General features: G+C 41.9%; 1 long non-coding RNA gene across 1 annotated transcript; it reads left to right on the top strand.

The window, feature by feature from the left end:
* Positions 1-28,876: 28,876 nt before the first annotated feature.
* Positions 28,877-44,623, top strand: LOC133647791 (uncharacterized). The gene is made up of 3 exons (XR_009825777.1): positions 28,877-28,997; positions 44,131-44,306; positions 44,393-44,623. It is a non-coding gene; the product is annotated as an uncharacterized LOC133647791 (long non-coding RNA).
* Positions 44,624-72,089: the final 27,466 nt, after the last annotated feature.

The raw sequence follows: 72,089 nt of genomic DNA, 5'->3' as shown, positions 1-72,089 counted from the left end.
ATTCTTACTTTACTTATTGTCACCAAGTTTTGAGTAAATAAATGACTTGTTGTTACATTTCTGGATTACATTCTGACAACAAAATGTATTTTGTGTCCAAATATTGGGGTCTTTTCTCAAGCAAATTTTAACTATAATATATATATATATATATATATATATATATATATATATATATATATATATATATATATATATATATATATATATACTGTATATATATGTATATATAAATATATATATATATACATACACACACACACATACATTCATACAGTTGAGCATTTCCCCAAGTTGACAGCATGGAATAATCCAAGTGAACCCTGACTGCTATCAACCCAATTTCAACATCAAAATATAAATCTATTCTATTAAAATTGTGGGATCGGTCGAGGGAATACTGCCTTGTGACTTCTTTGTTAACTGGTGTCGTCTTTAGACCTGATCCATTATCAAGGGAGCTCAGTCAAGTCTGAGGTCATAATTGTGTTGCTCAGAAAGAACAGTAAATTTAATTTAAATCTCCGAGATGTTGTCTTTGCTTTGTTGAATCCACCCGGACCCGTTCAATCAAGACAAAGTGAGCATTAAACAATCAAATGCATTTGCTCCTGATTCTATCTGTGTTGGCCCCTGCATTGAGGTGGCGACTCGTCCTGGGTGTACCCTGCCTTCCAGGAAAAACTGATGAAGTAATCAAGCGTTGAATTAAGTCTTTCACGACATCCAGACGGCTAATAGGAAGTCAGCAATGACATTAGCTTTGAATTAAATAGCGAGGTGACAACAGCGACATTTCAGATAATTGTGTTGGAGACCAACCGAGTGACTCATCTCCATTGATACCGTCACCAAATTGTCTGTATTGGTTACGTTCTTCATGACAAAACATGTTGGGTCAGTGATATAGATAAATACACTACGTATAAACAGAAGTTGAACTACACTGAAGGTTTCAGTTGGTAGATCAATCAGTCAGTCTAACTTTATATATATAGCACATTTCATGCAGAGGCTAGTTGCAGTAAAAAAAAGACAGAAAGAAAAAAGAAAAGACACGTGCAAGCATGCACACTGCACTTTTGACGATAAAGTATTGCACTCAGGTTTGAGGATGGGAAGCGGTCTTGAGATCTGCATGACGGTATGAACTGTAACAGTTTGCTGTCACATTTGGTTTGTACTTTACTGTAAATGTTCCTTTTGTAGTATTCCGTCTTTTTCCTGCTTTTTTTTTTATTAGACTTAGACTTAGACTAAGAGAAACATTTTTGATCCACAAGGAAAATTGTTTCACACAATAGCTGAGTTACTAAGGATGTAAAGGGTAAGGATGGAAAGGATAATGCAGGTATAAAGTAGACTAAAAATGTACCATAGTAGCAATATAAAATATAACATATATGTAATATTTACATCTTATATATACAGTATATAATATATACTGATATATTATATTATTATATTATATTATATTTTCATTTAATATATACAATATATAACAATAGCGCTTTTCTACCTTCAAGGGGCAGCACGGTGGAAGAGGGGTTAGTGCGTCTGCCTCACAATACAAAGGTCCTGAGTAGTCTTGGGTTCAATCCCGGGCTCGGGATCTTTCCGTGTGGAGTTTGCATGTTCTCCCCGTGACTGCGTGGGTTCCCTCCGGGTACTCCGGCTTCCTCCCACCTCCAAAGACATGCACCTGGGGATAGGTTGATTGGCAACACTACATTGGCCCTAGTGTGTGAATGTGAGTGTGAATGTTGTCTGTCTATCTGTGTTGGCCCTGCGATGAGGTGGCGACTTGTCCAGGGTGTACCCCGCCTTCCGCCCGATTGTAGCTGAGATAGGCTCCAGCGCCCCCGCGACCCCAAAGGGAATAAGCGGTAGAAAATGGATGGATGGATGGATATACAATATATAACAATAGCGCTTTTTTACCTTCAAGGTACTCAAAGCGCTTTGACACTATTTCTTCACTCACCCATTCACACACACATTTACACACTGATGGTGGGAGCTGCCATGCAAGGACCTAACCACGAGCCATCAGGAGCAAGGGTGAAGTGTCTTGCCCAAGGACACAACGGACGTGACTCGGAGGGCGGAAGCTGGGATCGAACCTGGAACCCTCAAGTTGCTGGCACAGCCGCTTTACCATCCGAGCCCCGCCGCCCCCGAGTGCCGATTTTGCCTAGTCAGACGTGCCACAGCCGTGTCCAATTTGCCATCGCCTACACTGCACTTACCTGCTCCCTGGCAGCTGGATGGCATTCAACATTCTGGAATGACATGCCACGCCGCTTGTTTGCTTGTCCCTGTATACCTTTTTTTGAGTAGGTATACGGCAAACATAGTGATGCGTTTTTTAAATTAGTGTATGATTAAAACGACCAACATACGTAAATATTACACAAACCACAACCAGTGAAGTTTGCAAGTTGTGTAAATCGTAAATAAAAACAAATATAATGATTTGCAAATCTTTTTCAACCTATATTCAATTGAATAGACTACAAAGACAAAATACTTAACCTTCGAACTGAGAAATTGTGTTATTTTTTGCGTATATTAGCTCATTTGGAATTTGGTGCCTGCAACATGTTTCAAAAAAGCTGGCACAAGTGGCAAAAAAGACTGAGAAAGTTGAGGAATGCTCAACAAACTCTTATTTGGAACATCCCACAGATGAACAGGCTAATTGGGAACAGGTGGGTGCCATGATTGAGTGTAAAAGCAGCTTCCATGAAATGCTCAGTCATTCACAAACAAGGATGGGGCGAGGGTCACCACTTTGTGAACAAATGCGTGAGCAAATTGTCGAACAGTTTAAGAACAACATTTCTCAACGAGCTATTTGGAGGAATTTAGGGATTTCACCATCTGCGGTCTGTAATATCATCAAAAAGCTCAGAGAATCTGGAGAAATCACTGCACGTAAGCGGCAAGGCCGAAAACCAGCATTGAATGCCTGTGACCCTCGATCCTTCAGGCGGTACTGCATCAAAAAGTGACATCAGTGTGTAAAGGATATCACCACATGGGCTCAGGAACACTTCAGAAAACCACTGTCAGTAACTACAGTTTGTCGCTACGTCTGTAAGTGCAAGTTAAAACTCTAATATTCAACGTGAAAGCCATTTATCAACAACAAACAATTAAGTTTGAACATTACATATCTTGTCTTTGCAGTCTATTCAATTGAATATAAGTTGAAAAAGGATTTGCAAATCAATGTATTCTGTTTTTATTTACCAATTACCAGTGTTGGGACTAACGTGTTACAAAGTAACGCGTTACTGTAACGCCGTTAGTTTCGGCGGTAACTAGTAATCTAACGCGTTATTTTTTATATTCAGTAACTCAGTTACCGTTACTACATGATGCGTTACTGCGTTATTTTACGTTATTTTTTATGTAGTATCGGCTAGAAACAGAAGATCTGAGTGTGTTTTGTGGCAGCGCTGCAGTGGAAAATAAGAGGCGTACATGCTTTCTGTGGGTGGGGGGGGGGGGGGGGGGGACTCCCATACCGTAGTTGAGGAGCGCAGGGGAGACGTTCCTTCGGGTCTAACAACCTTCACTTCACCCGGAAGTGGTCTTTACAGCTGAGGGTGAATGACGAGGCCGGCGGTTTGTTGCAACTTTGTGACTTTATTGGACGCAGCCATCCAGCATGCTAGAGAGAGCACCTGCATGCACTCAATGTCGCCGGTCCCTCACTTCTCTCGCCCACTCACTCACTGACGTCCCTCACCACACATGTTGTCATATCTTAAAGGGCCACACACACACACACACACACATAAACGCTACTATCATAACAACTAACAAGACATCAAGGCGAAGCAAAGAGTCGATTTTTTTAACAAGGAGAAATTCTCAATACTTTTCTTTTGTCGAGCACAAAGAAAATAACATTTTAGTTAAATGTAAGTTGTGTCTTGGATCAAATATCCTATCTACTTCAAGTTCAAGTTAAAGTGCCATTATGTTGCAGCTATTTAAAATAGTTTTGTCATTTTGTTCTGGCCAGAAACAAATTGGCCTTTGAAACATATCTTTGTCTTTGTGTGTTGTATGTAGACCACATTGTTTGTGTGTTGTATGTAGACCACATTGTTTGTGTGTTGTATGTAGACCACATTGTTTGTGTGTTGTATGTAGACCACATTGTTTGTGTGTTGTATGTAGACCACATTGTTTGTGTGTTGTATGTAGACCACATTGTTTGTGTGTTGTATGTAGACCACATTGTTTGTGTGTTGTATGTAGACCACATTGTTTGTGTGTCGTATGTAGACCACATTGTTTGTGTGTTGTATGTAGACCACATTGTTTGTGTGTTGTATGTAGACCACATTGTTTGTGTGTTGTATGTAGACCACATTGTTTGTGTGTTGTATGTAGACCACATTGCTTAGCAGAGTTCAGTGATGCAAATGCATGTCAAGTTGATCAACACATTGTATTATTCTCCAGTGCAATAACAGTACTGAAATGAAGGCTAAAGGGCATTAATGGGAGCTTTTAAAAAAGAAAAGAAAAAAAGAAGTAACTAAATAGTTACTTTTCAAAGTAACGCATTACTTTTTGGTGTAAGTAACTGAGTTAGTAACTGAGTTACTTTTGAAATGAAGTAACTAGTAACTATAACTCATTACCGGTTTTCAGTAACTAACCCAACACTGCCAATTACACAACGTGCCAACTTCACTGGTTTTGGGTTTTGTACATTGATTTTCTGTTACCACCTATTCTTGGCCTTTTTTCCGCACATTTTGTTGTTACTTTTGGGCTATCTTTTCAAGCATTTTGCTTTGCTTTTTGTTCTCGTATACCCTTTGGACTAAACTAACCTTGTGCTATTTTTTTTTTGTTCTTTTACCACATCCACTGTGCTGGATTTATTAAAAACATTATATACTGGTTTTTTTTTTACACATACAGCATTTTGTTTTTAGCCACACACAACCTGAAAACATGTTATTTTATTGTATGATAAAAACATGTTATGTTGTTGTATAATACAAACGTATATCTTATTTTATTGTATAATAAAAAACAAAATTATGTTATATTATAGTGTAATAAAAATGTACTTTTTATGTTTTTGTAATGTGTAAATTGTCCATAGGTTTGAAAGTGAGTGTGTATTTGTGTCATGTGATTGACCGTTGACCAGTCCAGTGACCTTACCTCTCACCAAAGACAGCTGGGTTAGGTGACACTATACAAGACACACCAATCAGTTGCTGTTCAATTAAAATAATAGTTTGCCTCCTAAAGAAAGCAGATTATTCATGTCCCTGTGGAAGCTTCCTTCATGAAATGAAGGTTAATTATGGGTCGTGTGTGTGCGTCACTGTGACATGCTTGTGATATTCCTTTACACTCTGATGACAATATTTCTCTTATTAACAGTTTGTTTCCAGTGACACTTGTCATACAGAAAGATGACCGAGCAGCAGTAAACACATCCGTCCATATATTCCTTTGCCTGGGTATATCTTACTAACTAAAGCTGCACAAAAAAACGACACCACTTTTTCAAAAATGTGAAACATTATATTAAATTTACTTCAAGAGTTAGACTAAATGTTGTCAGGTTTTGTTTCTAGTTTCTGCTGAAGACATCCACCCAGTTTAGGACTTACTGGCCCCAAAGCCTCAACAACTACTGGCACTACAGTTGCTTTCTCACCCCACATTTTCTCTAGTTCTTTCTTCACTCCTTTGTATTTCTCAAGCTTTTAGTGTTCGTTTTTTCGGAAGTTTGCTATTGCTAGGGATCTGTCATATCCACTGTCTTCTGATGTTTATCCACCACAACCAGTGTCAGCCTGGTTGGCCATCACCATTGTGTCAGTCTAGATCGTGAAGTCTAACAGGACCTTGGCCTGGTTGTTCTCGACTACCTTTGGTGGTATTTGCCGTCTTGACTCTGGGATTTCCAGTCCACATTTGGTCCAGAGCACTATCTGCTAATGTTGTTTTATGTATGCCTTGCCTGCCAGCATCTTACACCTTGTTGTGATGTGCTGGACTGTCTCTGGTGCTTCTTTGCACAGCCTGCCTCTGGGGTCCTTGGCCTTTATTGATCTTGTGTTCTTGTGCTGCCATGTTTAGTGCGTCTGTGCTGACTTTTCGTCCAGCCTTTTCCTGCCACTGGTGTGTTTTCTCAATATCAGCTACTTCTTCAATTTGTAGGTGGTGCATGCCATGCAAGGGCTTGTCTCTCCCTGACAATGCATCTGGCTCCTGCTCTTTACTGGCCTTCTGTTGCATGAGGCATTCACTTATCAGGTCGTCCCTGGTGGCCATCATTTTGATGTATTCCTGAAGGCCTGTTGTTTCCTACTCACTAGTGCCCCCTTCTTTTCACTTTAGCCGTAGGATGATATACTTAAGATGGAACTCTCATTCATTGTAAGGAGCTTTTTTGCCTTGATATCAGTAGCTTGCATCTGTACTAGCGTCCAGGGTATTATGCTAGCAGGGTATCTGATTATAGGTATAGGCATAAGTGTTAATGGCCTGGATCTTATTCTCGCCATTTAGCTCAGTATATATATTAGGGCTGTCAAAGTTAAAGGCCTACTGAAATTAAATTTTCTTATTTAAACGGGGATAGCAGATGCATTCTATGTGTCATACTTGATCATTTCGCGATATTGCCATATTTTTGCTGAAAGGATTTAGTAGAGAACATCGACGTTAAAGTTTTGGTCGCTGATAAAAAAAGCCTTGCCTGTACCGGAAGTAGCGTGACGTCACAGGTTGAAGGGCTCCTCACATTTGCACATTGTTTACACCAGCAGCGAGAGCTATTCGGACCGAGAAAGCGACGATTACCCCATTAATTTGAACCAGGATGAAAGATTTGTGGATGAGGAAAGTGAGAGTGAAGGATTAGAGTGCAGTGCAGGAATTATCTTTTTTCGCACTGATCGTAACTTAGGTACAAGCTGGCTCATTGGATTCCACACTCAATCCTTTTTCTATTGTGGATCACGGATTTGTATTTTAAACCACCTCGGATACTATATCCTCTTGAAAATGAGAGTCGAGAACACGAAATGGACATTCACAGTGACTTTTATCTCCACGACAATACATCGGCGAAGCACTTTAGCTACGTAGCTAACGTGATAGCATCGTGCTTAAATGCAGATAGAAACAAAAGAAATAAGCCCCTGACTGGAAGGATAGACAGAAGATCAACAATACTACCAAACTCTGGACCTGTAACAACACGGTTAATGCTGTACTGCCTGGCGAAGCCTAGCAATGCTATTGCTAACGACGCCATTGAAGCTAACTTAGCTACAGGACCTCGACAGAGCTATGCTAAAAACATTAGCTCTCCACCTACGCCAGCTCTCATCTGCTCATCACCACCCGTGCTCACCTGCGTTCCAGCGATCGACGGCGCGACGAAGGACTTTACCACTATGATCGGTGCGGTCGGCGGCCCGGAGACGGAGGAAGTCAAGGTGAGGACAGCGGCGCGGCGGCGGCCGTTGTAGCTTTCGACGACACCCCGGCCGCCATCAGAGTCGGCAAGAAACATATATTTCCCCAAAGTTACGTACGTGACATGCACATAGCGCCACGCACGTACGGGCAAGCGATCAAATGTTTGGAAGCCAAAGCTGTACTCACGGTAGCGCGTCTGCTATCCAACTCAAAGTCCTCCTGGTTGTGTTGCTGTAGCCAGCCGCTAATACACCGATCCCACCTACAGCTTTCTTCTTTGCAGTCTCCATTGTTAATTGAACAAATTGCAAAAGATTCACCAACACAGATGTCCAGAATACTGTGGAATTTTGCGATGAAAACAGAGCTGTTTGTATTGGGATACAATGATGTCTCAATACTTCGCTTCAACCCTTGACGTCACGCGCAAACGTCATCATACATAGACGTTTTTAGCCAGAAGTTCCGCGGGAAATTTAAAATTGCACTTTTTAAGTTAACCTGGCCGTATTGGCATGTGTTGCAATGTTAAGATTTCATCATTGATATATAAACTATCATACTGCGTGGTCGGTAGTAGTGGGTTTTAGTAGGCCTTTAGCGACTTATTCACAAATAAATATTGCATTAATCATTATTCACACTTCGATTAATCAACCTTACAAGCTCTTTTACCTTAACCACAATATGGTCAGTGTTCAGTCAATGCATACGTCGTCTAAAAAATTAGTGAGGGGACTCAGACTCTGCAAATTTCACTCCAAAATATAGCCCGAAGCAACTTAAGATATATCATCAGACATGGTAGCTCGGGCATGTACTAGGAATCAAACTCATGGCAGCTTCCAAAGTGTACGAATGACCAGACATGTTTGTATGACTGTGGGTCAAGCATACCGCAGAATTTTGACACAAAGAGTTTGCCTGTCTATACTGTGCCATGTGCTGGCTTAGTGATGGTTTTGTATCCCCAAAATATTAATTTGTCGTGCACTGGACAGCATATAACAAAATTGTTTATATGGGTGTGTGGTGTCCGTTTTTGGGGCGTACAAGCTATTGTCACAGGGTGTTGCCTGGTTTGAACTGTGCTGGAATGTTGTATTGGTTACATTTTTTTCTGAGCTTCTCAGACCTGAAACAGATGAAATGACAACGTTATTGTGTCCACCTGCACCTCAAAGAGAAACAGCACCTTTATGAGGACGTAAATGTACATATTCTTTGTGAGAGTGTGATGGTGACAGGTGTGAGGAAAGCCATCTACATAAAGGTTGAAAAGCCATCCCTGAACAGAGGAAGTGGTCGGCAACACCACTTATCGCCGACACAACACTTACCTTTCTACCATTTCCAAGAGACGCAACATTTTACTCTCCAACAAACATCAGGAGATGGCAAATGTACGGCTGCAGGTCAACCTTTTGTGTCTTTAATACAACTGAATGTAAATATAACATGAGTGCTTCCAACCGACTGATCTGGTAGTGGTTGTTTTACGTTTTGCAACACAATAATACTAATGAGGGGTAATTCCTTATTAATGATTGCTGTTGGCATTGAGAGAGGGGGTCCTTTGCATCTCAACAGTTGTTTTTTTTACACCAAAATAAAGCAAAATCATCCTTGCCTGAGAACTGTTGCTGCACTACCCATTGTCATCTCACAAAATGCAGCTTGATACCAAGCCGGAAGAAGTTCCCTTTGCCATACGGAACGGTGTCAACGTACTACAACTGTACATTAAAGTCCTCACAAAGGCCAAGTTCTATCTCATCAAACACATCTCACAGACAAACAAACCTTTTATAATCCTCCTATAAGAGGCTAACATAAGCAAAAGCACCCACCTAAAGATCCCTGAATTTACTCTAGCTGCACATACTGCAAGTGGCATCTGAGGGATTGTCACCTTCATTAGAAACACAGCAAAAAGGAAAGCAATTGCTACTTCCCCACTAGACTCCAACAGGGTAATGGGCAGTCCTGCCTTTGACTCCCCGTGCATCTACTCCGGAGACTTCAACTGCTGCAGCCAACGTGAGGATACTGTAACCCATCAAACATTAAACATCATACATCAAACCCACTGTCCCCTCCTTCGCTTGGAAAGGAGCCAGCTTAGGTGGTTCGGGCATCTCGTGCGGATGCCTCACGAGCGTCTCCCTAGGGAGGTCCTCGTTGCACGTCCCACTGGGAGGAGGCCCCGCGGCAGGCCAAGGACCAGATGGGGGGATTACATCTCCTCTCTGGCCTGGGAACGCTTCGGGATTCCCCAGGGGGAAGTCGCAAATGTTGCTCTGGAGAGGGAAGTCTGGGGGTCTTTGCTGGAGCTGCTGTCCCCGCGACCCGATTCCGGATAAGCGGTTGAAGATGGATGGATGGATGGACATCAAACCCAGACGGCCTCGCCCGCAAGGACTGGTCCTCTGCAACTGGTATGCAACGCCTGCACGACTCCAAACAACCAGAAGGCTTCTGCTCTGGCAGGTGGAACACTACCACAAACCCAGACTTGGCTTTTGCAAACCTCAACGGCCCCTCATCCAACGGCATCGAGTTAGACCCTTTCTCCAAATTATCCAGCCCAACAGAGCTGATCCCCACCAAACCAGTGAAGAGGTGAAATTTGCGAAAGGCCAAGTGGGACCAGTTCGCAAATCTTGTGGACTCAGGCACTGAAGGCCTTCCCCCTCCATCCTCTTCTAATCTAGACTATACATATTCTGCCCTGATTCAGGCAGCCAAAAGCACCATCCCAAATGGTTGCCGTCACCAATGAATCCCAACTTGGGATGAAGAGTGCGACATACGCTGTAACCAATTTGTGAATGCTGAATCTGGAGAAGAGACCTTCACCCAAAACATCACATCTTATGCATTGCTTAGACCAAACTACAAACTACAAACGTTACCAATGTAAACAAAACATGATAGATTTAAGCATAAAATAAAATATAACAAACAACTAATGTACAAACACTCATTTTTACAACGTAGTTCAGGGTGCGCATTGTGCTGTAAGCACTGCGAGGAACTCTAACTACTACAATGATGATGGTCATGTTGACTTAAGTCTTTACATCTTACTGTTTGGTTATTTTATCCGTTGAGTGGTTGATTTACAATAAAAGAAGGTATTGTACGTCGATCTAGTCTGCCGCCATCTGCTGCCAGCCACAACAGGAGCAGTTGATTGCTTGCACCTGCTCGGATTAGTGTAGTGGCAGCCAATGCACTTCATCTTTAAACAGTGGCACGTGTGGTGTGAGTTACACTTAAATTGCTATTGCGACATCCAGTGGAATCATTTAAAACAGCAGTTTCTTTCATAAAAAAAAAAATTCAGCTCATTTTTATACTTACCAAACTCAGGATTAAACTTGTTTGCGGGCCTGATACGGCCCTGCTCTAGACCATACCAATGTCCGGTGACAGCTAATGCCAACTCTTTGGCTGCTTTAAGTGCGCAAACAAACACCATACGTGCTTCAATAAACAGGAAACAAACTATGTGTCATGATCCGTGGTCCGGATCATGTTTTGTTTAGTTATATTCTGTTAGTTTTGGACTTCCTTAGTTGTTTTTGTGCACTTCAGGGGTTTGTTTTGGTTACCATGGGGACAAATTGGTTTCACCTGCCTCTGATTAGTGTTCGGCACGTTCACCTGCTGTTAAACACTAATCAGAGAGCTATTTATTCACGTTGCCCGCCACACACTGTCTGGCCTCCTTGTTTGCGGTAAGCAAGTGTTATGTTGGTTTGTCTCATGTCCTAGTTCTGTGCTAAGTGTTAGCCTTAGCTTCCCGTGCGTTCGGCACGCTTTTCTTTTGCTTGTTTTCTGTTTGCCTATGATTTATGTAAATAAATCATCTCTTACCTTCGCGTTTTTGTTCGGAGTGTCCGTGTTGCACTGGAGGAACGATCCCGCACAAATATGCGACCCCCACGTGACACTATGGCCTTTGTCATAGTGCATCTGGAAAGTTTTAACACCGCTTCACTTTTTCCATATTTTGTTATGTTAAGCCTTATTCCTAAATTCATTTTTGTCTTAAAAATGTAAAACCCCAATACATTCAATACATTTTTTTTTTTTTTAAATGTATTAGACATCAACACCTAAGAAATCACATGTACATAATTATTCGCAGCCTTTGCCATGAAGGTCAAAAGTGATCTCAGGTGCATCCTGTTTAAAATAATGATCCTTAAGATGTTCTTACAGCTTAATTGGAATCCACCTGTGGTAAATTCAGTTGGTTGGACATGATTTGGAAAGACACACACCTGTCTATGAATCAAGTGCCACACACGCTGCATGGCAGAGTGCAAAACAAGAATGAAGTCAAATGAATTGTCTGTACTGGAGACCTCTGAGACAGGATTGTCTCGTGGCAAAAATCTGGGGAAGGATACAGAAAGTATCTGCTGCCTTGAAGGTCCCAATGAGCACAGCCAATGTCATTTGTAATGAGAAGATTAAAATTAGTGAAAAGGCTAAAAAAAGTTATACCTACAGTACAGGCCAAACGTTTGGACATACCCTCTCATTCAATGCGTTTTCTTTATTTTCATGACTATTTACATTGTAGATTGTCACTGAAGGCATCAAAACTATGAATGAACACATGTGGAGTTATGTACTTAACAAAAAAAGGTGAAAGAGCTGAAAACATGTTTTATATGCTAGTTTCTTCAAAATAGCCACCCTTTGCTCTGATTACTGCTTTGCACACTCTTGGCATTCTCTCGATGAGCTTCAAGAGGTAGTCGCCTGAAATGGTTTTCCCTTCACAGATGTGCTTGAAGCTCATCGAGAGAATGCCAAGAGTGTGCAAAGCAGTAATCAGAGCAAAGGGTGGCTATTTTGAATAAACTAAAATGTAAAACATGTTTTCAGTTATTTTACCTTTTTTTGTTTAGTACATAACTCCACATGTGTTCATTCATAGTTTTGATTCCTTCAGTATCAATCTACAATGTAGTCATGAAAATAAAGAAAACCTATTGAAGGATATGTAAAAAAAAAAAAAAAAGTCCAATGCTCATTTGTTTTCGTTTTTTATTCTCCATTGTTTTCATTTTGTAATAAGCGGTAGAAAATGGATGCCACTGAATTTTTTATTTATTTATTTAAACGGGGACAGCAGATCCATTCTATGTGTCATACTTGATCATTTCGCGATATTGCCATATTTTTGCTGAAAGGATTTAGTAGAGAACATCGACGATAAAGTTCGCAACTTTTGGTCGCTGATAAAAAAAGCCTTGCCTGTACCGGAAGTAGCGTGACATCGCAGGTTGAAGTGCTCGTCACATTTCCCCATTGTTTACACCAGCAGCGAGAGCGATTCGGACCGAGAAAGCGACGATTACCCCCTTAATTTGAGCCAGGATGAAAGATTCTTGGATGAGGACGTGAGAGTGAAGGACTAGATTGCAGTGCAGGACGCATCTTTTTTTGCTCTGACCGTAACTTAGGTACAAGCTGGCTCATTGGATTCCACACTCTCTCCTTTTTCTATTGTGGATCACGGATTTGTATTTTAAACCACCTCGGATACTATATCAATCAATCAATCAATCAATCAATGTTTATTTATATAGCCCTAAACCACAAGTGTCTCAAAGGGCTGCACAAGCCACAACGACATCCTCGGTACAGAGCCCACATACGGGCAAGGAAAAACTCACCCCAGTGGGACGTCGATGTGAATGACTATGAGAAACCTTGGAGAGGACCGCATATGTGGGTAACCCCCCCCCCCCCCCCTCTAGGGGAGACCGAAAGCAATGGATGCCGAGTGGGTCTGACATAATATTGTGAAAGTCCAGTCCACAGTGGATCCAACACATCAGCGAGAGTCCAGTCCATAGTGGGGTCAGCAGGAAACCGCCACGAGCGGAGACGGGTCAGCAGCGCAGAGATGTCTCCAACCGATGCACAGGCTAGCGGTCCACCCGCGGTCCCGACTCTGGACAGCAAGCACTTCATCCATGGCCACCGGACCTGTGCAACCCCCCCTCCAAGGAAGAGGGGGCAGAGGAGAGAAGAAAAGAAACGGCAGATCAACTGGTCTAAAAGGGAGTCTATTTAAAGGCTAGAGTACACAAATGAGTTTTAAGATGGGACTTAAATGCTTCTACTGAGGTAGCATCTCTAACTTTTACCGGGAGGGCATTCCATAGTATTGGAGCCCGAACAGAAAACGCTCTATAGCCCGCATACTTTTTTTTGGCTCTGGGAATCACTAATAAACCGGAGTTCTTTGAACGCAGATTTCTTGTCGGGACATATGGTACAATACAATCGGCGAGATAGGCTGGAGCTAGACCGTGTAGTATTTTATACGTACGTAGTAAAACCTTAAAGTCGCATCTTAAGTGCACAGGAAGCCAGTGCAGGTGAGCCAGTATAGGCGTAATATGATCAAACTTATCCTCTTGAAAATGAGAGTCGAGAACGCGAAATGGACATTCACAGTGACTTTTATCTCCACGACAATACATCGGCGAAACACTTTAGCTACGGAGCTAGCGTGATAGCATCGGGCTTAACTGCATATAGAAACAAAATAAATAAGCCCCTGACTGGAAGGATAGACAGAAAATCAATAATACTATTAAACCATGGACATGTAAATACACGGTTAATGCTTTCCAGCCTGGCGAACCTTAACAATGCTGTTGCTAACAACGCCATTGAAGCTAACTTAGCAACGGGACCTCACAGAGCTATGCTAAAAACATTAGCTATACACCTACGCCAGCCAGCCCTCATCTGCTCATCAACACCCGTGCTCACCTGCGTTCCAGCGATCGACGGTGCGACGAAGGACTTCACCCGATCATCCGTTCGGTCGGCGGCTAGCGTCGGATAGCGCGTCTGCTATCCAAGTCAAAGTCCTCCTGCTTGTGTTGCTACAGCCAGCCGCTAATACACCGATCCCACCTAAAACTTTCTTCTTTGCAGTCTTCATTGTTCAATAAACAAATTGCAAAAGATTCACCAACACAGATGTCCAGAATACTGTGGAATTTTGAGATGAAAACAGAGCTTTTTGTATTGAAATCAACGGAGTCCGAATACTTCCGTTTCAACGATTGACGTTATTCCGGCTGTATTGGCATGTGTTGCAATGTTAAGATTTCATCATTGATATATAAACTATCAGACTGCGTGGTCGGTAGTAGTGGGTTTCAGTAGGCCTTTAAGACTATAGCTCTGTATTGGATCAGGCTTGCTCTTGTTTTTATGAATATTTGAAATAAAAATATATCAATCAATCAAAAAAAAAGGAGAAGGTATGTCCAAACTTTTGGCCTGTACTGTATATTTAAAGACAAATATTTGTGTTTCTATTTGTTATTAGTATTAACTGTTCATTTATCCACATTACGTTATGCCATATTGCTCTCTTTTTCCATTTTTGTTTATTTTTGAATAGTTTTCGCTCCATCTTATTAGCACCTATAAAAGTAATAAAGGTTGAGTTACACACTCCTGGAGTTTTTCACTTTTTTCACGTTTTCATTTTTTATTATTATTATTATTTACTTATTTCAGGCAATGACATAAAAAAGTACAAAGTTGACAACACATAATAATATAAATTAATATAGTGCAAAAGGTAATGTATAGTATGTAATGCATGATTGTCCAGTTTTGCCTGAAAGGGAGTGGGAAGAAGATAATTTATTTAATCCCACCCCCAGTTTTCCATTCAGTGATTATTTACATGAGTTTCACTCTTACTTTGTTCAATGATTATAATACAGATGTTGTATCATAGTGGCATTACCACAGGTAACAATAATTATTACACTGTAACAATAATTTGTATCAACAATGTAGGAATAATGAATATACCAACAATGGTAATAGACAAAATGCCAACAATGGTAATAGACAACATAGTAATAATGGTAAGGAAACATTGAGCACATGTTAACACTTTGAGACAGAGTATAGCAGCAGGTCAAATTAAAGACTCTCATCTCTATATTTGAACCAGACCCCATGTTTGTATAATAGTTCAAATCGATTAATAGTTTGGCATTGCTTGTGTTGTAAGTCCAGTTTGTTCCATAGTTTTACTCCGCATACAGACGCACAAAAACGTTTACGAGTGGTTTGAGCTCTCGGCAATAAGAAATATCCAAAGCCTCTCAAGTTCACACTTTGCTGCTCTGGGATTGTGGAGGCGGTGAATACTTTGTCTTATGTGACCGCTTATATTTGATTACAAAATAAATGCACGAGGCAGGAGTCTGTTTTCCTCTCTTTCAATTTTGATGCAAACCTCTACTGGCCAAATGTGGAGACAAAGTTGCGAAATTTGCAACAAGGATCACATCTGCTTTGTCTTATTCTCTGGCAAAGCAAGTGTGTGTGAGGTGTGTTGTGAAGCAAAATTATGATGCAAATGATGTGTATATAAAAAAATCCACATTTGTGATGGGGCAAATGTTATTTGTGGTCGTAAATATAAAAATCTACGTTAAGTGAAGTGTGTGTGGGGAAGCGCCAGTTATTTAAACTGACAATGTTTTTTGTAACCTCCACTGCGACATTAACTGTAAAACATAGAGCGCTCTTGTAGGAGGATTGTAGTCTGGAGGCGCGAGACATGTTGGAGAGAAAGATCCATTCAACTTCTCTTTTTCAATATACAAAACCCAAAACCAGTGAAGTTGGCACATTGTGTAAATTGTTAGTAAAAACAGAATACAATGATTTGCAAATCCTTTTCAACTTATATTCAATTGAATAGACTGCAAAGACAAGATACTTAACGTTCAAACTGGAAGACTTTGTTATTTTTTTGCAAATATTAGCTCATTTGGAATTTGATGCCTGCAACATGTTTCAAAAAGCTGGCACAAGTGGCAAAAAAGACTGAGAAAGTTGAGGAATGCTCATCAAACACTTATTTGGAACATCCCACAGGTGAACAAGCTACTTGGGAACAGGCGGGTGCCATGATTGGGTATAAAAGCAGATTAAATGAAATGCTCAGTCATTCACAAACAAGGATGGGGCGAGGGTCACCACTTTGTGAACAAATGCGTGAGCAAAATGTTTAAGAACAACATTTCCCAACCAGCTATTGCAAATAATGTATCATCAAAAGTTTCAGATAATCTGGAGAAATCACTACACATAAGCAGCAAGGCTGAAAACCAACATTGAATGCCTGTGACCTTCGATCCCTCATGCGGCACTGCATCAAAAACCGACCTCAGTGTGTAAAGGATATCACCACATGGGCTCAGGAACACTTCAGAAAACCACTGTCAGTATCTACAGTTCGTCGCTACATCTGTGAGTGCATGTTAAAACTCAAAGCGAAAGCCATTTATCAACAACATCCAGAAACGCCGCCGGCTTCGCTGGGCCCAAGCTCATCTAAGATGGACTGATGCAAAGTGGAAAAATGTTCTGTGGTCTGAGGAGTCTACATTTCAAATTGTTTTTGGAAATTGTGTTACAACAGCATGGCTTCATAGTAAAAGAGTGCGGGTACTAGACTGGCCTGCCTGTAGTCAAAACCTATCTCTCATTGAAAATGTGTGGCGCATTATGAAGCCTAAAATATAACAACAGAGACCCCGGACTGTTGAACAACTTAAGCTGTACATCACGCAAGAATGGGAAATAATTCCACCTGAAAAGCTTCGAAAATTGGTCTCTTCAGTTCCCAAATGTTTACTGAGTGTTGTTAAAAGGAAAGGCCATGTAACACAGTGGTAAAAAAGCCTTGTAGCAATTTTTTTGCAATGTGTTGCTGCCATTAAATTCTTAGTTAATGATTATTTGCAAAAAAAAATGAAGTTTCTCAGTTCGAACATTAAGTATCTTGTCTTTGCAGTCTATTCAATTGAATATAAGTTGACAATTATTTGCAAATCTATCTACTCAGTGGCCTTGTGGTTAGTGTCCGCCCTGAGATCGGTAGGTGGTGAGTTAAAACCCCGGCCAAGTCATACCAAAGACTATAAAAATGGGACCCATTACCTCCCTGCTTGGCACTCAGCATCAAAGGTTGGAATTGGTGGTTAAATCACCAAAAATGATTCCCGGGCGCGGCCACCGCTGCTGCCCACTGCTCCCCTCACTTCCTAGGGGGTGAACAAGAGGATGGGTCAAATGCAGAGGACAAATTTCACCACATCTAGTGTATGTGTGACAATCATTGGTACTTTAACTTTAAAATCATTGTATTCTGTTTTAACATACGAATTACACAACGTGCCAACGTTTTTTGGGTTTTGTAATTCAATAAGATTTCAAATCGATTAACGTAACCTCAACTCTGTGAGCAACCACAACCCTCATCTGCTGTTTACTGTAGCTTGTTAGCTTCCCTTGTCGGGAGAGAACACTGGTAATTAACGAGAAAGGGGGTGTTCGTGCAGCTGCAAGTATTTTTATTGCAAATTAAAATGATTGACAAGGCAACAGTCAACCTGGCATTCACCCCGACCTCCAAGTGACCCCGAGAAGAAAACATTGATTAGTCAAACGTGTGAATGGAAGCAGGTAGAAAACAACAAAAGGAAGGAAGTAGCTGTATTGAACAAAGAACCAAAGCTCGGACACGGGCAGGGACAAGAATAATGACCAAAACACAAATAGGACCTGAATACACACCAGACACACGTAGGAGAAACAACTAATATTGACAAATTGGACAAAAAAAATGTGGCAATAAGGAGCAATTCCCAGATTGCTTCAAAGCACAAATCCGATAATCCCAAAAATACAAAACAAAGTCACTAAAGGGAAGCTGAAAGGTGACAGCAGCAGCAACATAATCTGGTTAGTCAGCACAATGAGAAAGGTCTGCTGTGTGTAAGGAATGTGGATGCAATCATGGCGCTGGGAGGAAACATACGTTTGCACTCAAAGACCTCAACCTCGCTCTGCTGGAGTCCTGAGTGAACAATAATGGAGGCTGACTTTATTAGTCAAGAAAAGCGGACCTATTACTCCTGCCCTGGTTTATTGTTTGTACAGTTTGTGTGTGCATTCATCATGACTTTGTCAAACAATCCTCACTAATAGCAACTGGTGAAAACACTATTAACATGAATAAGAACAATACAAAATGCGCCGAGTCCAAAATGAACTCCAATGACCGGTTCAAGCTACTCTTACAGGTGACGTGCGCCTTGGTTAACGCCAGGTGAGACAATGAGGCCTTCAGAGCTTTTTTTCAGCTTTACATTTATGTGCTCTAATCAACATTAATTCAGGTTGCCCATTAAGAGGATGACAAGACAATCACTTTCATAGTACAGCAGTGCCCTTCCTTCCCACACACTAAAAAATGCTGGGTTATTTTGATAGCCCAATTTATGAGTTGCAAGTTAGTTATTTTTATGAAGAGCAATTCATTCTTGGGGTTATAAGGGTATTATTTTACTGTGTTTTTAAAACTATGAACCATTTTTGGGTTGTTTTTCAATGAGTAACGTAATTTTTGTCAAGGCGCATGCGCAATCCCGCATGACATCTGGTGCGAGCACAGCCGGCACCTCCGCTAGAAGTGCGCCGGGACATGCCCCTGCTCGCTCTTCCCTCATTGCGGCCACGCGCCTGCAAGGCTGCAGGCAATCATCCATAAGCGCACCTGGGTCTAATGAGGGCAAGCAGCATAAAGACCAGCGGACCCGAAGATCCAGTGCCGGAACGTAGTTCACTCTTCGTAGTGAACATCCCGTCTGTGGCTTCCCTCTGCGTACTTGTTCTCTCTGTGCTTTCCCTGTGCCCGTGTCTTATGTCCTCTGTGTCCCCCGCAGTGTTCCCTTTGTTTCCTGTGATCGAGCTGTGTGCCTTGACTTCCCACTGGATTCTGGAATGCTTCCCTCGATCCTCGACCCCTACTTGGACACGGACCTCCTTTTCTCTCTCCAGCCCCCGACCTCTCGCTTGCCCACGGACTACCTTCTCGCTTTGCCCCTTTGGTCTGACGAAGGATTCATCCAACACGCACTTACAACAAACTCTGGTAACATTTACATTATTCTATACATCGTCTTGCACCATTCATGTTTAGTAGCATAAACACTCCAACACATCATCAGCATCAGTTTCAAACCTATTGAACTGATCTGTGCCGTTATGTTGTCTCCTTCCCCCACCGTACGTAAAATGTTCGTGTAAAAGGCTTTTTTGTATTAGAAAGGTACTTTATTCTTGAAAGGAATTTTATTAAGGATTAATCTCATTAACATTATTTAAGATCACACATCTTATGTACAAGAAAATATTTGAGCATGCTGTATAGGACTACTATGACCATAAGCGGCAATTTTTGTAAAAAAAAAATAATTCACTCATATCTTGCTTTTGAGTATATTTTAATGGAATAAAAATAATTTTGATCAGTAGTTGGGAAGGAGTAGGACAAACCAGCAGTAAAAATTTGAATTCTTAACCAACTATTGGGTCAAGGAGTGTTAAATTGCGCAACCCAATAGTTGGGTTTGGAAAAACCCAACAATGCAGTGAGCATAACTGAACTTTTGCGTTAAATAAATTCAACCCAATAGTTGGGTTACGATTCAACCAACATTGAGTTATCATAACTCAACTTTTTGGTTAAATAATTCAACGCAAAAGTTGGGTTTAAAAAATTAACCCAAAATGTTGAGTTAAAATAACTCAAATAAGGGGTTTGTCCTTTTCTGAACCATTAGTTGGGTTAAAATTGAGGTATTTTTTAACCCAACATTTTTCAGTGTGTGGGGTTGGAAAAAAAAAAGTTATTTTCATCTCGAGCTATAAGCTAATACTTGCAAGTAAGCCAGGATGTTTTGATCAGATCTTAAGGAGCTCATGTGATGTGACATTTTCTCTGCAAATTAATTGCGTGGATGCAATGAATTTATTCGAAATTGTGATTGCAACTTGAAGTATAAGACAATTAGTGGAGAGACAGCTCTCTCTTAAAAAGGAACTGACTGTTTTTGGATTTTGCCCATTGTTCACAATCATTATGAGAGACATGACAATGGAAGTTGTGGGCTCTGTACCGAGGATGTCGTTGTGGCTTGTGCAGCCCTTTGAGACACTTGTGATTTAGGGCTATATAAATAAACATTGATTGATTGATTGATTGAGTTATTTGTTTTAATGCATTCTAAATAGTAAATATACGCGATCAAAAGTCTCTGTTACAATGGAGCCTTTGGGGGGCCTTTCAATTCTTCCTCTGAAGACCCTATAAAACATCCAAACACCTCAATTGAGGTTTTATATACATGATGTAAGTATATATGTAACGTAGTAGGATAGGATAGGACTTTATTGTCATTGCACAAGTACAACGAAACTATGTTTTCAGCACAAACCCGTTCAAGAATAGACAAACAAACAGTGTACAGGGTTACAGAACAGGAACGCTGATGGGTCGCCAAAGGCGCCCCCCGTAAAAAAATAAGAAAAACGTAAAAGGCTGGGGAAGAAGATGAGTAAAAAAATACAATCTAGACTGGGCTCCTAAGGGGGCCTAGTCTGGAGTGGGAAAAAACCTCCATGCAATGCACACATAAACACGTTACATTCAATCACGACAACTCGCAACAGAGGGGTGGGGAGTTGGGACCCTGGAGGGAGACGGTGGTGAAGGCGTGGGGTGGGGGAGGGTGTGTGTCTTGGGTGTGATGATGTAATTTTCATAGACTGAGGCCGATCTGCATGCAAGCAAAAGTTTGACACCAGATGTCGTTGAGGAGGCAGGGAGGTCAAAAGCGTCCATCATTGAGGTGTCCTCGGGGGTGTTTTCAGAACAGCCTGTTCCTGTTGTTCACAGCGTCAAGGCCATTCGAGGGAGTCAAATCGTAGATTAGGATGTTTGTTTTCCGCCAGCAGACAATACAATGACTTGTCTGTTCTATTCGTCCATGCTGGCTGCTCTCATATTCAATTTTCCTTTTCAGCAAGCTTCTCCATGATCCATCTTGCGATTCAGTTCAGAAATCGCCACAGTCTGTGATCCCACAGCCCGGCCCAAACCTTCCATTGTGACGAACAGCCTTTGGGCTCCTTTGGCTGCCATCGTTTTACGAATTTGACGATACACCAGAGCAATGCCCAGCCCAATCAGCAGGTGCCCCACGATCACGGTTCCAAATAGGTAGATGTCTTCCACGTCTTCGATGGAAAGGACTGAGAGGCACATGATTCTCAATTTATCCCAGGAGTCTCTCACGTACCCCGCAGCAATGGTTCCATCAGGGCAGCCAGGCTCCCCCAAACCTCTTTTCCTTGTCGAAAAGACTTTTTCAATCGCGTCGAGAGTCCAGCTGATCATATCCATGTTTGACGTTTAGATTTGAGGACAGCGCAAAGAAAGAGGCTTCAAAAAGTTAGAACAGGACAAAACGAAGACAGCAAGCAGGGAAGAAGGGAGCGGAGAAAAATGTGACCGCCCTCACCAAGAGGTAAGACAGAAAAATTCTGATCTGTGCCGTTATGTCGTCTCCTTCCCCCGCCGTACGTACAATTTTTGGGTAAAAGGCTTTTTTTGTATTAGAAAGGTACTTTATTCTTGAAGGGAATTTTATTAACATTATTTACAATCACACATCTTATGTACAAGAACATATTTGAGCATGCTGTATAGGACTACTATGACCATACGTGGCAATTTCTGTAAAAAAAAAAAAAAAAAAATCACTCATATCTTGCTTTTGAGTATATTTTAATGGAATAAAAATAATTTTGATCAGTAGTTGGGAAGGAGTGGGACAAACAAGCAGTAAAAATTATAATTTTTAACCAACTATTGGGTCAATAGGTGCTGAATTGCGCAACCCAATAGTTGGGTTTAGAATTACCCAACATTGAGTTATCATAACTCAACCTGTTGGTTAGATAATTCAACGCAGTAGTTGGGTTGAAATTGGGTTATTTTTTAACCCAACATTTTTTAGTGTGTGTGGTTGGAAAATAAGAGCTATTTTCATCTTGAGCTATAAGCTAATGCTAGCCAGTAAGCCAATATGTATTGATCGGCTCTTAAAGAGTTCATGTGATGTGACATTTTCTATGCAAACTAATTCAAAATTAGGATTGCAATTTGAAGCATAAGACAATTAGTCGAGAGACAGCTCTCTCTTAAAGGGACTGTTTTTGGATTTTGCCTATTGTTCACAATCATTATGAGAGACACGACAATGGAAGTTATTTGTTTTAATGCATTCTAAATATTAAATAAACCCAATCAAAAGTCTTTGTTACAATGGAGCCTATAGGACCCTTTCAATTCTTCCTCTGAAGACCCTAAAAAACATCCAAACACCTCCATTGAGGTTTTATATACATGATGTAAGTATATATGTAGTGTAGTAACATTTAATATTTGCGTATTTTGACCATTTTAAGCACACGCGGCGCATTAATTAAAAAAAAATATATATACCACAACAGTTGACATCACTGATTATTAGTCACTGCAGAATTTATGAGAGACAACAAACAGAATACAACATCACTTACTGTACAATGTCTGCTGTCATTAAGATGCCTACTGCTGTGATATTTATATATTCCCATTTAGATGAAAAATGTGTCATAATCCTCGCAAAGAAACAGGGTGGGAGGGGCAGCAGGGACCAAGCGTCTCTTCGTGTCGTTCTCGCCAGTTCCAGGTCCTAAATGGCTGTCAAACCGTCCCGACTTGAAGGATTATATCCTCAGCCATTTACTTTTCAGGTGAGAGGCATAGTTTATGATCTAGAATTAATTTACAGGGAGCAAGGAAGTGAAGAAGCAGCAGACCACTCGATGATGTGAACATAGGGACACACGAAAGTGATCACGGCGCCACCATAAATAGTTTGTCTGCGTTAACGCTTATAATAATAACACCACTAATACTTGGTTAATATTCAAATCACAAAATGTAAATGGAGTATTGTTGGGAACCTCCCGCTATAAGCGGACATTTATTTATGTTTATTTAATATTTAGAATGCATTAAAAAAAATCCATCCGTCGTCATGTCTTTCATTATGATTGCGAACGATAGGCAACATTCCAAAAAAAAGTGCAGTTCCCCTTTAAGTTGAGGCACCATTGTAATGATGTGTTCAAATACAGTGGCACCTCAACTTACGAGCTCAATTGGTTGCATGACCTGATCTCAAATTATCCCCGCCCACTGAAATTAATTTGAATGAATTTAATACATAGTTGGCCCCCTTAAAACATGGCTTTTAAAAAGAAAAACACACTTATAGATGAGCAATATTGTTTATAAAGCAATACAATATAGATGGCGGCGGTGTGGCTCGGTTGGTAGAGTGGCTGTGTCAGCAACTTGAGAGTTCCAGGTTCAATTCCCTCTTCTGCCATTCTCGTCACTGGTGTTGGGTCCTTGGGCAAGACACTTTACCCACCTGCTCCCAGTGCTATGCACACTGGTTTAAATGTAACTTAAATGATGTTGATAATAGGCTTCACTATGTAAAGCGCTTTGTGTCACGGCGCTTGCGCAATCCCTCATGCCTTCTGCTGCAAGCTCGGCTGAAACCTCCGCTAGAAACGCGCCGGAACACGCCCCTGCTCGCGGCCACGCGCCTGCAAGGCTGCAGGCAATCAACAATCAGCGCACCTGGGTCTAATGAAGACAGACAGCATAAAGACCAGCGGACCCGAAGATCCTGTGCCGGAACGTAGTTGACTCCTCTGGCTTTTCTCCTGCGTACTTACTCTCTCTCTGTGCCTTCCTTGTTCCCGTGTCTTATGTCCTCTGTGTTCCCCGCTGTGTTTCCTCTGTTTCCTGTGATCGATCTGTGTGCCTCGACTTCCCTCTGGATTCCGGACTGCCTCCCTCGATTCTCGACCCCTGCTTGGACACGGACCTTGTTGCTTCTCTCCAGCGCCTGACCGCTTGCTCACCCACAGACTGCCTTCTCGCCTTGCCCCTTTGATCTGACGAAGGATTAATTCCAACACGCACTTACAACAAACTCTGGTAACATTGACATCGTTAATTCTACACATCGTCTTGCACCATTCACGTTTAGTAGCATACACACCCCACCATTTCATCAAGATCGAGTTCAATAAACCTATTGAACTGATCCCTGCCGTTGTGTCGTCTGTGTTTGTTGTTTATGTTGCACACAGACTTCTTTATATGAGGGGCCGAAGAGGTCAGAGTTAATAGCAACTGATTTTAATGTCTGCCCCACACGAGCAAGGAAAGTAGCTGATATGGCGAGGTATTGTGTTGCTAACTGGGCAATATGAGGATAAATGGGCTTGTTGATTTCCGACCATAGAATTTGGTCAGAAAAAGTAAAAGTGCTTTGAGTCACTAGAGAAAAGCGCTATATAAATATAATTCACTTCTCTTGTCACTGGGGTTGACTCGATGGCTTTTGTCCTGGCGGCCTTGATGAAACATGTATTTTATGCGGAATAAAAAATATTAACAATACACGTTTTCAGAAAAATGGAACAAAGTCAACGTATGCACAAAGAAATGTTGAAGAACGTGTTCTTTCATGGTGATAATAAGTGTGATAAGGTGGCTGAAGGTCATTTACGGCAGGACGGCCCCATAAAGCTGCATTCAAAGCATCTCTAGAGGTGGTCTTGACAATCAGAGCATCTGTTCTCCATCTTCTCTCTGACGGCAGCCTAGACTTGACCCCCCTTTAGACTGTGTTCGACTTTGGTATCCTAACCCAGAATGGCGGTTAAACGGTGCCGTTTCTATTCTAGTCAAGGTGTGAAAATCCGGGGCTGGAAATGAGGAGAGTCTGTGCTCATCATTGTGGGAGCATGCAAGGACCTCCATGACGTCCTTCCCTATTCTCATATCCTGCTCAGACAATCTTTTGATCTGCCAAAATAATGTAATAATTTTAAATGAAAATACCTCTAGTTGAGTGTTTGAGAGTATTTTTAGCTGATATTAAAAAAGAGATTAATTATTTGCAGATCATAATTGAGTTGAGTTGAGTTTGAGTTTATTTGGAACATGCATGCATACGACATGATACGTGACAATTTTACAGTTTCTCTATTCAACATGTTCGAAAAGGAGTAGGAAGAAGCAGAGTTTATTTAATCCTACCCCTTTTCCTTTACACAGCAGTTGCTAAAACTTTTGTTCACTTCCTGTTCTCAATGTATTCACAATACACTCCATAAGTAATAACATTAATAATAAATAAATAATAATTGGTGAAGTAAGTTATATTTCATATGGTGAGATGAGTAAGATTATCTACAAAATCAATCAATCATTGATTGATTGATTGATCTTCAAAATCAATGGATGGATTAAATAAATTCTGAATGTTCATCATGGTTCTTCTTCTTTTTATTTTGTCAACACTTTAAATTTGAAGAGTTTCTTGAAGTGGATCATATTAGTACATTGTTTGATTTATTTGCTTTTTCCATTCCATAATTTAATTCCACATACTGATATACTGAAGGTCTTGAGTGTTGTACGTGCATACAAATGCTTTAAATTTAATTTTTCTCTAAGATAAATATTTAATTAAATAATCTCTAGATTTTTTTAATTGCTTACCAGTACTAGATGTTTTTTTATTATTGTTTTTGGTATACATTTCTGTCCAGCACTTCCTGTTCCTCTGGTCTGAGCGCTGGCTCCCTCACATGTCCTTGATTGGCAAGGAAAAGACACACCTGTACCTGGTTGCCAGTCAGGAAGCCTTTTTAAAGCAGGGCTGTCAAACTCATTTTAGCTGACGGGCCGCATGGAGAAAAATGTGTGCACACGCGGGCCGGACTATTAAAATCATGGCATAAAAACTAAAAAAAAAAAGACAACTTCAGATTGTTTTCTTTGTTTTACTTTGGTCAAAAATAGAACAAACACATTCTGAAAATATTACAATAAAAATATAGAAAAAAAAATACCTGCAGCAGTTTAGATCCATTAAGGAAAGAAGAAAGTGAATTAATTTTTATAACTGAATACATATGCATAAAAATGTGTTTTCTTTTGTATTATTTTTCTTAATGAATTAAGTAACATTTATGACAACCTTTTTCCAAAACACAATATAGAATGTGAGATATAACAGGATAATGCATACATTTATCATTTGTTTTCAAAACGCTTACAAAAAAGTGGGACCCCAAAAAGGTATTGTGGGACCCCATTTTTATGACTTGATGGGGTCCCCGGGACCCCATTTTGAAAATCCCTAGCGCCAACACTGGTGGAGTATTGGTGCGTGCAAAACAGCAGCAGGCGGCTGTGGCCTGCGGGCCGGTTCTAATACTAATCAAATATCATCCCGGGGGCCATAGATAAATCATTCATTGACTTTGAGGGCCTTGACTTTGTTGCCCCTGTTTTAAAGGATCACATTATGATTTTATTTTCTACATTTAAAACACTTCCTTGTACATAAAATGTAATGTTGGTGAAAATTTTGCATGGCTTATGTTTTACCGACCGTCTTCAAGCCGCTTTCTGATCATCTTTTCAGGATGCGCCGTTTTAGGGGCGGTCTTTTGCTGCCTTCCGCTTACTTTTGAAGTGGTAAGTTGGAGCTGGGAATGACATCTCACCCGAGTTTTGAGCGTTCCAGTCACTATGTCGGAAATCACGATGGCCACATCCACAAAAGCTATTTTTGCGCTTGCCTTGTCTGCATACAAACAACTAATGGGAAAATATTCACTCTCTCTGCAACCTTCAAAAAGGTGGATGAAGAGGAAACACAGACGCTATTGCTAGCGACGTACAGCGTATACACCACCAAATAAATGCAGTTTACACTACAGTGGTGTTACCATATACAAAACCCAAAACCAGTGACGTTGGCACGTTGTGTAATTCGTAAATAAAAACAGAATACAATGATTTCAACTTACAAACCCCGTTTCCATATGAGTTGGGAAATTGTGTTAGATGTAAATATAAACTGAATACAATGATTTGCAAATCATTTTCAACCCATATTCAGTTGAATATGCTACAAAGACAACATATTTGATGTTCAAACTGATAAACTTTTTTTTTTTTTGCAAATAATCATTAACTTTAGAATTTGATGCCAGCAACACGTGACAAAGAAGTTGGGAAAGGTGGCAAAAAATACTGATAAATTGAGGAATGCTCATCAACACTTATTTGGAACATCCATTCACAAACAAGGATGGGGCGAGGGTCACCACTTTGTCAACAAATGCGTGAGCAAATTGTTGAACAGTTTTAGAAAAACCTTTCTCAACCAGCTATTGCAAGGAATTTAGGGATTTCACCATCTACGGTCCGTAATATCATGAAAGGGTTCAGAGAATCTGGAGAAATCACTGCCCGTAATTAGCTAAGCCCGTGACCTTCGATCCCTCAAGCTGTACTGCATCAACAAGCGACATCAGTATGTAAAGGATATCACCACATGGGCTCAGGAACACATCAGAAACCCACTGTCAGTAACTACAGTTGGTCGCTACATATGTAAGTGCAAGTTAAAACTCTCTTATGCGAAGCGAAGACCGTTTATCAACAACACCCAGAAACGCCGTCGGCTTCGCTGGGCCTGAGCTCATCTAAGATGGACTGATACAAAGTGGAAAAGTGTTCTGTGGTCTGACGAGTCCACGTTTCAAATTGTTTTTGGAAACTGTGGACGTCGTGTCTTCCGGACCAAAGAGGAAAAGAACCATCCGGATTGTTATAGGCGCAAATTTGAAAAGCCAGCTTGCTTGCTTGCTTGCTTGCTGGCTCCTCTTCTGTTAGAAGATAGGGGTCCATCGTCCCTAAGAATGATGTGCTCTGTAGTGACTGTACAAGCCAATACGAGCTTTGAAGTTTCTGCCGCATATGGGACAGATCAGACCAGGTGGTAATATACATTTTGGCATGACTCTTCTTTCCAGTCTCCTCCTCCTTTTTTCAAGTATCATAGATGTTCTTTTTTTCCTCATACTTTGTCACTCCTTCACTGACTGCAGTTCTCCATGTTATTCTGTCTTTTGCTAGGTCTTCCCAGGATGTAGTATCTATTTCACATTGCTTCAAAGTCTTCTTTAAGCAATCCTTGTAGCGTTTTCACTGCCCGCCAACATTTCTTTTCCCTTCATTTAGCTGACAGTACAACATCTGTTTTGGCAGTCCGTCGTCATTCATCCGTACGACATGCCCTGTCCATCGTAGTTGGTATTTAACAATTGTACTCTCTACATGGAAGCATGGCCTGTTCAAGTACACTGATGTTTGTTCTCATATCTTGCCACTTAATATTCATCATCTGGCGTAGACATCGCTGTTGAAACCTTTCAAGTGCTGTGATGTGTCTTTGATATGCTGTCCATGCCTCTGAACCATATAGCAAAGTTGTTATAACAATTGCTCTGAACACTTTGATTTTTGTATCTAGCCTGATGTCATGAATTTGGAACACTCGAGTCTTAAGCTTTCCAAAGGCTGCAGCAGCTTGCCTGATTCTGTGATTGACTTCTGCATCAATGTTAGCATTTGAAGACATTATACTACCATGGTATGTGAAGCTTTCTACATTTTCAAGAGCCACTTCTTCTATCTTTATTGCTGGTGGTTGCAGGATGATGTCCTTAGGCGATGGTTGGTAGAGTACTTGTGTTTTCTTTGCATTTATTTTAAGTCCAAGTTGTGTGTATGCATAGTTAAATGCATCCAGTATTACTTGCAAATCTTCTGCACTCTGGGCTGCTATTGCATTATCATCTGCATATTGAAATTCTACCACTGTGGACCTTGAAACTTTTGTTCTGGCTTGCAGCTTCCTCAGGTTGAACAGTTTTCTATCTAGGCGAAATGCAATTTGAAATAGCTCAGCTGGTATTCGTGAATATGCAATGTGGATCACAACAGAGATAAAGACGGAGAACAGTGTTTTACTCCAGTTTTTACTTCAAAAGGAGCAGAATCATGGCCATTCCCAAGTACTGTAGTCGTCATATTGTCATGCATTAATCGGACTATACTGATGCATTTTGGAGGACATCCTGATCTTGCCAGTACTTCCCAAAGTAGTTCCCTGGAGACAGTGTCAAATGCTTTTGTGAGGTCAATAAACGCCATATAGAGGGGCCTATTTTGTTCAATGCATTTTTCTTGGAGTTGTCTCACTGAGAATATCATGTCAGTTGTTCCTCTGTTTGGTCTAAAGCCGGATTGAGATTCTGGGAGTATGTCCTCAGCAATGGTCTGAAGTCTTGTGTTGAGGATTCCTGACAGGACCTTACCGGCAGTACTGAGTAATGATATGCCTCTGTAATTGCCACATTCTGCTCTATCACCCTTTCCCTTGTATATCTTCACAATGTTGGCATTCTTTAGCTCTGGTGGTATTTCTTCCTCGCTCCAAATTTTTTGTATAATTTGATATGGATGTTCTTGTAGTTTGTTTCCACCATGCTTAAATATTTCAATTAGAATTCCGTCTGGGCCTGCCGCTTTGCCAGCTTTCATTCGTGAGATGGATTTCTTCATTTCTTCCAGGGTTGGTATGTCTCCTAGGTCCATTTTGATGGTCTGTTGGGGTATGGCATTGAGAACATCCCTGTTATAGACAGTTTGTTGGTTCAGCAGTTCTTCAAAATGCTCTCGCCACCGTGCATTGATTTCTTTGTTGGTCTTCAGAATGGTACCCCCGTCTTTGCTCTTGAGGGGCACCTGACCTTGTATAGATGGTCTATATATCTCTTTTGTCGCTGTAAAGAATGCCTTGCAATTGTTGTTATCAGCTAAGAGTTGTATTTCTTCAGCCTTTGACTGCCACCATTTATTTTTCATACCTCGCACCGTTCGTTGTACATCACTTTTGATTTCTTGATACTGATTTTTCTTTAAAATGGAGTTAGGGTCATTCTTAAGTTGTATGAAAGCTTCCCTTTTTCTATTCATGAGCTGTTGCAGTTCTGTGTTGTTTTGATCAAACCAGTCCTCATGTTTCCTGGTTTTGTATCCAATTGAGTTAACACATGCTTTTCTGATTGCTACCTTTAATTGCTCCCAGTGTTCTGTGATGTTTGTAGGGGATTTGTTGGGTATTGTTTCTTCCAGGTTTCTTTGTAGTTCCATGGCATGCTCATCTTCCTTTAGACATTCAACATTGTATTTTTTGCTGTGTGGTTTGTTGTGACATTTTCTTCGAGCCTTTAGTTTTAGCCTCATAACTGATGCAATCAATCTGTGATCTGACCAGCACTCATCTGCACCAGTTACAGCTCTGGTATGAAGCACATCTTGTTGGTCCCTCTTCCTCACTATAACATAGTCAATCAAGTGCCAGTGCTTTGATCTTGGGTGTTGCCAGGACACTTTGACGGAATTCCTTTGTCTAAAGATGGTGTTGGTAATTATCAAATTGTGTTCCGCACATTTGGTCAGAAGTAAGGCCCCATTTGCATTGGCCTTACCTACACCATTATGTCCAATTACACCCTCCCATATATTGTGATCTTTTCCAACTCTTGCATTGAAATCACCAAGAATAATAAGTTTATCGTGTTGTGGTGTTGTAGAGATGAGCTCATCAAACTCCGCATAGAAAGCCTCCTTAGTTTCTTCTTCAGCACCTAGAGTTGGGGCATATGCACTTATGAGAGTAGCATGTTGGTTGTGTTTTAGGCTGATTCTTAGAGTCATAAGTCTTTCATTTATACCTACGGGTTGTTCTGTTAGTTGACCAAGTAGTTCATTTCTAATGGCAAATCCTACCCCGTGTATTCTGGGTTGGTCTGCTGCTTTTCCTTTCCAAAAGAAAGTGTAGTTGCCCTGTTCTTCCCTCAAATGGCCTTCTTCCGCTCTCCTGGTCTCTTGGAGAGCAACAATATCAAAATTTAACTTCTGAAGTTCTCTTGCCACAAAAGATGTTCTTCTCTCTGGTCTGTCTGACTTTTCGTTGTCCATTAACGTTCGTATATTCCAAGTTCCAAGTTTCATATTTTTGTACATATCCTTCTTTTTCCTACCGCTTGGGTGGTGCTCCCCTGGGCGCGGCGTCCCAGGCAGAGTAGACGAAGTGAAACTATGTTTAGGGCACCTTTTCTAGCCCCCTCCCAAAATTGGGTGAGCAGAGTGGATCCTAAATAGGACTGCTCAGTTAGAACACCGCTGACCAACTTGCTTCTTCACTTCGAATCCAGAAGCAAGAACGACATTATAGCAAAATGTTCCCGCTGTACGTGTCAATTCTGACTAGGGGCTCCCAGCCTCACGAGCCTGCCCCCATTGCCAATCCTTGATCGCCGACAGACTTGTAGTGTGGTATGATGATGTAGATTACATAAATGAGATGAGATGAGGTGAGGTGATGGACGCCTGCGCGTGATTTTTTTTTTAATGTATCTGAAGTTGCGCTTCGTCAAACACACAGCACTTGGCAGATTAAGAAGTGGACTCCGTGGCATGGAGAACCAAGACAAACGGCACTTCTATAGTCTGTTGCAGCCTTCATCCGCCCTCACAGTTGCCTGTTCAGCCGTTGAGGTCTTGTTTTCTGTTAGGGTTGTCTCCCTTGTGTAGCTCCTTCTCCCAAACTTTTCATCATGACTAGTTTACTCCTGGTAGATGGGTTTCTTGGGTCCTGGGGGTAGTCATGCTTAAAGTTTGGTGTACTGGAACTTGCTAGATGGCCGTTGGCACTCTTGTGCTCATCCGCCCTTTGACAGATGTTGTTTTTGTTCTGCTGGGTGTCTAGCCACCCTCCCCATCAAGGGAGCCAGTTTAGTCGCCGACGACTCGACCATGGAACAGGTAGTACCAGTTTACATGTTACCAGTAGCACTCTCTTGAGCGACCTGACTGTAAAGCCAGCATCTGTGATGGTATGGGGGTGTATTAGTGCCCAAGACATGGGTAACTTACACATCTGTGAAGGCGCCATTAATGCTGAAAGGTACATACAGGTTTTGGAGCAACATATGTTGCCATCCAAGCAACGTTACCATGGACGCCCCTGCTTATTTCAGCAAGACAATGCCAAGCCACGTGTTACATCAACGTGGCTTCATATTAAAAGAGTGCGGGTACTAGACTGGCCTGCCTGTAGTCCAGACCTGTCTCCCATTGAAAATGTGTGGCGCATTATGAAGCCTAAAATACCACAACGGAGACCCCCGGACTGTTGAACAACTTAAGCTGTACATCAAGCAAGAATGGGAAATAATTCCACCTGAGAAGCTTAAAAAATGTGTCTCCTCAGTTCCCAAACGTTTACTGAGTGTTGTTAAAAGGAAAGGCCATGTAACACAGTGGTGAACATGCCCTTTCCCAACTACTTTGGCACGTGTTACAGCCATGAAATTCTAAGTTAATTATTATTTGCAAAAAAAAATAAAGTTTATGAGTTTGAACATCAAATATGTTGTCTTTGTAGCATAGTCAAATGAATATGGGTTGAAAATGATTTGACAAATCATTGTATTCCGTTTATATTTACATCCAACACAATTTCCCAACTCATATGGAAACGGGGTTTGTATATTCAATTGAATAGACTGCAAAGACAATATATTTAATGTTCGAACTGAGAAATGTATTTTATTTTTTTTGCAAATAATCATTAACTTAGAATTTAATGGCAGCAACACATTGCAAAAAAGTTGGCACAGGGGAATTTTACCACTGTGTTACATGGCCTTTCCTTTTAACAACACTCAGTAAATGTTTGGGAACTGAGGAGACCAATTTTTGAAGCTTTTCAGGTGGAATTCTTTCCCATTCTTGCTTGATGTACAGCTTAAGTTGTTCAACATTCCGGGGTCTCCGTTGTGGTATTTTACGCTTCATATTGCGCCACACATTTTCAATGGGAGACGGGTCTGGACTACAGGCAGGCCAGTCTAGTACCCGCACTCTTTTACTATGAAGCCACGTTGATGTAACACGTGGCTTGGCATTGTCTTGCTGAAATAAGCAGGGGCGTCCATGGTAACGTTGCTTGAATGGCAACATATGTTGCTCCAAAACCTGTATGTACCTTTCAGCATTAATGGTGCCTTCACAGATGTGTAAGTTACCCATGTCTTGGGCACTAATACACCCCCATACCATCACAGATGCTGGCGTTTGAGCTTTGCGCCTAGAACAATCCGGATGGTTCTTTTCCTCTTTGGTCCGAAGGACACGGCTTCCACAGTTTCCAAAAACAATTTAAAATGTGGACTCGTCAGACCACAGAACACTTTTCCACTTTGCATCAGTCCATGTTAGATGAGCTCTGGCCCAGCTGTTTCTGGGTGTTGTTGATAAATGGCTTTCGCTTTGCATTGTAGAGTTTTAACTTGCACTTACAGATGTAGTGACAAACAGTAGTTACTGACAGTGGTTTTCTGAAGTGTTCCTGAGCCCATGTGGTGATATCCTTTGCACACTGGTGTCACTTTTTGATGCAGTATCGCCTGAGGGACCGAAGGTCACGGGCATTCAGTGTTGGTTTTCATCATTGCTGCTTACCTGCAGTGATTTCTCCAGATTCTCTGAATCTTTTGATGATATAATGGACCATAGATGGTGAAATCCCTAAATTCCTTGCAATAGCTGGTTGAGAAATGTTGTTCTTAAACAATTTGCTTAAGCATTTGTTCACAAAGTGGTGACCGTCGCCCCATCCTTGTTTGTGAATGACTGAGCATTTCATGGAAGTTGCTTTTATACCCAATCATGGCACCCACCTGTTCCCAATTAGCCTGTTCACCTGTGGGATGTTCCAAATAAGTGTTTCATCAAATTCAAAATGAGCTAATATTTGCAAAAAATAACGTTTTCCAGTTCAAATGTTAAGTATCTTGTCTTTGCAGTCTATTCAATTGAATATAGGTTGAAAATGATTTGCAAATCATCGTATTCTGTTTTTATTTGCGATTTACACAACGTGCCAACTTTATTGGTTTTGGGTTTTGCATATAAATGTACAACAACACATTGGCTGATTCACTGCGACGAAAACTAATCAGAAGTGCAAATAGCGGATTTTATTGAAGCAGACATCATTGTTTACATCCAGAGCAGCCATCTTTGAAACCAACTCGGGGGTGGTGAGAATGATCCAATTTTCCAAATCGGAAATCCGACCTCCAGGGACATTCCAGTTGAAAATCCGACTAGGAACTCGTAAATTCCGACTTCCCAGCACAAATGGAACGCACCTTTTTTCACGTGCCTCCACTACAACTGCGTCTTCTCCCCATCGGCCATGACAGATACAGTATAAGTTAGAACTAGATGCTATTTTGTATTAAAAATGGCAACAGTGGAGGATGCATGTGCATGTAGGAGCCAGTCTTCCACAAACAGGAGAAAAGAGAAAAGGAAGGAACTTATTGACTCGCGCAAAGTTCTTCGAGTGAATCTCTACCATATATGGAGATATCCGCTGAGGTCACAAATTGGGACAAAAAACAGCTAGTTTGGAGAAAGTATAAAGAAAAGCCAAGGTTTTTTAGAAATATTTTCTCCATACCTCCATTGTTTGCGTTCAAATTTCTGCGACTTTTGCAGGTACCAATAGGTAAGAGAGGATGGTTGTGGGGGTGGGGGACGTGGCCTGCGGGCCTGCAGCGGAACGGGGTGTGCCAGGACCGGCCTCGAAGACAGCAACAGGTGCATAGATGGCCCAGGTGGGCCTTGTTGTCTAATCACCTGTCGCTTTTATTAGCAGCAGCCGTGACGAGACGAGTAGTTGGAGTTGGAGGTGCTGCAGAGAGACACAGACGCAGAAAAGACACTTTGCTGAAAAGCAAAAGACATTGCACTATTTGAGGAAAATAAAACAGTGTTATACCCAGAATTCCGGGCTCTCCTGGCAGTGTGTGGTGGTCTGAAGAACCCACTAGAGGGCAACCTCTACAATGGTTTTGCATACTATGTCCCCGTCAAGGCAGCTTTATCAATAGGACTGGGCTGGCTCATTGATTTACCTCTTTTGTGTGCACCTCCATCCTGCACTGTTTTTCTTTGTTCTGCCTTTTTTTTGACTCACCCGCGGTTCATTGTTTTTGTTCCCCCTTTATAAAAGGGCTTTTTACCTACACTCCATTCCCAGTCTCTGCATCCTGGGGTCAAGAGCAACATGAAACGTTACAATTAAGTTCTAGTGTTTCCCATACATTCATTCACCTCAAATACATTTAGAGCTGCAACAAGTACACAAAATTATTAAAATTGTATTTTCAATATTTTGCAATACAGGAAAGTAAGACTTAACTTTCCAGGTGGTATATGTGCTGCATTTTCCTTGCAATCATGTTCTACAAAACATTGACTACTGTACGTTATTTTTCTTTATAAATTGGATTTTAAAGTTTGAGCAACACTGAGAGCAGCAGACTGGCCAAGTAGTTAGTGGTCAATATATAACGGGCTTGCATCGCTGTGTTATTCCTGACCCCGAGATGCGGAAACAGGAGAAAGCGTGCAGGGAAACATTTATTTTTTTGACAAAAACTAGTGCAACAGGGAAGTGCACGGGAAGCATATACTGTAAGGAAAGCTATGCAGCATGGACGCAAAGAAAGCAATGATAAATGAAAATAATTATCCTACCCCGACTGAGAAGCCAGGCTGGCATACAAACCCTTCTGATTAGTGATCAGAGGCAGTTGAGTCTCCTGATCACTAATCGTAGGAAGGTGGCTCCAGCCAGAGGAGGCTGACAATAAGGAAAACAGCCATAAGAGCAATGGGCAGGAACCAAATACCAACACAGAAGAAAACACACACAAGTCCAACATGTCATAAGCTATCATGACACAATATTCCTTTCCACAGTTTGCCTTCTATATTTCTGTAAGCAGAAATGTATTTGTTGTTTTATATTAGTTTTGTACAGTGAAAATGTAATTTGTTAAAGGTTTGTACAAGTTTAAAACAATGCTAATTTCTGTTAGCCTGTGAACTGGCTTCGTATTGCATGTTAGCATTATGCTAACATCATAAGAGCCAACCTTTACCCCTAATTATTGCTTTTTTCAGTTTATTCCAAACTGTCTGGTTTGTTACTGACAGTTTGGTTATGTTTGGGTTTTCCTCGGTTTGTGTGTTTATTTCCTGTCAGCGCTCTTATCTTGGTTCCATTTCCTGCAGGTCTCCCTGAGCGCTTGTTTCCCTCACCTGTCCCTGATTGGCAGCCTGGCACACCTGGTTGCAGTTGCCAATCAGGCTACTATTTATGCCTGCCTCACCCTCCAGTCAGGGCTCGATGATTGTTTCCTGTAACCTGTTATTCTAGTTCCTGGTTCCTGTTGGCTATTTACTGTTTTCCTGGTTCCTGTTTCCCCTGCATTTCCTTTTCTCATTAAAGTCATGTTTTCCTGCGCTACGCCTGCCATCTCTGCATCTCGGGGTTAAAGATGGACAGCAGTCCCTGACACAAACGGTATTGTTCTTTTAACGTGATTACTACACGTGTACTTCATGTTTACTTTCCTTTGTGTGTTACAAAAACTTAATTGTGTTGAATATTAAACAAACTCAAGTTGTATTTTTTATTTTTCAATTAAAAGATGACAACGTTTACCTTTGTGCTTCACTAAAATCCAACATTCAGATAGGGCAGAAATATACATTTAAATAAACCAGGGGTCCACAAAGTGTGTACAATGTGTTAAATAGTAATCATGAAATAAGCATTACCAATTGAAAAATAGAGCAAATTGATACAACAACAAAAATATATATATGGATACTAAATAACTAAAAACACCGATTTTGTCATGACGTGTCAACATTTTGTATATTGTTTTCCTGTTTCGGTTTCCTTCCTTTCAGCGACTTCCTGCTATGAGCGCTGACTGTTTGCACCTGCCTCTGGTCAGGAGACTCACCTGCCTAATAAGAAGGGTTTATAGGCCAGCCTTACTTCTCAGACAGGGTGGATCATTTCCATTGTCATTGCTTTATACTTCCATGCTGCATTGCTTTCTATTTGTTCCACAACTGCACAAGTGTTGAATATTAAATTAAACTATTTCACCGCACGCTATCTCCTGTCTCTGCATCTTGGAGTCACAACTACCGTTCAGTGGAAGGCTCAGACTCCCGAATTGCAACACGGAACGACACAGGAAGTTCTTCATACCGACAGCCATCAGACTGTACAATGCATATACTGTACTTGAATGTATAATAGACTGTATTTATATTATTTACACGTGAATAATGCTGTATAATAGACAGTGTTGGGTTAGTTACTGAAAACCAGTAAGTAGTTACAGTTATTAGTTACTTTATTTCAAAAGTAGCTGAGTTACTAACTCAGTTACTTATACCAAAAAGTAATGTGTTACTGTGAAAAGTAACTTTTTTTAAAAGCTCCCATTAATGCCCTTTTAGCCTTCATTTCAGTACTGTTATTGCACTGGAGAATAATACAAAGTGTTGATCAACTTGACATGCATTTGCATCACTGAAGTCTGCTAAGCAATGTGCTCTACATACAACACACAAAAACAAAGATATGTTTCAAAGGGCCAATTAATTTCAGGCCAGAACATTTTGACAAAACTATTTTAAATAGCTGCAACATAACATACATGAGTAACAAACAGCATAATAATGTTATGTCTAGGCGTAAATGAGGACTCAGATGCAGAGGAGTAACAATTGACTCAGACCTTTATTTAGATAATTCCTTGCTATCTCTAGGACAGAGTGATTAAAGAAAGTGGCTACAAAATCTATCTATGATATATTCAAGCACCTATAGGGTATTAGCATAGTACATAAGGCAATAAACAGAAAATCACTCCATAAGGAGGAACAGGCAATAGCCAAAAAGTTCTATATGAGTCGAATACACAAAAAAACCAACAATCTATAATAATCTACAAAAAGGAAATTCACTCATGCTAAAAAGTCGACGCTATAAACAGAAAGTATGTATAAAGTATTTGAGAAGCCTGAAAACTAAAAGCACCCCAGAAGGAGGAAAAAAGGAAGACAAGGCACTATGAAAATTGATACAAAAAGACTTGACCAAAAAACTTAGCAAAAGAAAATCACTCTCTCAGAGGGAACAAAGGAATCAATAAACAAAGCGAGACAATACTTATCAAACTTGGTTGATGGCTGTGAACAAGGCTGTGGACAAGGCTGGAGGTACGTAGCAAGACGATATACTCTGGCAACAAGACTTCTTCTTCTTCTTCTTGTGGCTTTCCGGCAGACTAGACGCCCATCGGCGTATTGCTGCCTCCCACAGTTCAGTTCAGGTATTACCACAGCTTATGCAGTTACACTTTCTGGTGCAGGCCAGTATTCCACAGGTAGTCCATGACTGCTTTCATCACTGCACTTTGATGTTCCTCAGGGTTCAGAATAATCCTCAGTGAGATGCAGGGCAACCCTGCATCTAGTAATGCAGCAAAAAGCTCTCTCCTCTCTGTTGTGTATATAGGACACTCCATAAAAACATGCTGCACAGTTTCTTCTGTCCCACATTCACACAGTCCATTTTCATGTTTCCCAATACGGGCCAGTCCCCCTGCAAGGCCACAGTGTCCAAATCTCAGCCGTGTCATAATGACTTGCTCCCTTCTGTTTCCCAGGGTGATGCTTCCTCCCCTAACACTATTTTGAATATTAAAATAAAACCTTCCTCTTGTTTCCCCCTCCCATTCTCTTTGCCACCTGATATTTAACTCCTCCTTTATTATGGAGCGGTACTCTGAAATACCCAGGGCGACGCCCACATCCACCTCCTCCCTGCTCAGGGCCTCTTTGGCAGCACCATCAGCAGCCTCGTTGCCCTCAACCCCCACATGAGCTGGAACCCACATGAAACCCACTCTACTTCCAGCTTGGTTTACTCTGTAGAGTGCGGTCAGCAGCTCACAGACCAGATCTGGTCTGACCTGTGACCTCCCCCCCTGCAGAGCCATCAGCGCAGCCGCAGAGTCCGAGCAGATAACTGCCTGCTGCGGTCTCACCTCCTCAACCCAATTTACTGCCCATATCAACGCCACCATTTCTGCCGTAAAGACTGAAACCCCATTTGGCAGCCGTCTGCTCTGGGTGATCTGCAGGCAGGGAATGTGAACTGCAAACCCCACCCTTTTACTATTTGGGTCCATGGAGCCATCTGTATAGATCTGCACATGGTCTGCCCATTCCTGCTGCATCCTCTCCCTCACCAACTCATCTGGGTCTCCACTACCCTTCTCCCTCTTCCTCTCTGCTATCGTGAAGTCAACCTCCACACTTGGTAGCAGCCATGGTGGAACAGAAGGCCAGACCACAGCCGTACCCCTGCGCACCCCACTCAAGCCGAGCTCTTCTTCCTCTGCTCTGATTTTATGGACAAAACTCCTGCTTTCCCCACCTCCCAGTTCCCAGCACTCCTCCAGCAGCTGCTTGCCTGGATGGACTTGGTCATGCCCATATAGTTTAGCTATGTGGTGTAAGGCCAGCTTCCTTCTCCTTAAACTTAGGGGTATCTCTCCCATCTCCACCAGCAAAGCTGGGATTGGAGTTGTGCAAAAAGCCCCACTACATACTCTTAACGCTTTTGCCTGCACCCTATCCAGTGCTGCTAGGTTTGTTTTGGCTGCAGCCCCATATGCCAGGCACCCATAATCAAAAGCTGAGCGAATCATGGCTCTGTAAATCATTATTTGTGTGTCTCTGTTTGCTCCCCACGTACTCCCAGCAAGGCATCTCATCACATTTATCACCTTTTCACATTTCCTCACTATTTTTTCTATATGTTTTTTCCACGTTAACCTCTCTTCAAAAATAACTCCTAGGAATTTAAACTCTTTGACTCGCTCTAAGGGCTTGCCATAGATATTCAGCCCCAGGTTTTCAGTCTTCCTTTTGTTTGTAAAAATAACAAATTTTGACTTTTCCACAGATATTTTGAACCCCCACTTCTCAGCCCAGGCCACTACTCTATCCAGTGCCCCTTGTATCTTCCCTGTTATAAACTTAATATTCCGCCCTCTTTTCCAAATTGCGCCATCATCAGCGATCAATGATAGCCCAAAGCCTGCCCCCACCTCCTGGAACATGTCATTAATCATCAAGTTAAATAGTACTGGGCTTATAACACTCCCTTGAGGAGTACCATTATCTATCCCCACTGTTTCAGAAAATGCCCCCCCGACTCTGACCTGTATGGTCCTGTTTTGCAGAAACGCCCTGATCCAGTTCAGCATCCGCCCTCGTATTCCAGCATTAAACAGCTTCACCCCCAACCCCTCTTTCCACAACATGTCATATGCCTTTTCAATGTCGAGAAAAACTGCGACCACTGATTCTTTGTTGGCCTTAGCTTTCCTTATGTCTAGGTCAAGCGCAAGCACAGAGTCCATCGTTCCCCTCCCTAATCTAAAGCCACTCTGGATTGGTGCAAGCCATCCTTGCTTCTCTAATTTATATGTAAGCCGATCTGTCACTATTCGCTCCATAATTTTACACAACACAGCCGTGAGTGCAATTGGCCTATAGGAGCCTGGCTTTGCAGCTTCCTTTCCTGGCTTTAGAATAGGGATGACAACTGCATGCCTCCATGCCACAGGGATGACGCCTTCATCCCATACTGTATTGATGAGTGCTAGTATCTCATACAGCACCATGTCATCCAACTGCTTAAAGATTTCATATCCTAGTCCATCTTTCCCTGGAGCTGTTTTACGCCCTCTTTGGATTGCTCTCCGTAATTCCTTCAGAGAAAAGTTTAAATTACTGGGGTCAGAATTATCCTGATTCACCTCAAGTTTGTACATTTGGTTTCTTATTACCTCATTTCGTTTAACAATACCCTCCTCTCCAATGTTTACCCCACTATGTACTTCTTGGAATTTTTTCACACACATGCTGGCTTTTTGACTGTCATTTGTAGCAACCACCCCCCCTTCTTCTAGGACTGGGATGCTTCTCCCCTTAACAATCCCTGACATTCGCCGGATCACTGCCCACACCTCCCCTACTGGTGTGTCCTCCCCCAGCCTTCCGCAGTAATTCCTCCAACACTCTCTTTTGGCCGTTTTAATAACCCTCCTGGCCTTGGCTCTTAACCGCTTGTATTCTATAGCATTTTCCTGCACTGGGTACCTCCTTAGCACACTATAGGCTTTATTTCTTTCCCTCACTGCCTCATCGCACATTTTATTCCACCATGGCACAGCCTTACGTTTTACAGCTTTTTTCCTTGGGATGCAGCGGTTCATGTTATCACTTAACATACTGCACAGAGTATCATTCCACTCGTCAACTGTTCCGTCCTCTATCACACTGTCTATTCCCTCTATGCACCCCTCAACAAATTCAGCCCATTTTGCTTTATTATAGTTTAGTGGCCTCGGCCTAGTGTCTTCCTCCACTAGCAAGGGCTGGCCAAATCCCACCACTATTGGGAAATGGTCACTTCCCATAGGGGTTTCTTCCATGGTTTCCCACTTCCCTTTCCAAGCCAATTCTGGGGAAGCTATAGTTAAATCAATGCATGATACCCTCCCTGTTCTGATGTCAAACCTGGTTGGCCTCCCATCATTTAAACACACCAAACCATGCTTGTCCATCAGTTCCTCTATCACTTCCCCATTCCTATCCCTGTCTCTGCTTCCCCAGAGTGGATTGTGTGAATTAAAATCTCCCGCCCATATCACTGGAGTTCCCACCTCCTCTGCTACTTTATCCAATTCATCTATTCTAAGTGGCAGGCATGGGTTATAGAAGTTAACAATATTCATCCTCCCTTGCTCCCCCCACACCCTCACTGCCAAACACTCCAGTGTGGTTGTTAACGCCACCTGCTGGTATTGCACCCCTGCCCTAACAAATATTGCACATCCCCCCCCTGTCCCTTCTTTACGATCTTTCCGCAAACACTCATAGCCTGGTACAGCAAAATCTAGGCACGGCTTTAGCCATGTTTCTTGTACACAGATCAAATCAGGCTTATCCTCACCAGTATGCACATTCTTTTTTAGCTCTTGACCATTGGCAACTAAACTCCTTGCATTCCACTGCAGGATATTGAACATGGAAATGATCTTACTGATCATGTTCATCCCATGTTGCATCCATCTCATTTCCCTCTGTCTCACTCTGCTGTGGCTTAGGAGCCTTTACTTGACTATCTTTCATGTACCTATGTAGTTCTGTGGGGTCATACGCTCCCAGTCCCAAAAACCTTCCCGCCGCCTCAACCACTGCCCTCATGATGTCTGACCTGCTAAGGTCCTTGCCCTGCTTAGGAGGCCTAGTGGCGTACACCACGTCAACCATAAATGCCAATAGACTCTCTTTTTTCACCACAATTGAATCATCTGGTACGGAGGGGGTGTGGCAACTGGTGGAAGGGCCAGGGCTCTGGGAGCATGAACCCACAAACACAGACACATTTTCACTTTTTCCCTCTACCTTCTTAAGTGCCTCTGCATAAGAAATCTTATGCTGCTCTTTAACATCTTGGACACGCTTTGCCTTCTCAAATTGTAGGCATCCCCGAAAGGACGCCATGTGCGTGCCCCCACAATTGCAGCATTTAGTGTCAGTAACATCGCATTCTAATAGATCATGTTCCCCCCCGCATTTTGTGCACCTTTGACTGCCGCGGCATGAGGCGGCTACATGGCCAAATCTTTGACACTTAAAGCATCTAAGCGGGGGCCGCTCATACTTTTTCACTTGAAAAGACAAACATCCAATGAAAACTCTGGGTGGCAGACTATCGCCATCAAACGTTAGTAACACAGGAGCATTTGAGTTCCCGTCACTCCGTGCTTTAACTGGCAACAAGACAGGGGAAGACAAGGACTATATACACATGAGTGAGGGTGACACAGGTGGGCACAATCAGACAATCAGGAGAGACCTCAGACCAGTGACACAGGAGGAAAGGCAAGTGGCCTGAAACGAGAGGAGGATTAGAATTTTCAAAATAAAACAGGAAGTTTGCCAGACAACCCCAAAACAGGACATCCCTCACCACGACGTGACAAATAACAACATAGCTGTAAACCTGGCTTCACCTAAGGAAGGCACACGTGACATACACAAAGCCTAACCAGGCAGATTTGAATTGTTGTTTTGGGCAGTAGACAGGATCTTTGATCCAAGACACAACTTACATTTAACTAAAATGTTTTTTTCTTTGTGCTCGACAAAAAAAACAAGTGAGAATATCTCCATGTTAAGACACTCGAGTCGAGTGTCGAGAGCTGCGGCTCCGTTGTTAGTAAACACAGACACGCCCCCCCCCCCCCCCCCCCACCCCTCCCCTCCCCACACCCACACCCACACCCAGACACACACAGAGCGCGCCTCCGGCTTGTGACACAAGAAGATTCAGAAGGACGACACTGCAGCGCTCCAATAAAACACACTCAGATCTTCTGTTTCTAGCCGATACTACATAAAAAATAACGTAAAATAACGCAGTAACGCATCATGTAGTAACGGTAACTGAGTTACTGAATATAAAAAATAACGCGTTAGATTACTAGTTACCACCGAAACTAACGAAACTTTGTAACGCGTTAGTCCCATCACTGATAATAGACTGTATTTATATTATTTGTCACACCGCGGTGAGGGAAGTCCAGTTTTGGGGTTGTCTGGCATACTTCCTGTCTTAGGTTGAAAAGCTAATTGTTACGGCTCAGACTCCTGCCAACGCCTCTCATCCGTCTGTGCGCACCTAGGGACACGCCCACGGGCGGGCACATCCAGGAGCGCGCCATGCGCGTCTCCGCCCCGCAGCAGCCGCCAGCTGCAAACGATCACCGGCATTCTGCACACCTGCACTTAATGAAGGACCTGCCTTCATAAGCTCGCAGAACCTGCCAGGCGGCGCCGGAGTATAGTCTTCCGTACCTGTGTAAGCATCCAGTGTCTGGCCATCCCGCGATCCCCTGCGACTTCCATGTTTCCGTTGTGTCTGATATTCCTGTTGTCTTCCCGCAGCGCTTCCCGTGTTCCCCTGTGATCCCTTGTTGTTCCCCTTGCTCCCCCGGACTGCCTTTTGGATTCTTGACCTCCCGCTTGGACACGTTCTTCTCTGACGCTTCTCTCTCGCCCCTGATCACCTGCCTGCCCCATGGACTTCCTCATCTCTCGTTCAACACTTTGGTAACACACACTTCAGCTAACTACACACATAGCCTTACACCACATACACTTTTGGATCTAGTTCACACTCCACTCTATTGTTTATTTGTATAGTTTGATTATTTTATATATATATATATATATATATATATATATATATATATATATATATATATATATATATATATATATATATATATATATATATATTTAATATGTATAATAAATCATTGTTCACACTTCCCCCTGGTGTATGTTTGCCGTCACCTCCCCTTAGTAAACCACAACACTAATCCTCCTCTCGTTTCAGGCCACTTGCCCTTCCTCCTGTGTCACTGGCAGTGTTGGGTTAGTTACTGAAAACCAGTAATGAGTTATAGTTACTAGGTACTTCATTTCAAAAGTAACTCAGTTACTAACTCAGTTGCTTACACCAAAAAGTAATGCGTTACTTTGAAAAGTAACTATTTAGTTACTTGTTTTTTTCTTTCCTTTTTTAAAAGCTCCCATTAATGCCCTTGTTGATCAACTTGACATGCATTTGCATCACTGAACTCTGCTAAGCAATGTGGTCTACATACAACACACAAACAATGTGGTCTACATACAACACACAAACAATGTGGTCTACATACAACACACAAACAATGTGGTCTACATACAACACACAAACAATGTGGTCCACATACAACACACAAACAATGTGGTCTACATACAACACACAAACAATGTGGTCTACATACAACACACAAACAATGTGGTCTACATACAACACACAAACAATGTGGTCTACATACAACACACAAACAATGTGGTCTACATACAACACACAAACAATGTGGTCCACATACAACACACAAACAATGTGGTCTACATACAACACACAAACAATGTGGTCTACATACAACACACAAACAATGTGGTCTACATACAACACACAAACAATGTGGTCTACATACAACACACAAACAATGTGGTCTACATACAACACACAAACAATGTGGTCTACATACAACACACAAACAATGTGGTCTACATACAACACACAAACAATGCGGTCTACATACAATACACAAACAATGTGGTCTACATACAACACACAAACAATGTGGTCTACATACAACACACAAACAATGTGGTCTACATACAACACACAAACAATGTGGTCCACATACAACACACAAACAATGTGGTCTACATACAACACACAAACAATGTGGTCTACATACAACACACAAACAATGTGGTCTACATACAACACACAAACAATGTGGTCTACATACAACACACAAACAATGTGGTCTACATACAACACACAAACAATGTGGTCTACATACAACACACAAACAATGTGGTCTACATACAACACACAAACAATGTGGTCTACATACAACACACAAAGACAAAGATATGTTACAAAGGCCAATTTGTTTCTGGCCAGAACAAATTGACAAACTATTTTAAATAGCTGCAACATAATGGCACTTTAACTTTAACTTTAAGTAGATAGGATCTTTGATCCAAGACACAACTTACATTTAACTAAAATGTTATTTTCTTTGTGCTCGACAAAAGAAAAGTATTGAGAATTTCTCCTTGTTAAAAAACTCGACTTCTGGCTTCGCCATGATGTCTTGTTAGTTGTTATGATAGTAGCGTGTGTGTGTGTGCGTGCGTGTGTGTGTATGTGTGTGGCCCTTTAAGATATGACAACATGTGAGGTGAGGTGACGTCAGTGAGTGAGTGGGCGAGAGAGATGAGCGAGCGGCGACAGTGAGTGCGTGCAGGTGCTCTGGCTTGGTGGATGGCTGCGTCCAATAAAGTCACAAAGTTGCAACAAACCGCCGGCCTCGTCATTCACCCTCAGCTGTAAAGACCACTTCCGGGTAAAGTGAAGGTTGTTAGCCCCGAAGGAACGTCTCCCCTGCGCTCCGTAGTTGAGGAGCGCAGGGGAGCCCCCCCCCCACCCACAGAAAGCATGTACGCCTTTTCTTTTCCACCGCAGCGCTGCCACAAAACACACTCAGATGTTCTTTTTCTAGCCGATACTACATAAAAAATAACGTACAATAACGCAGTAACGCATCATGTAGTAACGGTAACTGAGTTACTGAATATAAAAAATAACGCGTTACTTTGTTAGTCCCAACACTGGTCACTGGTCTGATTGCCTGATTGTGCCCACCTGTGTCACCCTCCCTCATGTGTGTGTAAAGCCCTCGTCTTCCCCTGTCTTGTTGCCAGAGTATATCATCTTGTCATGTACCTCCAGCCTTGTCCACAGTCTTGACCCAAATTGTTAAGTATTGCCACGCCTTATTTATTGATTTCTTTGTACCCTCTGCGGAGGAGTGATTTTGATTTGTTAAAGTTTTTTGGTCAGTTATTTTGAGCTAATTTCATAATGCTTTGCCTTCCTTTTTTCCTCCTCTTGGAGCACTTTAGTTTGTAGTTTTCTTAGCTCTTCATAGCGTTCTTTCTGTTTATAGCTTCTTGTCTCATCCTCTGCATGAGCGATTTTCCTTTTGTGTAGTTTATCATAGATTGTTGTTTTTTCGTTATTAGGTCAGTTTAGAATTTTGCTATTGCCTTTTTTCCTCCCTATGGAGTGATTTTCCGTTTATTGTTATATGCCCTATGCTATGTATCAAGTATAGAGTTTGTAGCCATTGTGTTTAAATCACTCTGTCTAAAGAGAGATCAAAGAAACTGCTGAAATAAAGCGTGTGTCAATCGTCCCCCTTCTGCACCTGAGTCCTCATTCTCACCAAGGCTTAACATTATTCACATGAGAATAATGCTGTATAATATACTGTATTTATAGTATTCACATGTGAATAATGCTGTATAATAGACTGTATTTATAGTATTCACATGTGAATAATGCTGTATAATAGACTGTATTTATAGTATTCACATGTGAATAATGCTGTATAATAGACTGTATTTATAGTATTCACATGTGAATAATGCTGTATAATAGACTTTATTTATATTGTTCACATGTGAATAATGCTGTATAATAGACTGTATTTATAGTATTCACAGGTGAATAATGCTGTATAATAGACTGTATTTATATTATTCACGTGTGAATAATGCTGTATAATAGACTGTATTTATATTATTCACATGTAAAAAATACCCAAGTGTTTATTGTTTATTGTGAGCGAACTGTGGTGCTGAATTTCCCCCAGGGATCAATAAAGTACTTTCTATTCTATTCTATTCTATTCTATTATATTCTATTCTACCACAGCAAAGCACAAACGGAACACCTTTCTTTAAATCTATGTAACATTTTGTTTGACCTTTTTCAGGAAAATACATGCATCTCAGCCCGTTATACGATGATGTCATTATTGTTATATGCCCTATGCTATGTATATTTTGTTACTCTAGTGTATCAAGTATAGAGTTTGTAGCCATTGTGTTTAAATCACTCTGTCTAAAGAGAGATCAAAGAAACTGCTGAAATAAAGCGTGTGTCAATCGTCCCCCTTCTGCACCTGAGTCCTCATTCTTGCCAAGGCTTAACATTATTCACATGTGAATAATGCTGTATAATATACTGTATTTATATTATTCACATGTGAATAATGCTGTATAATAGACTGTATTTATATTACTCACATGTGAATAATGCTGTATAATAGACTGTATTTATATTATTCACATGTGAATAATGCTGTATAATAGACTGTATTTATATTATTCACATGTGAATAATGCTGTATAATAGACTGTATTTATAGTATTCACATGTGAATAATGCCTTATAATAGACTGTATTTATATTATTCACATGTAAAAAATACCCAAGTGTTTATTGTTTATTGTGAGCGAACTGTTGTGCAGAATTTCCCCCAGGGATCAATAAAGTACTTTCTATTCTATTCTATTCTATTCTATTCTATTCTACCACAGCAAAGCACAAACGGGACACCTTTCTTTAAATCTATGTAACATTTTGTTTGACCTTTTTCAGGAAAATACATGCATCTCAGCCCGTTATACGGTGATGTCATATTGACACTGCCCTGGCCACGCCCCCACTGCCACAAACACATCACCACTCTCTGGGAAACCCTAAATGTGTGTATGATTGAGTGAATGTGGAAATAGTGTCAAAGCGCTTTGAGTTCCTTAAAAAAAAGGTAGAAAAGCGCTAAAACCATTTACTTCATTTTGACACAAAGTGTTCTGCTTTTCTCCACATGCTGTCTGTGCTTTACTCGTCACTCAATCCCTGCCAAATTCCCAAATATTTACTCATAACATGTTTTTGCCATTAATATTTGGTGTCAGAGCTATTTTGTTGCAGTTGTTCATTTTCACAGGACGTCTTATGCTTTATGGTTCAGTTTGAGACATTTATGTGTTATACCGCCTCTGCATATAATATAATATAATATTATAATACTATGGTATACCATATAATTACTGCATTTGGGGTGCAGCCATTAGACAGATTGTTACATTTGGCTTTATTTACATTTTCAACCCATATTCAATTGAATATGCTACAAAGACAACATACTTTTGATGTTCAAACTGATAAACATTTTTTTTGGTGCAAATAATCATTAACTTTAGAATTTGATGCCAGCAACACGTGACAAAGAAGTTGGGAAAGGTGACAATAAATACTGATAAAGTTGAGGAATGCTCATCAAACACTTATTTGGAACATCCCACAGGTGAACAGGCAAATTGGGAACAGGTGGGTGCCATGATTGGGTATAAAAGTAAATTCCATGAAATGCGCAGTCATTCACAAACAAGGATGGGGCGAGGGTCACCACTTTGTCAACAAATGCCTGAGCAAATTGTTGAACAGTTTAAGAAAAACCTTTCTCAACCAGCTATTGCAAGGAATTTAGGGATTTCACCATCTACGGTCCGTAATATCATCAGAGGGTTCAGAGAATCAGGAGAAATCACTGCACGTAAGCAGCTAAGCCCGTGACCTTCGATCCCTCAGGCTATACTGCATCAACAAGCAACATCAGTGTGTAAAGGATATCACCACATGGGCTCAGGAACACTTCAGAAACCCACTGTCAGTAACTACAGTTGGTCGCTACATCTGTAAGTGCAAGTTAAAACTCTCCTATGCAAGGCAAAAACCGTTTATCAACAACACCCAGAAACGCAGTCGGCTTCGCTGGGCCTGAGCTCATTTAAGATGGACTGATACAAAGTGGAAAAGTGTTCTGTGGTCTGACGAGTCCACATTTCAAATTGTTTTTGGAAACTGTGGACGTCGTGTCCTCTGGACCAAAGAGAAAAAGAACCATCCGGATTGTTATAGAAGGAAAGTTGAAAAGCCAGCATGTGTGATGGTATGGGGGTGTATTAGTGCCCAAGGCATGGGTAACTTACACATCTGTGAAGGCGCCATTAATGCTGAAAGGTACATACAGGTTTTGGAGCAACATATGTTGCCATCCAAGCAACGTTACAATGGACGCTCCTGCCTATTTCAGCAAGACAATGCCAAGCCATGTGTTACATCAACGTGGCTTCATAGTAAAAGAGTGCGGGTACTAGACTGGCCTGCCTGTAGTCCAGACCTGTCTCCCATTGAAAATGTGTGGCGCATTATGAAGCCTAAAATACCACAACGGAGACCCCTGGACTGTTGAACAACTTAAGCTGTACATCAAGCAAGAATGGGAAAGAATTCCATCTGAGAAGCTTAAAAAATGTGTCTTCTCAGTTCCCAAACGTTTACTGAGTGTTGTTAAAAGGAAAGGCCATGTAACACAGTGGTGAACATGCCCTTTCCCAACTACTTTGGCACGTGTTGCAGCCATGAAATTCTAAGTTAATTATTATTTGCAAAAAAAAATAAAGTTTATGAGTTTGAACATCAAATATGTTGTCTTTGTAGTGCATTCAATTGAATATGGGTTGAAAATGATTTTCAAATCATTGTATTCTGTTTATATTCACATCTAACACAATTTCCCAACTCATATGGAAACGGGGTTTGTAATACATTGTTTGATTTCTTTGCCTAATCCATTCCATAATTTAGCCATTAGCAGAGAAAAAACCACAGATTAGCTGCACCTTTGTATAAAATACAGGGTTCAAATCTTAGGAAAAAAGTAACGGTTTTTAGTCTGGAAAGTATGGTAAATCAATTTCAGAGCTACCTATAGAGAAAATGTTGTTTGTTTTCTATTTGCCACACAACATGTACTTAATTTACATTCACACACAAGAAGTGGACAAGACAGTACTTCTCACACAGTTAGCCAACTCAGCATGTCACATTGTTATCCGCTTATAATGTTTTTATAGTAGTCATGCTGCGAAATGTGCACTTTGATAGAGCGTAGCTACCAAATGATGCATCGCCTTCTTTCTGCCACTTATGGTTGTGGCTGCCAACACGATTTCAGCCATGAACTACTAACTACTGTTGTTTTCACCTTTGTTAAAAGCCCTCTGCGACTGAGACGCCACACAATTCGCTGTTCTGTGGGACATTCACACGTGTGCGGCTGAGTTTACACCATCTGGAGCATTCATGGGCAAACAACTTAATGTACGGTTTGTTAACCTTTTCCAAATGTTTTTTAGTTAAAAAAAACAAAAAAAACAAAAAAAAAACTTTACGCCGAAGCAGTTGCCAGCCACAGGATTTGCACTGCTGTTATGCAACCACCATACTTTAAGTCTTCACCCATTTGGGAAATTGAAATGTGTTTTATTTCCAACTGTTTCTGAAAATACAGGCACTGCTGTTTGCAGTGATGTAAGTTGTGTATTAGTAATGACCACATGTTTTTTTTTAAACATACAAACACTATTACATATATATATAATTATACAGTATATTATTGTTTTTACATTCTATTTGGACTATGATATAATAATTTAGTCTATTTTTTTTAAAATTCTATTTCCATAACCTACTTCATATATCCTATGCTATTTGAATTATGTAAATTGACCAATGTACACAATTATGTACATTGTTCTTGTGGTATTAATTGGCGACATCTGGCATCCCGTGTATTACATTTCGTGCCATCTCATGTGTTTCATATGTGCTGGTATGACAATAAAGTTCCTTGAATTCTTGGATTCTTTATTACAGTTCTGTCTGTATTATGTAATTATACATAATTTAATACAATACTATACGAAGGTCCTGAGTAGTCCTGAGTTCAATCCCGGGCTCCGGATCTTTCTGGGTGGAGTTTGCATGTTCTCCCCATGACTGCGTGGGTTCCCTCCGGGTACTCCGGCTTCCTCCCAACTCCAAAGACATGCACCTGGGAATAGGTTGGTTGACAACACTAAATTGGCCCTAGTGTGTGAATGTGAGTGTGAATGTTGTCTGTCTATCTGTGTTGACCCTGCGATGAGGTGGCGACTTGTCCAGGGTGTACCCCGCCTTCCGGCCGATTGTAGCTGAGATAGGCTCCAGCGCCCCCCGCGACCCCAAGGGAATAAGCGGTAGCAAATGGATGGATGGACTATGACTCTGTATTTTATGTAATTATAGAATGTGAGTGTGAATGTTGTCTGTCTATCTGTGTTGGCCCTGCGATGAGGTGGCGACTTGTCCAGGGTGTACCCCGCCTTCCGCCCAATTGTAGCTGAGATAGGCTCCAGCGCCCCCCGCGACCCCGAAGGGAATAAGCGGTAGAAAATGGATGGATGGATATAGATTATTATTATTATAATCAATATTAGTATCATTTTACTTTTGTCATGATCTATCAGGACTGCCTATGACTGTCCATCCATCCATCCATTTTCTTCAACTTATCCGAGGTCGGGTCGTGGGGGCAGCAGCCAAAATAGAGAAGCCCAGACTTCCCTCTCCCCAGCCACTTTGTCCAGCTCCTCCCGGGGGATTCCGAGGCGTTTCCAGGCCAGCCGGGAGACACAGTCTTCCCAACGTGTCCTGGGTCTTCCCCGTGGTCTCCTGCCGGTCGGACGTGCCCTAAACACACAGGAAGGCGTTCGGGTGGCATCCTGAGCAGATGCCTGAACCACCTCATCTGGCTCCTCTCGATGTGGAGGAGCAGCGACTTTACTCTGAACTCCTTCCGGATGACAGAGCTCCTCAACCTATCTCTAAGGGAGAGCCCCGACATCCGGTGGAGGAAACTCATTTCGGCCGCATTTACCCATGATCTTGTCCTTTTCCGTCATAACCCAAAGCTGATGACCATAGGTGAGGATGGGAACGTTGATCGACCGGTAAATTGAGAGCTTTGCCTTCCAGCTCAGCTCCTTCTTCACCACAACGGATCGATACAGCGTCCGCATTACTGAAGACGCCGCATCGATCCGCCTGTCGATCTCACGATCCACTCTTCCCTCACTCGTCAACAAGACTTCTAGGTACTTGAACTCCTCCACTTGGAGAAAGATCTCCTCCCCAACCTGGAGATGGCACTCCACCCTTTCCCGGGCGAGAACCATGGACTCTGACTTGGAGGTGCTGATTCTCATCCCAGTCACTTCACACTCAGCTGCGAACCGGTCCAGTGAGAGCTGAAGATCCTGGCCAGTTGAAGCCATCAGGACCACATCTAGAGCCGAGTTTCGAATATCCGGCGTTGCCTCCTCTCCAGTACACCTGAATAGACCTTACCGGGAAGGCTGAGGAGGGTGAGCCCACAATAGTTGGAACACACCCTACGTTTCCCCTTCTTAAAGAGAGGAACCACCACCCCGGTCTGCCAATCCAGAGGTATCGCCCCCGATGTCCACGCGATGTTGCAGAGTCTTGTCAACCAAGACAGCCCCACGTTGCCTCTTCGGGTTGAGCCCAGCCGGGCGCTCGCCATCGTGCCCCACCTCTGGACCTGGTTCCAGAGAGGAGCTCCGGTGACTCGCGTCCGGGCGAGGGAAATCTAGTTCCTCGATTTGTACTTTTCATAAAGGTCATTGAGCTATGCCTATGACTGTGTATAATATTATTTCCTGTCAAGGGTGGTTAGGTAAAAACTAAGTAAACCCCGAAATGAGAGAAATTCAGAGTTTTTCGCAAGTGGTAAGTCAAACCCAAAAAAATCACTGATTTTACATTCAGTATATGAAATTAATTAGAATTTTTGGGATAAAAAAAATAAATAAAGTGCATGCATTACTTTATTTTTCATTGTTGTAAATATAACTAATATGTGTTCTATCTTCTTAGCTATCCTGTTATCAGAAAATAATACATTTACATTTTGTTCAATCAGAAGCCTGGAAAATTAGCCTCAGCTGACTTGGTGGCATTACGCCTGTTACAGTGATAGTGTTAATTGTGACGTAGAAGATGCATATGTACACTAAAGAAAAATTTAAACGCAACACACATTTTTCATGAGCTGAAATCAAAGATCTAAACACTTTTACTAAATACACAAAATACCTATTCCTAAGTATTGTTCACAAATCTGTCTAAATCTGTGTTAATGAGCACTTCTTTTTTGCCAAGATAATTCATCCCACCTCACAGGTGTGGCATATCAAGATGCATGATTATTGCACATGTGTTCCTTAGGCTGCCCACCATAAAAGGCCAAGCTGAAATGTGCAGTTTTATCAATGTCACATGTTTTGAGGGAGCGTGCAGCGTGTCCACCAGAGCTGTTGTCCGTGAATTGAATGTTCATTTCTCTGCTATAAGCCGTCTCCATACCTTTCAGAGAATTTGGCAGTACATCCAACCGGCCTCACAACCGCAGACCACGTGTAACCATGTTGGTGATGGGGTTATGGTTTGGGCAGGCATATGTTAAGGACAATGAACACAAATGCTTTTTATTGATGGCATTTTGAATGCACAGATATACCGTGACAAGATTCTGAGGCCCATTCTTGTGCCATTTATCCGAGACCGTCACCTCATCTTGCAGCAGGACAATGCACGGCCCCATGTTGTAAGGATCTGTACACAATTCCTGGTAGCTAAAAATATCCTAGGTCTTGCATGGCAAACATACTGTACTAACCAGACATGTCACCCATTGGAATGTTGTAGATCGGCGTAAACGACAGCATGTTGCAGTTTTTGCCGATATCCAACAACTTGGCACAGCCATTGAAGAGGAGTGGACCAACATTCCACAGGCCACAATCAACCACCTGATCAATTCTATGCAAAGTAGATGTGTTGCACCGTGTGAGGCAAGTGGTGGTCACTGCTTTTCGTCCCCCGGCTGACAAACGGCTAGCAGCTAATTATGTGTCTCCATACACAATGTGGAGCCTCTCCTCTAAGCTAATAATGGTCCCCTCCATTACGAAATAAACTGCATTATTTAGTATCTTAGCTAACATTATCAAGTAACATTGGAGGACGAAGCTAAACATGTTACACACGGAGGAAGCCATAGGAAGGATCTAGTTTAAATATTGTGTTGATATTGTTAAACTGTCAGTAGCACATACATAGATTAATAAATAATTTGTACTACATGCTGCAATGAAACAACTGTAAATATGTGATCCATTACATTGTATTGTATGCATGTTTGAAATGAACTGAAACTGAACTGACCTGAACTGTACTACTTATACAAACCCTGAAAAAAATGTAAGTAAATTGTGACAATTGGTCTTTTAACAGTGACTTGACAAGAGCTCCTGTTGTTTTTTGGCTGAGTTTGGCTGTTACATATACTGTAATATTGTACATGGTAATTGGGATTTTTTATATATTGTATATATTATATAACAATATAAAATAATATAATATATCAGTATATATCATATACTGTATATATAATAAGTAAATATTACATATATGTTATATTTTGTATTGCTATTAAGGTACATTTGTAGTCTACTTTATACCGGCATTTTCTTTTCCATCCATGCCCTTTCCATCCTTTGAAACTGAGCTACAGTGTGGAACAATTTCCCTTGTGGATCAATAAAGTTTGTCTAAGTCTAAGTCTAACCCTCTGGCGATCAATGCTCATTTAATACATTTGCGCTAATTTTGACCAGTGGAGGGCGATAACGCTACACCTTAGGTTTAATTGGGTTGCGCCACGTACATTGTGTGCAATGTTTGCTGTAGCTGTTGAATAATTTCTATACACGTAAATATATGTAGTTTATTGTGTTAATGTATTAACACTAAACCTTCCATTTTATTTATGTAAAATACACAAAGGATTTATACTTTTGTAACGTTTATTTTATGTTTATATTTTAAGTCCTACAAACCTACATGAAGGAAGAAGTGAAAAGAACTAAACCTGAGAAAGACAAACAATTCAAAAGTAGGATCATAAATAAGGGCTGGATCATTATTTTGTGTTTGTCAAGTGTTATGTGTGTCTTTTGTCCTTGCCTTGCATTTCCCTTAATTTTTTTCTCCTTAATAAAACCGACACATAACCTATCTATCTCTGCATCCCGGATTCACGTCATTATACATCATGTATTACAATACTTTCACTCTGTAATATATGTCATTATGTATCATTATTACAATACTGCATTGAAAGGTCGAAAAGAGAGTTAGTATTGTAGAAAGGAGCATGGGGAGAAGGAAGGCAAAGTTGCTGTGATGTACTGTACTCGTGGTTCGATTGAGAGTACTGCATTGTTGTTGTGGTGATTGATTGCTCATGTCTGACTGATCTCCCGGACTCACATTCAGAGTATAAAGTATACACACTGCTGCTACACTGGTGTCCTGTCCAGTTATTATTATACCTCATAGTCCAAGACTTAACATGGTCTCAGAAGTGGCTGACTCTTCACTTGAGGCAAGCTGATCTCACGGAGACTTTAACGGATTTGCAGAGCGAGTGAAGAGGACCTGTTTGATGTGCTAGCAAGCCCCGCAGCTAGCATTAGCATCCCGGAGATGGAACAGCTCAAACCACCGTCATCTCTGCTTCTTTCTGGGAACCTGGCTGAGAATTGGCGCAGGTGGGAGCAACGTTTTCAACTGTATATGACAGCCTCTGGAGCCATTGAGAAGGATGAAAAAATTAAAGTGGCCATACTGTTGCACACTGTTGGAGAAGATGCATTGGAGGTATTCAACACATTCACTTTTGCTGATGGTGATGATAAGAAAATGGATGCTATCCTCAAGGCTTTTGAGACATATTGCAGCCCACAGAAAAATGTTGTCTTTGAGCGCTACCAGTTCTGGTCTCATAATATGGCTGATGGGATCTCAGTTGACAAGTTTGTAACAGAACTGCGCCAGAAAAGTAAGAACTGTGAGTTTGGAGCAAGTGAGACCGAAATGATCAGGGATAAGCTGGTGTTCAGCCTGAACAATGCATCTTTGAAGGAAAGGCTGCTGAGGGAAAAAGACTTAACCCTGGGGAAAGCAGTAGATCTGTGCAGAGCATCCGAAGCAGCAAGGAGCCAGATGCAAGCTATGCAACCTACACAAGCCACTGGTGAGTCACACGTCCAAGCCATGAATAGAGCTACAGCTCACACAGAGAAAAGGAAGTTCTACAAGGACAGAAGGACAGAAAATAAAAACAGAGAGTGGAGTGCACAATGCAACAAGTGTGGGAGGACACATGAACCTCGCCAGTGTCCTGCTTACGGTTCTGTATGCCACAAATGCAATAAGCAAAACCATTTTGCCAGGATGTGCTCTGCACCCACTGACAGGACGGGCACCCTGACACATAGCACAGGCACAACAACAAGACGTGGTGTCCATGACCTGGAGACTGAGCTGGATGAAGAAGTGGATGTCAATTCACTGTTTATAGGTACTGTGTCATGTGTGGATGTGAATGCAGTCACTAAAAGCAAAGACACTGCATGGTACACTATGGCTAGTGTTATGAATGTCCCGGTCAAATTCAAGATTGACACGGGAGCAGATGGGAATGTGCTGCCTATGTCCATTGTAGAGACATTTCCAGGCCGTATAAAGCTACAGCCCACAAGAACAGTGCTGGTAGCTTATGGGGGGAACCGCCTCAGACCTGAAGGGACTGTGTCACTGATGTGTGAAACTGCTAAAGCTAGAGCCAAGCTTGACTTCTTCGTGATCAACCAGTCAGCTGTGCCAATCATGGGCAGAGAGGCAAGTGAGGAACTGCGACTGGTGAAACGGATTGATGCACTTCATGAGAGATGCCCAGCCACGACAGAGAAGCTAAAGAGGACTCCGTCTACAAAAGAGGAGCTGCAGGAGATGTATCCTTCAGTTTTCACCGGGCTGGGTGAGTTCCCTGGTGTACATCACATACACACTGACCCTGCTGTGACACCTGTAGTACATGGGTGCAGAAAGATTCCTTTGGCTATCATGGACAGACTGAAGGTCACGCTGCGACATCTAGTGGACACAGATGTAATAGCCCCTGTGAATGACCCAACAGAATGGGTGAGCAGTTTGATGATCACAGAAAAGAAAAATGGCTCACTTAGGGTGTGCTTGGACCCTCAAGACCTAAACAAGGCCATTAAGAGGCAGCATTACTCCATTCCTACTCCACAAGATGTCTGCTGCAAACTAGCAGGGAAATCCATCTTCACCATTCTGGATGAGAAGGATGGATATTGGCAGGTGAAGCTGGATGAGCCATCGTCTATGCTGTGTACATTCAACACACCATGGGGCCGGTACCGCTTCAAGAGACTGCCATTTGGCATCAAGTCAGCCAGTGAAGTGTTTCAGCAGAAGAACTGTGAGACCTTCGGCGACATTGAGGGTGTACATGTCATAGCAGATGACATGATAATTGCTGCATCATCAGAACAAGAGCACGCGAACATCCTCCAGCAAGTCATGGAGAGGGCACAAGCTGCCAATGTCAAATTCAACAAGGACAAGATCCAATTCAAAATCAACACAGTGAGATACATGGGCCACATCATCACGCCAGAGGGCGTTAAACCAGATGATACCAAGGTGACCGCCATTGCCAACATGCCAGCACCAGAAGACAAGAAAGGTGTACAGAGACTGTTAGGAATGACACGGTACTTGGCCCAGTACATTCCAGGGGAGGCTACAGTGACGGCCCCTCTGAGACAGCTGCTGAGAAAAGACGCAGTATGGCAGTGGGCTCATGAACACAATGCAGCTCTGGAAAGCCTGAAGGCTGCTCTGATTCGTGCCCCAAGTCTCAAGTTTTATGACCAGCACAAACCCTTGACAATCCAGGCAGATGCGTCTAAAGATGGACTGGGGGCGTGTCTTCTACAGGAAGGCTTCCCGCTGAGCTATGCCTCCCGAGCATTGACAGACACAGAGCAGAACTATGCTCAAATTGAGAAGGAGCTGTTGGCCATTGTGTTTGCAGCCAAGCGCTTCCACCAGTACATATATGGGAAAACAGTGACTGTGCAGTCGGATCACAAACCTCTTGAGGTGATCTTCAAGAAACATCTGGGCAAAGCACCAGCAAGGCTACAGCGGATGCTTCTCCAGCTGCAGTGCTATGATCTAGAAATTGCATACACTCCAGGAACTGACATGCATGTCGCGGACACACTCTCTCGCGCTGTGGTGACAGGACGAGTCGATGACCTCACGGAGAACCTGTTCGAGGAGAAGGTTGTGTATGCCATGGAGGCCACAGATGCCTTGAGTGAAAACATGCTCAAGCAACTCCAGGGAGCAACTGCAGCAGACAAGGTGTTGCAGGCAGTGATACAAGCACACCAGACAGGCTGGCCAGGGAGGAGACAACGCTGTGACGGCATGTTACACCAATACTGGCCTATCCGTCACACAGTGAGTGTCAAAGATGGTGTAGTAATGGCGGCTGATAAGATAGTCATTCCCCAGAGCATGAGAGCCGTCATCATGGATAGATTGCACCTTGCACACCAAGGTGTTCAGCGAATGAAAGCCCATGCCAGGAAGGTCCTGTACTGGCCAGGAATGGCACAGGACATAGAGAAGAAAGTAGAAATGTGTGCCACATGTCAGCAACTGCAGCCACAGAACCAAAGGGAACCTCTCCAGTCACACGAGATACCTGAACTGCCATGGTTGAAACTGGGGACTGACATATTTGAGCTGCATGGACAGTCATATCTCCTGATTGTAGACTACTTGACAAAGTACCCAGAAGTGCTAAACCTACCAGATAAGACAGCCCACTCGGTCATACAAAAGATGAAGTCGGTCTTCTCCAGACATGGGATTCCCAAAGAGTTGGTGAGTGATCATGTTCCTTTTGCAAGCTGTGAGATGCAGAAGTTTGCTGCAGAATGGGGCATCAAGCTGACACATTCTAGCCCTGGATACCCACAAGCCAATGGGCTTGCAGAAAATATGGTAAAAACTGTGAAACGCTCACTGAAGAAAGCAGCTGCAACAGGGACTGACCCACATCTGGCTTTGTTGTCATTGAGAAACACACCGGTGACGGGCCTGGATGTCTCCCCAGCGCAGATGTTGATGGGACGCGTCCTGAGAAGCCCTCTCCCGCGCACCAGTGCTGTGCTGCAACCTTCAACTCCTAAAGACGTTCATGACAGACTTCGACAACTGCAGACTCAAAGAGAGAAGTACTATAATGTGGGCACCAGGCCACTGCCTGAACTGACTCCTGGGACCACAGTGCACATGAAGACGAGGCAGGGTTGGAAACCTGCTGTTGTACTAAGCAAGAGAGTAGAGCCACGCTCTTACTGTGTGGAGTCACCGGCAGGCGTGATCTTCAGGAGAAACAGACGACACCTGAGGAGAATTCATCCGAGTCTGCTTGAGAATGCTGATCCTGAGTCCGTCGACCAGCCGGAGACTGTGTACGATGACCCACAGACCCTGCAGGACGAGACACCCGCCACTGAGGCCCTGAACAACCAGAACTCCCAGTCCGGCACGTGCGGCGCTACACGCCACACCAGATCTGGGAGGGCTGTCGTTCCGCCTGCGCGGTACAGAGACTATGACACGAGCCAACGCTGAAGGTTGTGCTCCACCGGTGGGCCATGTTCTGGAACCTCTGACCCCAAAGAAGAAACACATGCTTGGCAATCACACAGTTAAACGTTAAACTTGCATGAAACACATTGACAGGAACCCCGCACTCTTAAAACCTTTTCACACAGCACACGTGGACTTTTCCATGCCATGAGTATTTTTTTTAATTTTGTTTCTGTGCTCTACCTAAGTTCATTTTTTGCCACTATGTTGCTAAAAAAAAAAAAAAAAAAAAAAAAAAAAAAAAAAAAAAAAAACGACAAAGGAGAGAATAGGTGTGGCATAGCTGTTCGTGATAATGATGTTTGAGTCCATGCTACATTGTTTATTTTTGCACTCTTGTTCAGCAGTTGAAAAGTTAACCTTTTTCCTTAAGAAAGGAGGATGTGATGTACTGTACTCGTGGTTCGATTGAGAGTACTGCATTGTTGTTGTGGTGATTGATTGCTCATGTCTGACTGATCTCCCGGACTCACATTCAGAGTATAAAGTATACACACTGCTGCTACACTGGTGTCCTGTCCAGTTATTATTATACCTCATAGTCCAAGACTTAACAGTTGCAGAGTGTGTGCATGAATGAGCCATCAACTGTGTAAGAAAGTGTAAAATGTACTAAAATAACTGCACTTTTGGAATGTCACGTCATAATTGTTGTCATAATAGCGGGTCAGCACACGTCCAGACGTGCTGTATGGCTGACTTGTGATCCGCCAATAGCCCCAATAAATACTTCTTGATGTCACATCACTCATATGGTGCTTTGAAAAGGAAACTTTGTGTTCTCAGCCACGTTTGTTTCCTTCTTTGTTTTCAACATATTTCAACGTGTATGAATAACAAATATTACACAAATAAAATTCTAATACCTTTGTGACCACAACTCCTCAGTGAGAAAAGTAGCTATTGGCTGTCTTCGTTGGTTCAAATGCAGTGGAGGCTCCTCCATAGAGGTGGAGGAGGCCTGGCCTCCCCAATAATTTGAGAGAAGAGAGAGATTTAAAAAAAACAATAAATATATTTATTTTATTTATTTATTTTAACAAAAAACATATTTTTTATTTTTTATATTCATATTATTTTAGTTTTGTTCATAAATCTAAATGTTCCCATGGCTAAAACCCAATATTGCAATTGTAAAGCAACAGGCCAGATTTCCCTATCAGTTTGTATTAAGGGAGGCCAGGCCTCCCCTAGGAAATTAGCTTCTCATAGAAGTCAATGTAATGCATGCTTTTTCATGCCAATATGTGATTGGCCAGATCACTGAAAATGGGTGGGCAACGGAGGCCTGGCCTCACCATGCATTGTGTCCAGGGCTGAAAGATTGACATTTTGTTCGTCCAATCACATGCTACTGGTTCATTTGGAATCAATCCTTTCCTTTCCTAATCAACACAGAAGCCATTTTGAGAATTCGCCAGCCACTTCAGTCAAACAAACACTCGCCATAGTGGCTACGAGTGTCCTATCAACTTGTGCTTTTCAGGAAATTTAGAGAACACCCCTGGCTATCATCCGTGAAGTTTATAGCTCATATAGCCAAATACTTTTGCTTAAAACGACCTCGGAAATCGGCGAGATTCTGGCGCAATTTGAGATCTGTATTTCTCAGTAAATGAAGCCAGCACCAACCTGTGGAGTGGAGTCCAGGAGAGAGCATGCCGCCCCTCAGCTAAACCAGATGTGAGTTGAACTAATTAGATGTCTCTACCAGTGTTACACCACTAGTTCTCAGTAGTAATAACACTCCATTTTGTCTGTGTTTCTCAGCAGATAAAGCCAACTGGAACCATATTTTTACATATTTTATATTAAATATATTGAATAAAACTACATATGATAAAGAAAGTGTTATCTTATCTTTTTTATATGCTAAACTTGATTAAATTGGTGATTACATGTTGAAGCTGTAGAAGAATGAAAAATGTAAGCTAAACAAAATTGTTTTTAACTACATAATTAAAATTCCTGCCTTTTACACATGTTCACTTGGCGTTTATATAACATCCAAATGTCATTTCTCAGCTTAATTATCAGGCAGGCTCATAGACTTACAGCAATGTAATTTCTTCAGGAAGGCACAAGGCTAAGCTCTGCACAATGAATTGCATCAGCAAGAACTTTCTGACTGTAGCTTACACTCCAAATAGTATGCCTTTGGCCAGCACAAAGACAGATAAGAGAACAGGGAACATTCCATCGCGAGTGAAGTGAGCAAGCGGAAAAAAATGGCCTCCTCAATTCTGGAAGTCACCAGCCTCCACTGTTCAAATGTATTTTGAACATGCAGACAGTTACAAATTTCATTTTCGCCTTACAACATGTCCAAAAAGAAGTAGGAAGAAAAAGTAATGTAATTTGGGGGTCAGTAACCATGCAGCGCCTCTACGGCTCTTTGGCTCCGACATAGTGGCTACTTGGGTTTTTTTTTTTTTTTAAATGCATATATATTTTTGTTTTAATATGGTTTCTTTAGAAGGACAAACATGACACAAACCTTCCTTCCATCCATCCATCCATCTTCTTCCGCTTATCCGAGGTCGGGTCGCGGGGGGAGCAGCCTAAGCAGGGAAGCCCAGACTTCCCTCTCCCCAGCCACTTCGTCCAGCTCCTCCCGGGGGATCCCGAGGCGTTCCCAGGCCAGCCGGGAGACATAGTCTTCCCAACGTGTCCTGGGTCTTCCCCGTGGTCTCCTGACTCCCGCGGTCTGACATGCCCGAAACACCTCCCGAGGGAGGTGTTCTGGTGGCATCCTGACCAGATACCCGAACCACCTCATCTGGCTCCTCTCGATGTGGAGGAGCTGCGGCTTTACTTTGATGGCAGAGCTTCTCACCCTATCTCTAAGGGATTGCCCCGCCACCCGGCGGAGGAAACTCATTTCGGCCGCTTGTACCCGTGATCTTGTCCTTTCGGTCATAACCCAAAGCTCATGACCATAGGTGAGGATGGGAACGTAAATCGACCGGTAAATTGAGAGCTTTGCCTTCCGGCTCAGCTCCTTCTTCACCACAAAGGATCGATACAGCGTCCGCATTACTGAAGACGACACACCGATCCGCCTGTCGATCTCGCGATCCACTCTTTCCTCACTCGTGAACAAGACTCCGAGGTACTTGAAGTCCTCCACTTGGGGCAAGATCTCCTCCCCAACCCGGAGCTGGCACTCCACCCTTTTCCGGGCGAGAACCATGAACTCGGACTTGGAGGTGCTGATTCTCATCCCAGTCGCTTCACACTCGGCTGCGAACCGATCCAGTGAGAGCTGAAGATCTTGGCCAGATAATGCCATCAGGACCACATCATCTGCAAAAAGCAGAGACAAACCTTCCTAACTGTTAGAAATCCCACTGTTTATATTAAACATGCTTTACTGATGAGAGTATTTGGCGAGCGCCGTTTTGTCCTAATTTCAGCGGTCTTTGAAATCGCCGTACTTTGTTGACATGTACAACTGTCTACGACGCTGCCACAGAAATAGGTGTATTATGCCACTCCTTCTTTGTCTCATTTTGTCCACCGAACTTTTTATGTTGTGCATGAGTGCACAAAGGTGAGCTTTGTTGATGTTATTGACTTGTTTGGAGTGCTGATCAGGCATATTTGGTCACTGCATGATTGCAAGCTAATCGATGCTAACATGCTATCCAGACTATCTGTATGTACTAATTGCATCATTATGCCTCGTTTGTAAGTATATTTGAGCTCATTTAATTTCCTTTACTTATTTCCTCTGTGTATTTAATTTATATTTGCATGTCTCATGACACATTATCTGTATGTAACATTGGCTGCATTTCTGATAGTTGTTTGTGTGCCATGTTGTTCCAGACCACAGCAAACGTTACCCAACTTGCAAAGATTGTAATAAATCCATTAGAAGAAGACAGCCGTTTCCTTTATCTTGGACACACACATTTATACCTTTGGCCATTCTATGTCAGGAGTTATCTCACCCTCTGAGAAGCCTCTGTTTTGACAAACATGAGATGAATAAAATAATTTCATGTTCAATGATGTTCAAGATGTTTATCAGGAATTGTCTTCTTTGTATTTTGTAAACACTTTGAGTTTGAACAGTTTCTTAAAGGGGAACTGCACTTGTTTTGCTTATCGTTCACAATCATTTTGAGAGACCAGAACACACATGCTTTTTTTTGGGAAGGAAGGAAGGTTTAAAGATGATAAAAAAAACGCTTGAAAGGTGCGGCTATTGGGAGTCACTGTTGTAGCTTTCAAAATGTAATGGTACCAGGGGGAAGGAGACGGCACAGAGGCAGGTGAACAATTTAGCCTTAGGCGTATTTATTATAATGAGGGTATGAAGTGTGTAACTAGACTAAAGATATAGTGTAAGACTATGTGTGGGATTTATATGGTGAATTTTACCAGCAGTTGTTGTAGTGCCTGTTGAGAAAATGAAGGGATGTCCAGAAGAAGCGGGGGATTGCTCGGAGGTCCGTGGGCAGGCGAAAGGTGAGCGACGGAAAGTCCAGGGGGGCTTCCAGGGAAACGAGACACACAGCTTGCGTCGAAGAGTAGGAAGGATTTAATACAGATGGCTACGTTCTGGCACCGGAACGTAGGACGCACTGGTCTAAATAGTGTGTGGCGTTATCATCAGCGTCAGGTGCGTTGATTGATGATCTGGAACCACTGCGCCGGGGCGCAGCCACGGCTGGAGAGAAGCATACTGGGGGGCGCGCCGAGGAAAGGGCTCGTGGGAGCGTGAATGGACATGCTCTGGTGTGCGCGCTGAGGAGCGCAGAGCGCAGGAGAGCACGCAGAGGAATGCACCCGCGCCATGACAGTACCCCCTTCCCGATGCGAGACTCCTGACGAGCGTCGGAGCGCATCAGGGTTAGTCCGATAGAAGTCTTCTAACAGGGCGGGGTCAGCAAAGTAGGAGGCAGGCACCCAGGGGCGGTCTTCAGGTCCATAACCCTCCCCAGTTGACCAGGTGGTGAAACCCCCTGCCATGCTGACGGACCTTCAGAACCTCCTTCACCGTCCAAACTGGATCACCACTCTCGAGGACCCGCGGAGGGGGGTGGAGAAAGGACAGGGGGTGACAGAGAACTGACCGCCTCTGGCTTCAGGTGCGAAACATGGAAAACGGGATGACTCTTCATAGAGGGAGATGGAGAAAGACGTACCGATGCTGGGTTGATGACCGCCTCCAAAGGGAAAGGACCGACGTAGCAAGGTGCCAACTTATGGGAGGCTACCTAGAGATGGAGGTCCTCCGCCTGCAACATGGCCTGCTGCCCTGGCTGGTAGACGGGTGCCGGAATACGGCGCCGGTTGGCGCTGCTGCGCATCCTCTCAGAAGCAAAGCTTGGGCGGTCCTCCAAATTCCGTGGGATCGGGTCGACCTCACCGCCGCTTCGACTTCCTGCTGGGAGAACATGGGAGGTTGATAGCCCTGTAGCTGAACTCGTCATTAAGTTGTAGGCATACTCCACCCAGGGCAAGTATTTGCTCCAGGAAGCGGGCTGGCGGGCGGAAACACATGGTCTCCAAACAAAGATTCTCTCTCTCAGCTTGACCATTGCTCTGGGGATGTACCCAGAAGAGAGGCTGACGGTAGCCCCAATCCCGTTGCAGAAGGCCTGCCACACCCGGGAAGTGAACTCGGGGCCACGGTCAGAAACAATATCCAGGGGGATGCCATGCTGCTTGACCACATGCTGGACGGGGAGATCCTTGGAAAACCTGTCAATGATGATGAGTACAGTTGTGTTAACATACTGTGTGTGTGTATGTGGGGCGGTGACGTTAGGTTTAGGGTGGGTTGGGTTCTTTTCAGGAGTCTAATTAAAGAGCCACAAACAAAATGCCACACAAACCCAGCTAGTTAACACAATACAATGTCAAACTCAAGGCCCAGGGGCCAGATGTGGCCTGCAAATAATATGTATCAATAAAGTACAGTAACTTTTCTTACTAAATGTATTCTTTCTTTCTATTTTGGGAGAAAATAAAATGTACTCCATGTAATCGCAAATTATACATTATATAAATAATGTCTAATTATGCAAAAATATGTTTTTAAACATTCAAACCATTTTTTAAATATAAATAAATACTAATAATTAGAGAATATATGCTTTAAAATGCAATATCGTAAATTATCGGTATCGTTTTTTTTATTATCGGTATCGGTTTTCTATTTTTTTTATTTTTGTTTGTATTTTTTTATTAAATCAACATAAAAAACAAAAGATACACTTACAATTAGTACACCAACACAAAAAAACTCCCTCCCCCATTTACACTCATAAACACAAAAGGGTTGTTTCTTTCTGTTATTAATATTCTGGTTCCTACAATATATTTTAATATATAACAATACAGTCTGTAAGGGATAAAGTCCGTAAGCACACATGATTGTGCGTGCTGCTGGTCCACTAATAGTACTAACCTTTAACAGTTAATTTTACTCATTAATTACTAGCTTCTATGTAACTGTTTTTATATTGTTTTACTTTCTTTTTTATTCAAGAAAATGTTTTTAATTTATTTATCTTATTTTATTTATTTATTTTTTAAAAAAAGGACCTTATCTTCACCATACCTGGTTGCCCAAATTAGGCATAATAATGTGTTAATTCCACGACTGTATATATCGGTATCGGTTGATATCGGTATCGGTAATTAAGAGTTGGACAATATCTGAATATCGGATATCGGCAAAAAACCATTATCGGACATCCCTACTAATAATAATGATTTCAAAGCAAGTTATCCATCAAATTGTGCAATGTAAAAGTAGCGATAGATTTCATGGTAAAATTGTGAAATTTACTGTGGTTTTTACAGCATTTTTCTCAAAATTCAAAAAACAGTTATTTTTTTTACTGTAATAAACTATGGTGCCATTTTGGCATTGACAGTATTACACTGAAACATCTACAGTTGTTGATTAGCGGTTATAAAAACCTTAAATTTTACTGTAAAATTGCAGGGTTTTTTTTTTTTTTACAGTAAAATTCTGGCAACTGAGCTGCCTTTTTTTTTTACCATAAAAACAGCAGTACTGTATTTCCATTTTGAGGTGAAATTATTGCAATTTACCATATTGTTTTTTTACATTTTAGTTTTGAAAAAATCAACTAATAAAATGCACACAAATGTGTGTAATAGTAATATTCAGTGTTAGAAGCGGCCCTCTGGGGCCAAACATAATTGCGATGTGGCCCTCAGTGAAAATGACTTTGACACCTCTGATATAAACATTCGGGTGTAAATCCAATTCCCATGCAGTATAATAAGTTTTAAAGACTAAATACAAGTACATGAAATATAAACAGTAAGTTTCACCTGTTGAATGACACAGTCGTATGCATGCAGGCATACCTCAGATTTACACACACTAAACACACACCCTTTAGTGCAGTCCAGTTCTTTTGAAAGCCTACTCACTGTTATAAGTTCCCGTCCAAGACAAGAGATGTTGTGAAAGTTTCAGCTGCACCTGCGCAAAGAGACATTTTTTTTTGCCATTGGAACAAAAATGCGTCTGTGCATTAGCTTCCCATCACAGTTGACCGCATTCCAACATCTCACTGACTTTTTAGGTTGTGTCAAGCCAGGCCACACAGCTTTCTTTTTCAGTCAAAACCACAGATGCACCTTTTCTGCCCCGTCAGGGCTGCGGTAGATTCGTCAGCCAAAAGTAATACAATTATTGAAAAAAACAAGGGGAAAATTGTTTGTTCGTCGTCAAGCCGGTAAAGTACGGTAAAACCATGAGAGGGAAATAAGTTTATCTCCTGTCAGCTGTTTTTTTGTTGTTGTTGTCTATATTGCAGTTAGCACATTTCAAACAGAATTACAAGCTGTCAGCATGGTTCTGTCTCTTTTCGCAGAAGATGTAAAACAGACAACTAAAAAGTAGATGTGTCATTTGTGCATCTTAATGAAGGTCTATGTTCACACTTGTTCTGGTGTTTGTGCTCTTAGTGTTTTCCCTTTGGTCGACTGTGACTGCAACTGTCACTACCCTGGTACCTACCAAGTAGTGATGTAGATGTCTTATCACCATTATTGTGACCAAAATGATAAATGTTATCTCTCAGTGGCCTAGTACCTACTCATTGGCTTAGTGGTTAGAGTGACCGCCCTGAGATCGGTAGGTTGTGAGTTCAAACCCCGGCCGAGTCATACCAAAGACTATAAAAATGGGACCCATTACCTCCCTGCTTGGCACTCAGCATCAAGGGTTGGAATTGGGGGTTAAATCACCAAAAATGATTTCCGGGCCCGGCACTGCTGCTGCCCACTGCTCCCCTCACCTCCCAGGGGGTGAACAAGGGGATGGGTCAAATGCAGAGGACAAATTTCACCACACCTAGTGTGTGTGTGACAATCATTGGGACTTTAATTATCACTGCATAGTTGAGTGTGCTTAAAAAGTACCTGTACACACTAACATTTCAGATGTAATGACAGCCATCTCCCCTGTGCCATTACCTGACATATTATCAATGACTGCAGATATTTACATATTTTCTTCAGGGAGTCGTCTTCATAAATCTAATTGGAATGGCACCAGGCAAAAATTCCAGCATCATCACTTTGCCCAATGCAGATTCATTATTCATCCCTGCATATGACTCTCATCCAGTCATCCATACTCCACGATTGCTTTTTCTTAGCCGATTGGAACCTTGTTTTTTTTAATATATATATATATATATATATATATATATATATATATATATATATATATATATATATATATATATATATATATATATATATATATATATATATATATACCGCATTTTTCGGACTATAAAGAGCACTTAAAATCCTTTAATTTTCTCAAAACTCGACAGTGCGCCTTATAACCCGATGCGCCTAATGTAGGGAATAATTATTGTTGTGCTTATCAACCTCGAAGCTATTTTATTTGGTACATGGTGATGATAAGTGTGACCAGTAAATGGCAGTCACACATAAGAGATACATGTAGACTGCAATATGATGGCAGTCACACATAAGAGATACGTGTGGACTGCAATATGACTCAAGTAAACAACACCAACATTTTACATGTTCCATTCAATATATAGAACATTACACGCAGCGCTCAAAAATCTATCGAAATGTTTTACTACGACTTTGGTAAGCTATGAAGCCGCACCACTTGATGGATTGTACTGTGCTTCAACATACGAGTATTATTATGGTGTTTGTATAAGGTAAGACATATTATCTGGCGTTTTGTTTCGCAATATTATGCAAAAGCAACTTTTCTTACCGTCTGATACCTGTTGATGTGTATTTGGGATCTGCATAAGTCCTTAAAATTTGCGTGCGTCCGCCTTTGGAGTCCGTGTCGACACCGCAGTCGATAAGCTTCTTCTTGTTATGGGACATTCATCCTCTGCTGTTGCCATTTCTAATATAAAGTAGTGTAAAGTTCTTACTTATATCTCTGTTGTGTTTGGACTAAGGGGAGGTGACGGCTCAGACACCCGGGGGCAGTATGAACAATGATTTATTATATATATTAACCATATATATATAATAATCAAACAATACAAATAAACAATAGAATGGAGTGTGAACTAGATCCAAAAGTGTATGTGGTGTAAGGCTATGTGTGTAGTTAGCTGAAGTGTGTATTACCAAGTGTTGAAGGAGAGATGAGGAAGTCCAGGGGAAGAGGGGAATCCGTGTCCAAGCGGGAGGTCGAGATCCAAGGGGCAGTCTGAGAAGCAGGGGAACGACAAGGAATGACGAGACACAGCAACGTCAAAACACGGGAACGGAGGTATGCGGTAGGATGACACGACAATGAAACACGGAAGGGAAAACACTGAGAGAATAGGATTGTATCAAGCAGCAGATGATAGCTTACTATACAGGAGACTATATTCCGGCGCCTGATGGCCGGTTCAGCAGGCTTATGAAGGCAGCGTCCTCATTACCAACAGGTGCGCCGATTGTCAGTGAATGATTGCAGCTGGTGGCTGCTGCAGAGCAGAGACGCGCACGGCGCGACACCGGAAGTGCGCCGCGGCCGTGTCCCAAGGTGAGACAAGCAGAGCGCAAGGATGAGGGCGCATTCCAAGGTGCCCAGGCCGTGACAATCTCTCAGTAAACTCGCCATGAAAGCACTAAATCATACCAGAACTTTAGTTATTAGAGAGTTCCGGTCGGACAGTTTTTTAACGGGACACATTTGTTATTGCACTAGTGAGCCACGGATGAGGAGATGCTGCTCCATTATTTATTTATGTAAAGTCTGAATGTCATTAAAACAGTTAGCGCCATCTTTTGACACGTCTTCCACTCCCATCCTTGCATGCTACACCGCTAGAAAAATGATGACGGGGAGAAGACGCTGCCAAAGGTGAGCCACGTAAATAAGACGGCGCATTCTGAAGCGACTTTCAGAAAGCGGCTTGAAGATGATCTGAAAAACATAATCTATGCAACATTTTGACCAAAGAACCACCATTACATGTTATGTAGACCACAAGGAAGTGTTTTACATTTAGAAAAAGTAATAATAATATGACCCCTTTATTGCGCCTTATAATCCAGTGCGCCTTTTGTATGAAAATAGACCTGACTAGACCCGCTCATCGGCAGTGTGCTTTATAATCCGGTGCGCTCCATGGTCCGGAAAATATGGTAGTTGTTAATGATAATTTGTGTTTAGCTTTACTGTATTCAAATACCATTTCCTTAAGGCGGTTTCTTACAGCTCGTTCACAGACTCCAGTTTCCGCCCATTTGTTCTTCATTTGTTGTGCTGAGCATTTTCTGTTTTCAAGACATACTTCTTTAAGTTTAATTTCTTGACACTTTAATGTTTTCCTTGTTCTACCAGTATGCCTGTCTTTTACAACTTTCCTGTCACGAACTGGTCGCGTTGACAAAGCTTGTGTTTCTCAGGATGCAAAGAACAAGCTCGAGGCAAAGTACAGGTAGGAATATTTCATCTTTACAAGAGGCAAAAATAAACTAAAAAGGTGTCGTGCAACTAGGAGCTTGTTTGTTTGTTTGCCGTCTACCAGCAAGTTTTAGAGCACTTCATGCTTCCTGCTGCTGACCTGCTCTATGGAGATGGAGATTTCAAGTTCCAACAGGACTTGGCGCCTGCACACAGCGCAAAATCTACCCGTGCCTGGTTTACGGACCATGGTATTTCTGTTCTAAATTGGCCCGCCAACTCCCCTGACCTTAGCCCCATAGAAAATCTGTGGGGTATTGTGAAAAGGAAGATGCAGAATGCCAGACCCAAAAACGCAGAAGAGTTGAAGGCCACTATCAGAGCAACCTGGGCTCTCATAACACCTGAGCAGTGCCAGAAACTCATCGACTCCATGCCACGCCGCATTAACGCAGTAATTGAGGCAAAAGGAGCTCCAACCAAGTATTGAGTATTGTACATGCTCTTATTTTTTATTTTCATACTTTTCAGTTGGCCAACATTTCTAAAAATCCCTTTTTTGTATTAGCCTTAAGTAATATTCTAATTTTGTGACACACGGAATTTTGGATTTTCATTTGTTGCCACTTCAAATCATCAAAATTAAATGAAATAAACATTTGAATGCATCAGTCTGTGTGCAATGAATAAATATAATGTACAAGTTACACCTTTTGAATGCAATTACTGAAATA

Source organism: Entelurus aequoreus, linkage group LG04 (assembly GCF_033978785.1).
Source record: "Entelurus aequoreus isolate RoL-2023_Sb linkage group LG04, RoL_Eaeq_v1.1, whole genome shotgun sequence".
In the NCBI taxonomy this organism is placed as follows: Eukaryota; Metazoa; Chordata; class Actinopteri; order Syngnathiformes; family Syngnathidae; genus Entelurus; species Entelurus aequoreus.
The sequence above is the reverse complement of the archived record's forward strand: the minus strand, read 5'-3'. Positions and strand labels throughout refer to the sequence as shown.